The sequence below is a fragment of the Danio aesculapii genome, chromosome 12 (assembly GCF_903798145.1).
Source record: "Danio aesculapii chromosome 12, fDanAes4.1, whole genome shotgun sequence".
Classification (NCBI taxonomy): Eukaryota; Metazoa; Chordata; class Actinopteri; order Cypriniformes; family Danionidae; genus Danio; species Danio aesculapii.
The window spans coordinates 41,350,616-41,422,704 of record NC_079446.1 but is presented as its reverse complement, the minus strand read 5'-3'; the positions used below and the strand labels follow the sequence as shown (position 1 = coordinate 41,422,704).

Below are 72,089 nucleotides of genomic sequence, written 5' to 3'. Positions count from 1 at the left end.
AAGTGGCAAAAATCACTTTGTTAAAGTGAAAATTGAAGAGTTTTAACACCAAGAGGGCCTATAATGCAGTTAAAACAATGAAAAATCTGAAACAAATCAAATGATACCTGTAATATGTATGCATCCCCAGTATCTGTTCACATATTCAGTCACAGAGCTTACTAACTTAATAAAAAAAAAAAAATTACATCACATTATATATAATCAACTTTCCCTTCGGTTTAGTCTCTTTATTCACCAGGGGTCGCCCCAATGGACTCAACCGCCAACTTATCCAGTTTTATGCAGCGGATGCTATTCCAGCTGCAACCCAGTACTAGGAAACACCTATACACACTATATGTCTACACATATATACTACGGCCAAGTTAGTTTGTTCAGTAAAATACAGCGCATGTGTTGGGACTGTGGGGGAAACTGGATCACCCGGAGGAAACCCACACCAACACAGGGAGAACATGCAAACTCCACACAGAAATGCCAACTGACCCAGCGAGGATTTGAACTATTGACCTTCTTGCCGTGAGGCGACAGTGATAACCACTGAGCCACCATGTCGCTCTGACATGAAAGTTTAAATGAAACCAAATATGACATAAAAACCAAAATTCTAAATATTAATACAAATAATAATAATATCTCTTAACTTAAATAATACTTATACTTATATATATATATATATATATATATATATATATATATATATATATATATATATTACAGTGTATATGTCTAGTATTTTTTATGCTTCCTGCACATGAGCAATGTTTGAACTTATTTGGTTTCCCAAAGATTCTAAATTAACAATTTTGGCTTTTTTGTAATATTATCAAACATTAAACTTCCACTATTTGTAATATAACATGAATGTATTGTAACATTGAATTAGCTCATCTGTTTACATGAAAAGCACAATGAAGATAAGGAATATGCTACCTTAAAAACCAGACTACAGCCACACGCACACACACACACACACAGAGAGAGAGAGAGAGAGAGACACAGAGAGAGGGAGTTCTGATTCCTGTTAGACTGACAGTTGCTCTCCCATTTTGACACACTCTGGTATACAAGGGGGAAAATCCACACTTCCTCTTTTTGCTCTCAAGAGAGAGCGAGGGAGAAATCTGAGTAGTATATGACATTTTACGAATCCCAAACTACATTTTTGCATTTTCTGAGAAAAATAAAAATAAAAAAAAGATATGAGTGGAGCAAATCCAGTATGATGCTGTGGAGAGTGCATTGCTGAATTGTTGCTAGAGGGTTTGTTTACACGACAGCAATGTACTAAAAATAAAATATTTTTCCTTTGTGTTGTTGTTTTTAAGTAATTTGTTTATTTCTATGTAAAAATTGTTTGGATTAGGTAATTGTAAAATAACTGTACGTAATAACTACAAATAATTTACAATAAAATAATTGTTAATAATTGTAATGAACTTAATGTTATAACATGTTATTGTGTGTGTGTATATATATATATATATAAATATATCCCCATTTTCTGTTTAACGGAGAGAAGATTTTTTTCAACACATAATAGTTTTAATAACTCATTTCTAATAACTGATTTATTTTATCTTTGCCATGATCAAAGTACATAATATTTGACTAGATATTTTTCAAGACACTTCTATACAGCTTAAAGTGACAATAAAAGGCTTAACTAGGTTAATTAGGTTAACTAGGCAGGTTAGGGTAATTAAGCAAGTTATTGTATAATGATGGTTTGTTCTGTAGACTATCGAAAAAAATAGCTTAAAGAGGCTAATAATTTTTTACCTTAAAATGGATTTAAAAAAATTTAGAACTGATTTTATTCTAGCTGAAATAAAACAAATAAGACTTTCTCCAGAAGAAAAAATATTATAGGAAATACTGTGAAAATGTCCTTGCTCTGTTAAACATCATTTGTGAAATATTTAAAAAAGGAAAAAAAGTCAAAGGGGGCTAAAAATTCTCACTTCAACTATATAAATTTGAATTTGGCTTATGCCATTTTCTACAAGAATCGTTAATATAACAAGCTAGTTTAATAAGCAAGTTTACTACGTCTCTGTTCAATACAGTCAAAAACTGAAGGGCATTTAACAAGTAAATACAGTAGTAGACTTGCTTACAGGATATGCTCACAGGATAGAAGAAACGGTGGAAATAAGAAATTGATTGGACTGCTTTAAAAAAAAATATTGTAAATGAACCCTAAATGTAACTTTTCTGATGTGGTCAATTTGGTGATGAGCTTACTTTGTATGGTGTTGTACTTTTGATGCAGAGCACTCAGGTTTCAGTATGGTGAAGTAAGGTTCCACAAAGGAGGTAAAAACAATGCAAAATCAAGGTAAAAATATATAATTGCACTTTTCTTTATGTTAACTAATCAAAACACTTAGGGAAGTAGTTGGTACAGTGATCTGCCTTCTCGTGGACATGTAGAAGAAGAATGTGTATTTGAAACGTCCCACAAAACACACCCTAAGTAACGTATTTCAGATTCCCAAAAATGTGAACAGATTTCTCTAGTGGATTTGTCATCTCATATTTAGGAGCTTGTACAGCAGTTGTTTTTGAATGATCTGTAGATAGTGATTAAGAATTGTATTGGTCTGTTGAAATTCTTGATTCTGATTGGCTCGAGACTGTGCGTTAAATTTGTTGAAATGCACAGGTCAAGTCAGTTTTGATCACAGTTAGAAATAATTGGCTGTAAGGTGGGAATTTAATCTGATTAAGGAACTCTAACAAGATACACAGTTTGAGTTGTCACTATCTGTATCAAAAAGTTTCATAATACACTTTAATATGTAGGTGGCGCAGTGGGTAGTGCTGTCGCCTCACAGCAAGAAGGTTGCTGGTTCGAGCCCTGGGTGGGTTAGTTAGCATTTCTATGTGGAGTTTGCACGTTGTCCCTGTGTTGGTGTGGGTTTCCTCCAGGTGCTCTGGTTTCCCCCACAGTCCAAAGACATTCACTATAGTTGAATTGGGTAAGCTAAATTGACTGTTGTGTATGTGTGTGAATGAGAGAGAATGGATGTTTCCTAGTGCTGGGTTGCAGCTGGAAGGGCATCTGCTGAGTAAAACATATGCTGGATAAGTTGGCAGTTAATTCCGCTGTGGCGACCCCTGATTAATAAAGGGATTTAGCCGAAAAGAAAATGAATGAATGAATGAATGAATAAACTTTAAAACTTAGGATCTTGTTCTTGTTGACACACTCTAGTAAACACGATAAAACAAGATCCACTGAATGCAAGCAGAACCAGATCTACATCTGCAAAATGAAAATAGAAGAAAAACAGATGAAGACTGAAGCAGAAAACAGCGCGCCCTCACACACACATCAGCCATTGACTGTAATCATCTTCACAGACAAACTGAATTGCACTGCTAATCAGACCTGAATGAACCCTAATTCTAAACTAATGCGAGGCAGAATTGGCTTATTTAGACACGATTCTTATGAGCAATCAGGGGAGCTTCAGTTTCTAAATAACACAACCACATATGTGTAATGACTGCTCAAACAAGAAGATGTCCATTGTAAGTATTTTCAAACCTAGCGAGGGATTTACACTGCAGTGTTGGAAAGAAAATGGCCTCGGGGACACAGATGTTGGTTTTGTGTGCGAGCAGAAGATAGAGCCGAGCCACAATGCGGTGAGAGTCGGGACTGTGGGCCAAATCCTGCCCACCAAGTGTTTATCCTTGGACCACCATCACAATCCAGACTCTTTTATTTTTAATATAACAACTAACATGTAGCTATTTCTTTTTATTATGTACAGTATTTCCCTGCTGAATAACCTGCCATATGCTGGTATATTTTGGTGCTGGTATGCTGGTCAGTGCTGGGGTGAAGTTTTCAGTGCTGGTCTCGAGAAAGTCAGGACAAAACCAGCAAGACCAGCATTAAATCCAGCATTGAGACCAGCATACCAGCATCAAAACATACAATGTGTCTGTGACATTTCCAAAAAAACTGGAAAGCAGGTTGGGACAAATCCGAATTGCTGACATCAAAATTGCTGATCTAGACAGTCTTTCAGAGGTGAAACTGTAGGTTTATCTCTTAAATGCACATTTTGAAGCACATTCATCTTACAGATAATCACAGCTATCTTAACTATTCATTTCATGGGGACTTTTTGCAGTGAGCTAGCCTAAGCAAATTCTGTTTGCTTTATTCATTAACAAAAATTTGACTTGATATACTTGAATTGGGATTTATTGGCTTATTTATTAGTGGTTATTTAAACAAACTGATGATTTAAAATTTCCTAAACGCAAGAAAAATTCATAAGGATAATTCCTGACAATACAGGCCCAAAGCCAGGGGGCGTTCAGGTGGTTTGAAAGACCCACCCCTCACTGACAAAGCCCCAGAACTTTCTCCATACATGAGCTCATTTGTCCTATTTTGACTGTGATGCCATCATAAAGTGTGGAAATAACCAACACAATCATCTAAAAAGGATTTAAGACCAAGTGGAATCCTCTGTTGGCTGCTGCTTCGTTGTGACTTCAGCTAATCAGTTTTGGCCAGTGCACACAGTTATTTTTCATGAGTTCAACATCCAGCTGTGCAAGAAAATGCAATCTGATGTAAATGAAGTCATCTTTCGCTACTGTATTGTTTTTAAATAGAGAAAATATTTTGCAAGTAACTTTTATTCTAAATCTTGTACCTAATTCCTAAAGCAAACAAACAAAAAAAGGCCAATAAAAAGGTATGAAGCACCAAAAGCGATCATTTAGCTATTCTTGTTATCAATTAATTTTTCAATTGTACTTTTGTTTGGTTAGGATGACCATCCAACAATCTATTTCAGCTAAATCAGCTAAAAAAGGACACTAAAATGCAATATTTAAATCTAATAATTAATCAGTAGCATAATAGAGGCTTATAACTGCAAACATGTCCACTTTTTGATAAAAAAGAACCACTTCTTTTAGCGGCATGGCTACCAGCCTGCAATATATTATCATAATTGACTTCAGATGTAGCGAGTCACTGAACTGTTCAAACACTCACGCACTGAATCATTTCTATCTCGACTTTTTAAATTAGCGTGAGCACAATTCTTATGAAAAGTATGGAGCTTCAGTTTCTAAAATATTCTAAACTATTTTCATTAAGCGTTTATTTCTTGTTATGTCATCAGTCGGGATAGTAAACCATGCAAATCGGTTCGCGATTCAGTTCAATCACTCCTGCGCTGCTGAGTCGTTTGATTTGAAGCGGTTTAGCGTTATTCCAGAGCAGGAAAATATCTGAACGTGGATATTTTTTCACAAGTCCATGGAAACAAACTCAAAAATGCATCCAGTGATTTCCTTGTTACGGAAGAGATCTCTACGGAAGAGAAGTTGCCGAAGAAAACTCGACGCACGAGGAGCTTGAGAAACTTCAGGTAGGCCAAACAAGTTTTTCGACTGAGTATGAAAAAAAGCAAACACTACACAAAAAGACATTGTTGCCATATGTTTACTATCTATCTATCTATCTATCTATCTATCTATCTATCTATCTATCTATCTATCTATCTATCTATCTATCTATCTATCTATCTATCTATCTATCTATCTATCTATCTATCTATCTATCTATCTATCTATCTATCTATCTTAATTCACAGATATTTTGGTAATACCTTTTTATGTGGGGCTGTATTCTATCTATCTGTTTGTCTGTCCGTCCGTCCGTCCGCCCGCCCGTGCTATTAAACGGACTGTCTGGTATATTACAGTATGTTGGTCTGCATGCGAATGTTCAGATCAGTATTCTGACATTTTGTCTGTGTGTTGAGAAGGATGCTGAAGGTAGAGAAAGAGAGAAAATAGCAGGTGTGTTGGTTGTGTTGAGTGACAGTAGGCTACACACCAAAGCTGATGGCTGAGAGAACACACAGATTACCTTAGTCTAATTTCACCACCATAACCAAACCTGTCCTTTACTTCACCAGAGCATTAGTGCATGGCTTACGTTATGTTATGGTGGTGACTGTGTGTGTGTAACCGTCATGGTCAATGTTCCCTTTTAGCTAATGTTGCTCCAGCACAGACAGAAACACAGTGAGCACAGAAGGCAGACTCAAATGTGTGGAAAAAGCTTGCGAATTATTGAGTCAGAGCTAAATGAATGGGCATGGTTTCAACTGGAGGCTATCCATGTGTCCATTGATTTTCAGTATGGAACAGAAACTGTGGGAAATCTTGTGCGTGGAAATATGCAGAGATGATTCACGAAATAAGTACTGCCTCCTAATATAGGTTTATAGATTTTAGGTTCATACCAGTGCCATATTGCAAGAACCAAACACGCATTAATCACATATATAGGAGCATTTTACATGCATACATACATATGTGCAATTATTATGATATTTTGAGTAATTTTGGGGGGAATTTTCTGTTGCTAGTACATCTATAGGCAGTGTTTCCTCTAGGATTTTTTTAGAGTCAGCTGTGGCGGCAGACACAGATATTTTTTTACACTGATCTACCAACTACGTGTGCCGTTATTTCATTGATAAATGTCGTGAGCGCAGTATTAAGTCAAGATTGCATTCATGTAATAGCCTACGAGCATGTCAATCTCTGTGCTCGAGCGCCGATTTCCTCTGCTCGTGCACAAAACTTCTTGCGCGCCCTCAAATATTCACTGCTCAAGTGCAGATTTTCTTGTGCGCTCTCAAATAAACGCTGCTGAAGTGAGATTTAGCATGTTTATGTAACAAATATGTCTCCAAATTTTATTAGATTTGTTAGGAATATTTGTGAATGTCTCCAATAGACCTACAGAGCGGTATTAATGCATCCTGAAGTAAATTAAAACGGCTATAAACTCCAGCAAGATAAAATCATTGTGTGCAGAACCACAGACCATTATCTATAAATAAAATATAATTATGGAAACTGTGTTCGTCATAACAGAAAGCTATGCCGTGTTTGCTGGCCTCATGCATCACGCACCTGTCAGTCAGTCACGCACATCACCTTAAAGGGTTAAACAAAAATCGCACAGCACTACTACAATTACAGAAAAGTTTGTGCGGTTATAATTCACTTACCTTTTAATACGTTTTTGGTGTGACTATAACTTGCTATTGAAAAAAACTACCAAATATTTTGAATGAAAGCTGTAATGTAGCCGTGGCGGGACGAATTTTGGTGTGGCGCCCTGCTACGGACGAATGAATGTAGCGGAAACAATGATAGGTGATCATTACTAGGTGATATTCTTTCTTAATTTAATATTTTGTTGCTTCATCCAGCCAAATGCAAAAATATGGTAGATTCTGTTAGGTGCACACGATTTGGAAAAAACATCTAATTGCGATTTATCTGATAAAAATTGTGATTTCGCCATTGTTTTTTTAAACATTTTTAAAAATACTTCCCATAGTCTTTGTAATGGACAACTAGTTAAAAAAAGAGTTAGATTGGTAAAAATCTGTAATGTTCTCAAACATTATCCATGTGTCCATTGATTTTCAGTATGGAACAGAAACTGGGAAATCTTGTGCGTGGAAAAATGCAGAGATGATTCACAAAATAAAGACTGCCTTCTAATATATAGGTTCAAACTAGCACCATATTGCAAGAACCAAACACATTAATCACATGTATAGTAGCATTTTACATGCATACATACATATGTTCTGTTATTATGATGTTCAGAGTCATTTTGGGGGAATTTTCAGTAGCTAGTACATTTATAGGTGGTCATTACTAGGTGATATTTGTTCTTAATTTTGTGTTTTGTTCCTTCATCCAGACAATTGTAAACGTACAATAGATTCTATATTGAAAAATATCTGGTCAGGCTGGAAAATGACCAGCTAAATCCAGCTAAAACCAGCTTGACCAGCCTTACTAGGCTGGTCAAGCTGGTTTTAGGTGGTCATCACCCAGCCTGACCAGCTAAGACCAGGCTGGAAATGGCCAAAACCCCTCTAAAACCAGGCTGGTCGACCAGCTAAAACAAGCCAACCAGCCTAGGCTGGTTTAAGCTGTTTTTTTCAGTAGGGTAACCATTGTTTTTTTATTTGAAATGCTTTCCATAGTCCTTGCAATGGTCAACTAGTCCAAAAAAGAACTAGACTGGTAAAAAACTGTAATGTTCTCAATCTACTAACAATCTAAAAAGCTTTTCCCCTTTTTTCTCTGTCTCTCCACCTACTGGATCCCACAGATGTAACGCATTGTCGTATTGCCATGTGTTGATTGATGTCTGAGTAATGTTTGTGTTTATTTTTAAAAATAGAAACACTGTCATGTTGTCTCTCTCTGCCTGTACTCGGAGCTGTTTCTTGCCGGTTAAGCTCCACTGTGCAGGGAAAAAAATCTGATTATCATTGCTGTAGATGTTTATTATTCTTCAGTTATGAAAATAATCGATTTGACTAATATTTAATGATTCTGGCTGTTTGATTGGTTACGATGCATTTAATGATTCACATGCCGCTGGAGAGATTCACAGAGCTGTTTTATTGATGCTGTGATGCTTGGTGTGAAACATGTTGAGGTTTTCTGCAAGTTAATATGATGCAATTATAAAACACTGATTCAGTTATTATTGATTATCCATTATAATAAGGTGTGTGTGTGGTGTTAGAAAAGTACTTTTGCATTTGCCATGGAGCATCAAATAGAAGTTATAATCATCATTCCTTGCCTATCATTATGTATACAGTATCTAAGAGAAATGGTTTCTCGAACAAGGAGAAAAAAAAGCATAACTTGGTTGTATTGTAGGGTTCTGACAAAAATAAGACTATCTCAGCTTTCTTTGGATTTTTTTGGATAATGATCAGTTATATTTTGCTGAGTGTGTTTTTGTGCTGTTACCTGGTTTGGGTCTGTAGTAAAAAAAAAAACAAAATCAAAAAAAATATGTGGCAAGAACCATCCATTCAAACAATTTGTTCAAAATATCTGATTCATTTAAAATGAAACATGAGACTCATAAATTGACTCAAATGTTTTTTAAAAAATAAAGAAAAAAATTATAATTCGGGTATTAAATGAAAAGTTCATCCTAAAATTAAAATTACCCCATAATTTCCTCACTCTCGAGCCATCCTCAGTGTATATGACAGTATTACACAGTATTACAGTCAGTATTACACACCAAATTTATTGACAGGAACATTAACATGTCTCCATAGTAACGCGTATAAACATGTCCGCAAAAAAAATATTTATATATTTGTGAAGATACTGGGATTAAAGGATCTGTTTGTGATCAGCTGCACCTCAATAATGAGTTTTACAAGTTTAAAGCATTATTAAAACAGTGCATGTTTGTAATAAAGAAAAAAACAATAAAATCGAATGTTATTTACCACCACAGCCGTGTCAGTACAAATATATACGATGATGCTTCAAACACACCGAGTTTGTGGATGTTAAATCAGGTTTATTTAGTACAGTAGTGTTTTCACCAGTGTATATTAACTTGTACTGTCTAATTTGCTAAAAGTAGATGTGCTAAACAATGCAAAGGTAAACGTGTGTGAACTGCGAACTTTGTAATGGCATTCGTGTGGGACTCATCATCATTTCAGAAAGGCTTGAATAAACTCCACCACAAATAAAGCAAATACTCTTACTTGTTACTGTATTTTGTGGTTTGAAATCTCTGTTTCCTCTGTGTTTGTTCAAAGACTACAAAAGGACCTCTGGGGTTCATAACACAATTGAATCTCAGCAAATACTTACTTTAGACACATGAGAATTATATCAACATAATTCAATTGAAATCAATTGATCTTCAATTCTACTTCTCTATTAGGGCTGTGCAATCGAAAATCCGATTTCGATTTTGGCTTATAACGATTATGATAAGGCATTACTCGAGATAAACGATATCACTGCACTTGACTGAAGGACTTCTATAGCTGAAGTTTTTTTTCCTTACAGTGAAGATGCTTAAAGCACAGTTTGTTTCATATTTTTATTCTATTGTATTTATTTCCCTGTCCTTATTTACAGGAAGGAAATTAACTGTGCATATACATGTATACAGTTAAAGTCAGAATTATTAGCTCTCTTGATTTATTAGTGACCCCCCCCCCCCAATTTCTGTTTAATGGAAACATTTATTTTCAACCCATTTTTAAACATAACAAATTTAATAAACTCATTTCTAATAACTGATTTCTTTTATCTTTGCTATGATGTAAAGTACATTATGTACTAGTATTCAGCTAAAAGTGACATTCAAAGGCTTAATTAGGGTAATTAGGCAAGTCATTGTATAACCGTTTCTTCTGCAGACAATAAAAAAAAATATATTGCTTAAAGGGGCTAATAATATTGACCGTAAAATAGGTGTCAAAGTATTAAAAACTGCTTTTATTCTATCCGAAATAAAACAAATAAGCCTTTCTCCAGAAGAAAAAATATTATAGGAAATACTGTAAAAAAAAACCTCTGTTAAACATAATTTGGGATATATATATATATATATATATATATATATATATATATATATATATATATATATATATATATATATATATATATATATATATATATATATATAAATAAATAAATAAATAAATAAATAAATAAATAAATAAATAAATAAATAAATTCACAGGAGGGTGAATAATTTTGACTTCAACTGATAATCGTTTTGGATAATTGTGATTACAATTATGACTAAATAATTGTGATTATGATTTTTCGTGCAATCGAGCAGCCCTATGCGCTATTAAAATGCAGATTGTGTCAGCAGCTTAATGCAGTTGTAGTAAATTGAAACTGTGTCAGTAGAGTTTTCAGAGTTGAAGTTCAGTTTAGTTCAGATCAGTGTAGTTTAATTTTCACTGATGAAAGTCCAAACACTGAAGAGCAAATCCATCAATGCGCAGCTCTACAAGTCCCAACCAAGCAAGCCAGTGGTGACAGTGGCGAGGAACAAACCTTTACCAATTGACAAAAGTGAAGGATAAAAACCTTGAGAGAAAGCAGGCTCAATGGGCCCAGGCATCATTTCTCTTCTGGCCAAAATAAAGCTCGAACTCTTTTCTTTTAAACAAACCAACTACACTTGAAAACAAACGTTCTATGGTTTTGTAATTTCTGAAATGAATACGAGTTACAGTGCGTACCGTCAAATACATATCACGTGACGGCAACTACACGAATGCCCACGGATTTGTGAACAAAGAGGTTGCTGTTGTTTTGTGAAGAGATTTTCAATCTAGACCAAGTTGGGAATTACTTTAGAAGATCAGTGTGATCGGATGAGGCATTATTCAGAGGACGATGTGTATAACAAGTAAACATAAAGGAGGTTGGTGTCGTGATCTTGTTGCCTTTGAGTTAGCATGCACATTAGATTGGGCTATCTAATAACATTTTGATTTTGTGTGATTCAAATGTTTAGAAACTAAAGTTAAGAGACAGTTGATGTTTATCTTAAATTTCATTAAATTTCATTCAAACAGAATGCCCGGGTACACCAAAGACTTCTCTTATATCTTGTAAAAGAGGTAAAATAGGAGCCCTTTTCACAATTTTGATGGCATATGAATCTTCAAATAAATCATTTACTTCCATATTTTATTGAAAAAATAGTCAATTTTGATTTCGTGGTGAATTTAAAAATCAATTTTAAATGGGATTTGCAACTTTATTTAAATCTATAATCTGACATCTTTCGAATGAAAATGGATGAGGCTTGATTTTATCCTTGGGGATTGAGACTGGACGGTAAACAAAATGGGTTTTATGTTAAAGAAACAGATTTGAAGAAAGAGAAAGTTCACTTCTTGTGTTGTCGTAAATAGGAATGTGCACAAAAAGAGAGGTTACATAAGATTGTACAAGTACATCGACATCAGTTTGTGCATTGTGTTGCTGTGTCTTGATTTTTCAGATGTCAGAGCAGCAGGTTTGTGCATAGAAAGGCTGATCGTACAGCACAGCTCAGTGTCAAACATCTGTCTTTCTCATTGCGTCCTGAGCTTTCATTCACAGGCTGGACACTTGTGGGATGTTATCACGTGGTGAGCTCAACAGACAACTCTCTATCCTCTCTCTCTCCCTCTCTTCTCACTCGTGGTATTCATACAGAGGTCACATTGATCCATACTGTCTGGATACTGTAATCCTGTTTTATATGCTCTGGGAAAGCCGGCCAGGGAACTGTCCTTGCAGAGACATTTGTCATCCTGAACTGTCAATGTTAATACATTTACTTATGAGCTTCATTGATGTTTAATGGTGTTACGTCTTTTTATGCAGTTCAGCGGGTGATTTGTTTTATAAATCTAATATGGATTGGATGTACAGTCACTTGCATTATTTTGGGGGTATATAACAATTTGTTAATGTAGATATAATATATATAATCAAATGGGTAAATGATTAGACGGATGAATACATTTTTTTTAATCATATAAGTTAATGACGTAATCTCATCTTTCATGGACTGAATCTTTTGGCTCGGGCATGAGCGATCCTTCTCGGTCAGTTATTTTTGACCTAATGAATCGCATGACTTATGACTGGACTTTTTAATCTCTCCAGAGCATGAGGTAGCTTATTTTGAATGGTTATGATCCCGAAAGTCATTTAAGCAACAGAATAAGCGGATTTCGGCCTTCGTGTCCTCTGAAAATTGGGTCAGTAAATTGATGTGGCCTTTGCCAAGCTATTCATTTTTTATAGTAGTTCGCTGTCAATACAGCTAGAAGCATCATCATGTCAGAGCGCAGATGAATGCTTGTTTTGGCAGATGTGCCAAGAATGAATATTAATGATTAATGTGGGCCAAGCATGCATTTAGACGAAAAGTAAACTTTTCGAGTTTCTTATGATTGTGAAACACATGGTTCCTGACACAGATTTGTTTTGGTCTTGCTTATTAGTGCAGTGATTTTCTGCATTTGTTATTGCAAAGACAATTCAGCTAGACATTTTTATTTTAAAGAAATTTGTTTAAGGGATAAAAACACTACATGCAAGAATGTGGCAGTCATAATAATACGGGCTCTTTGATTTTCATTTAAAGGGATAGTTCAGATAAATATTAAAATATGGTTTTTATTTACTCACCCTCAAATGGTTTCAAATGAGTGTTTTTATTCTGCTGAACACAAAAGGAGGCTTTTTGAAGAAAGCTGAAAGCCTGTAATTGTTGAATTCCATAGTTGGAAAAACTTATTACGGAAGTCAGTTTATGGGGTGTTTACACAAGACGTGGCATGCACGAATAAATCACAAAATAACATTTTATTTGTTGTTGTTTATTAAAGGGATAGTTCACCCAAAACTGAAAATTATTTACCTGTTACAAAGCTATTTGACTTTCTTTTTTCTGTGGAACACAAAAGAATATGGTTTGAAGAAAGTTCGATTCTTGTTAGAGTGCGTTCACATCAGACGCGGATGAAGTGTCAAGCAAATGCACCATTCGTGCATTCGTTTGCAGTTGCGTCATTGGTGGCGCAGCATTAACGTGAATAGCGCTGCTCGATGTCTATTCATGTCTTTGCTTGATGATTTATCCACATGTAATGTTAACGCGCTTCAAACCTACTATCCCTTTGATAGACAACAACAACAAATAAAATGTTATTTTGTGTTTTTTGTTTAAATGGTGACATTAATTTAACTTTTTTAACTTCATTTTATTTACTGCATTTTATGAAGTGTCAAGCAAAGACATGACTAGACATCTTTCAGCGCAATTTGTGCAAATGAAGCGGCGCAAATTCAACGTTTTGTGCATTCGACGTGCTTGACATGCAAATCATTCGAGTGGAAAAATCTGAACTTTAGCGGACATTGGCACTGTTTTAACCAACCAGGAGCTTGAATTGACAGTTGAACATTTTTGAGTTTGCTTGCTTCATCAAATTTACTTCATTCGCACATCAAATTCACTTCACAATAGGTTCACATCATGGACAGGGCTATTGTTTGCCTGGTGACTCTTCTTCAATTCTATTTTTGTACCACTACCCCTTCCCCCTTCCCCTTGGCCCTTGAAACAGAGTGTGAAGGGGAAAGGCTTCAAAATTTACCACTAAAAAATGGGACAGCACTACAACACCTGCACACATCATTATATGTCATCACGATCACTTGCGTCATATAAGATCAGACAATCGCGACTACTGTAGTTATTCCAGTTGTGTTACTTTTTGGTATTTATTTACAGGAAATCACTGAAGGCATATATTATGTTATCATAATGATATAATGTGACAATAAGATCGTAACTGTACTGTGTATTTACACCATAGACATATTCATCTATGTAAACACACCAAAAACAACATTAAACATTCTAGCAGACACTGCAAAAAGCTCATGCCCAGCCACTAGACTTTTCTGACCGAGTATTCAAGTGTCAGAATGTTGTGGGACTGCCATACAGGAGTTATTATTTTGGGTTATAGATAGCAAAATTGAGCTGTTTTTATTTTAGTTTTTTTTTTTTTTCAAAAAGCATGACAGTAAAACACGAATGCAGTTATGATTGCATTAAAACATATTTCTGTTTACTGTAAAAATTCATAATAATACTAAAAAATACTAACTTGTGGATCTCCTTACTTCCGGGTGCAGCTATGCTGCCGTTGTGGCTGGTGTATTCTGGGAAATTTTCTTACCCCCTAGTTTTGAGTTTGGTCTTAAAAAAATCTCTGTTTGAAGGGGTATCTAGACCTTCCCCTTAGCCCTACACCTTTAAGCTAAAGAGAATTGGGACACCCCTACCCCTTCACATGAACTTGTAAGGGCTAAGGGGTAGAATTGGGATTGGGCCTAACTGTTCTTTAAGTGCTTTAGGAAGGCTAAAAACAGTGCAGATTTGTTTGGCGCTGTGTTCATATACTCCTCCAGAAACTGTACCTGGATGATGGAGGCTTTCAACGGTACTTCCTGTGTCAGCAGGAGGATTTCCCTTCGGGACACCAACAACAAGGGCTACGTCATGATTATGGCCATACTAGAGCAAGCTGGATGTGGCACGAATGTGCACTAAAGTTTATCATTTTCCAACTCGAGCAAATGGCGTGTTAAGTGCTACAAATGCACTATTCGTGCATTCGTTTGCAGTTGCGTCATTGGTGGCGCAGCATTAACGTGAATAGCGCTGCTCGATGTCTGTTCATGTCTTTGCTTGATGATTTATCCACATGTAATGTTAACGCACTTCAAACCTACTATCCCTTTAATAGACAACAACAACAAATAAAATGTTATTTTGTGTTTTTTGTTTAAATGGTGACATTAATTTAACTTTTCAAATATATTCCAAAAACATTACAGAAAACAAATTCTGCTCTTTATTTTATTTACTGCATTTTATATGCTATTTACTCGCGAAATTTGATTATGTTCTAAACGTCTGAGACAACGTTGGTGAAATTAAACTCCAAGTCTCCAAGCAACTTCAGAGCAATTACACGTTCCTTTGAGGTCAAGAGAATGGCTTCAAACGTGTTTCAAGAAATTACATTTTATCTTTTTTTAATTACCCAGTATCCTCCTATAGCATTTCCAAATCTGAGCAGCCTGGCTTGTATTTATACAGCCTGACATCTAGCCGATGCCAAATCGCAAGTCAATGGTGGATCAAAGCTGCAGCCGCCTTGTTTATACGGAGAGAGTGGCGTCTTGGTGTGTTTCTCTCTGCCTAATGTTGTTATAATTGTTATAGCAATGATAAGTCGCTGTGACACTGGAGGAGAGCAACGCTTTAGCACAGAACACAAAGCTGGATTATCTCCAAATATATGCAGAGTTCACAGACACATCCACCAGGATATTTTCCATTAGTTTTGTTTTGTTCTATTTTTTTTTCATACACTTTGAACACCAAGGGAAATCAAACCCACAGATTTATGGTTTCGGGTACGTTTATTTATGTGTGTGCGTGTGTATGTGTGGGTGTTGAAACCTCTGAGGGATGACTGTTCATACAAATACTCATTGCTCCAGAAGCACAGGACTGCTGTCATTATCAGCTTTTGATGAGACAGCCACCCTCTCTGGGAATGAAAGCAAAACATCTAAAGTGTTTTCTATATGGTTTGTGTGAGGGGAAAGATGTGTGCCTCGTGTAACATACAAAAGGAGTGTTTCTTTATTATGTGGTCTTGTGTCAAATGGATTTGAATGAATCATGTTGCTCAAAAAAGAGAGCATGTCATTATTTACCTCAGGAATCTATTCAAGAATGTGTTCTTAAAGGGATAGTTCACCCAATGAAATAAAAATTCTGTAATTACTCAAAATTATGTGTTTTCTAACCTACTTGTTTCAAATCTTTGAGTTTTTTTTCTTTTTTGTTAAACACAAAAGTAGATATTTAGTCGGCGCCATTAGCCTAGTGGTTAGTGGGTCGACATATAGCACCCAGGTGCTCGCGGCGACCCGAGTTTGATTCCCGGCTCGAGGTCCTTTGGCCATCCTTCGCCTCTCTCTGCTCCCCATACTTTCCTGTCTGTTAATCTTCACTGTCCTGTCTATAAAGGTGAAAACCCCTAAAAAATAATTATATATAAAAAAAAAAAGTAGATATTTAGAAAAATCTTGAAAACCTGTAAACCTTGACTTCCATAGTATTTGTTTTTTCTTACTATGGATGTCAATGTTTACAAGTTTTCAACTTTCTTCAAAATCTCTCCTCTTTGTGTTCAGCATAAGAAAATCATAAATAAACAAAAATCAGTCCAAGGCACTCAAAAAATGTGGAAAAAGTATTAAAATATTATTTTTTTAAAATATTTTTTTCACATTTTCGAGTGCCTTTGACTGATTTTTGCTTTTTATTCTGTATTTAAGCTACCCCTGAGCACTTTTTGTTTGATTTTTAGAAAATCATAAATGTTTCATTTTTGGGTGAACAAGCCTCATTCTGCTTGTCACTGTTTGTACAAGTCATTATCTATACACAATATGAATACCCAATTAAAAAAACAAACTATAAAATACTATTACTTAATGCTTAACGAAATCACATGCAAATGCAAATGTCCAACGCAAGCTGTAAATTCAAAGCGGGCTGCGTTCCAGACAGTTTAGCTCGATGACGTATAATGTCTTCGATATCACCTGTAGTCCCATTTAGCAACTTGATGTCAGCCGTCTTTTTAAAGAAGTGTAAAAAACCAATAATGGAATGCAACTGATGTGTTTTATGCCATAGAATACAACGTGAAAGTACCTTAATTTTTAATTTTAATAATTTATCATAAAAAAATTTATTTGAGAAAATGTAGCACAAAATATCTTTAAAGTCTAGTTTATTCAAAAAATATTACAAAACCGAATTCCGGACTATCCATTTTATTTACTGAATTTTAACAACTATTTACTCGCAAAATTAGATTGTTCAAAACTTCAGAGACAAAGAATTTGAAGTGCAACTTTAGAGCAATTACACATTTCTCTGAGGTCAAGAGAATGGCTTCAAATGTGTTTCAAGAAATTACATTTTATCCTTTTTATTACCCAGTATCCTCCCATAGCATTTCCAAATCTGAGCAGCCTGGCTTGTATTTATACAGCCTGACATCTAGCCGATGCCAAATCGCAAGTCAATGGTGGATCAAAGCTGCAGCCGCCTTGTTTATACGGAGAGAATGGCAAACCAAGAATAGAATGTAACTGATGTGTTTTATATCGTAGAATAAAACGTGAAAGGATCTTGAGTTTGTGGTAGCCGCAAACCTTATTTAAACGATTTTAAATTTTTTCAATTTATTTATTTATTTTTTTAAAATCAAAATCCCATTTTAAAAAACCACGAGGCAACCAGGACTGCTAAAATGCTCATTCGCTTTCCTGTTTTTGCATTCAAATTGACGTCATAGTTCCTCCACTCTATAGGAAGTCATTGTCCGTGGTGACTAGTAACAACATTTTTCGAACTGTCTTCTCCGTTTTTAAAGTTCCAACAGGTTTTGAAGAAGTGAAGATTTAGTAAATGAAAGATTTATTGCTTTTATGTGAAAATATCCATTTATAAACACTGCTCAGTGGATTAATCAACTTTCTCAAATCTAGTTCTTACAACCTCCCTTCTATGCATATTTAGTAAGTCTCTTTTACCACTTGAGAGGAGTGTTTCTTTATAATATGGTCTTGTATTAAAAGATGTGTTATAACTCTTACCTATACAGATTTAGATGAATCATGTACCTCAACAACTCTGTCTTCATGTATGTCAATAATGCAATCTATTCAAGAATGTATTATCCCTTTCTGTTCTGTATGTTTACAGTGTCCTTCCAAAAAAGCGATGTCTTTATGTATATTAAAGGTTCAATGGGGTGTATTTGTGTATTAACTTCAATGTGGACTTATACCTTTATCACAAAGTTCTTGAAATTCCACCAATTTGAACGGTAATGAGCAGGGTTGTGCGATTAATCGAAATCAAATCGTAGTCACAATTAAAAACATTGCGATTAGTTAATCGCAAGAGGCTGCTATAATGTGTGTGTGTGTGTGTGTATGTGTGTATATATATATATATATATATGTATATGTGTGTGTATATGTGATTTATGTATATATGTAAACAAGAATAACGAATAACATCTGAGTTGAAGTGCTTCAAAACCAGTTCACTATGCTTCAGAAAATTAAACCTGCTAACCTTTTTGCGATAACGTTGTTAAGCATCGCAGACATGGTATCAGTTGTCCTGAACTATGTCACATTACACGAGAAGAAACACACAAGTGAGCACACTTTCTTTCTGCCCAATCAGAATTGCTCAACTGAGCTACGGCCACAATAAAAAAGAAAACAAACAGGAAAGCGCTAACAAGTGGGATGGTGGTGTTTGCTGCTTCAGAAGCATTAATGGATGAATTAGTATCAAAGAAAAACAGTGTTTGTAATAAGGGAATATTTTGGTTTCAAAGTCACAGACACCGATCAAAAACAGGTATATTTTAAGAGCTGTCGCAGAATTGTTGGCACGGCTTACAGATTATTGAGCTAAAGCTTGAATTGAATTAAAATTAGCTTGAAGTTTGAATTTTCCCATAAATCAAATCGCAGTATCTCAAAAAAAATGCTATTAGATATTTTCCCCAAATTGCACAGCCCTAGTAGTGAGAAGAGGCAAACAAAAGTGTTAATTTTATACCTGATTTTGAGTCAGATTTTCACAGAAGCCAGCTTATTTTAGTGCCAAAGAATGTCAAAGAATCACCAAGTTATGTTTACCAGAGGCTTTAATTTATCTCATGAATTGGAAAGCCCAATTATAAAACCCACATGAAAATCTCGAGGGAACTGGCAGCACATTAGTCTTTTGGGTTTTGATGTCAGTGCTGTGGCACTATAATAACAGAATGTTCATATTTTTTTGGTGAACCACACTTCAAACTAAAATTGTATTCTTAATAAATTAGGCCCGCTCTTTGATAAATCAAAACAACATTAACATAATAAAATTATGCAGTTTAAATTAAGAATTTTTTTTTTTAAGTTCAATCTAAAAGTTTGGTAAACTAGAGTAAATTGGTGAGAGTGTGGGCAGACACAACATTAAGATGTTTCCTGTGGCGTGACACTTTTCAGTGTGGGAGAGATGGAGGACGGTAGAGTAATTCACCTGCTCCGGGGGGTTCTCTCAGAGGGAAAGACCTGCGCTTTCTCAGCAGGTGTGCTTTAACACCGCTGCTCCTTTTAGATGAGGTCTTGATGATGTATTCCTTAGTCTTATTTAGGTGGATTGAGGGGTTGATAAATAATCTGAGGTCTTTTGAAACCTTAAAGGAGTACGTGTAAGCTGCTGTAAGGCTGAAAAATACCCATATTATGCTTTCTTCTATTATGCTTTTCACCTAGCGTGTAATGTAGATGTTCGTGGATGTAAAGAGTCTACGGAGTTTCAGAGATCAAAGTGCACATTAAATGGGGGACTTTTGAATCTCTTAAAAGTAAGTTCCTAAAACGAGTCATTAGTAAGCTAGTCTTTCTTTCTGCAGAAACCGACATATGGTTTTTAAGAAATCTGCATAATGCTAGCTTTTGGTCTTCACTGGCTGTGGAAGAAAAATGTCTAATTTGACCTTCAAACACTGTGGGTTTAATTGAAACCTCATTTTGTGTTGAGTCAACATGATGAAATTAAGTTAACTTATTGTTTTTTAGAAATTTATGCACTGTAAAATATCTGTTAATCAGCAGTTTCCGTATTTTGTGAATTACAAGTTTTTTCCAATTGTTTACGGTTGTGAATTGCATTATGGGAGATTGATCGCTGCTCTGTCGACTTTTGATGTTAAAAATTCAGCTCTGCAGTTTAACAAAGTGACTTTTTATTGACATTTTAATAGTTTGAAATCATATAATGTATAAGAAATAATATATAGAGAAATAAATGTGTAAAATAACAGAAAATGTACTGGAAGTTTATAACAAGTTTTTTTGTAGTGTAATATACAACACCAACCCAGACATTATATCACTTTAAACTATTGAAAATGTTCATAAAAGTCACCTTTTCAAGCTTTTGAAGGTTAAAAGTAGTTTGAAGAAATGTCATGGTCTTATAATGCAATTCAAAAGGGTAATTAAATGCGGGGAATTAAAAATAAAATAAAAACCTGAATCACAAAATATAGAATTTATTTTGTTAATTTATGGATATTCTTTGTATTTATTGAACATAAAACAATTAAGTTGTCCCCCCAATAAACAAAGGAATTGTGTTGTTTCAGATCAATTTAAATAAGTATTTTGAACAAACTGCAAATGAAATTCTTTGAATGTGGAAGAATTTGTCAACAGTCTAAAACAGTGGTCCCCAACCGTTTAATCACCGCAGACTGGTCAACGCTTGACATATGTACTTTTTTTTTTTTTTTTCTCAGAGGATGACAAGCTGACAAAACATTGCTGTCACTCTAATATAGTTTTTATTTATGGAGAAAATTACAAAGCACTGCAGTGAGCAGTCTACGAAATCATACATGCTGAAGCTGATCGGTCAGTATTTGTCATGTGACTCATGATGGGTGTGTCTAGAAGTTGTGAGCACGTCACACACCTCCATTGGAAATAACAAACTTGTGTGAACTCTAGAAAAGATGTGATATGTGAAAGGCCCCTAAAAGGTCATTTGTGATCTCCTGTAGTTGATCTTCTCGCACAAACATGGTGGATTCAACTGATTTGTTGACAAATGCGTCACAGATCTATTTCTTGGCAGTTCGCGGGTCCTTCACTGGGCCTTTTCCGCTTAGCAAAGAACATTTCTAAAGACGTTTGTTTCTTACTCATTTTGCTAGCTTGTGGGTTAAATTTTGGCAAAAGATCATTCAGACTCAGATAATAATAAAAACGGAAATAATTAATTAATGATTTCTCGTGCAGCCCGATACCAATTGATCCACAGAGCGATACCAGTCTGCAACCCGGTGGTTGAAGACCACTGGTCTAGAAGATATAATTTTAGGAGCTACGAAAGCAAATTGGCTTCGCATGCACTTCCAAGTGCTGTAGTCCAAATGCATGTATATTAATGGGTGCTTGATTTCCATCACATTTTGTAAGTGAAAGACCAATCATAGACTTGGCTGTCTGACCAATCACAGCAGAGTAGGTTAACAAAAAAGTGGGATTTAGAACAGATTGCTCCTTTAACCAATACCTACAGATAAATTAGTAAATATTTGATGTAGCATCTCAATTGTGAGTTATTTGATAAGTCACAATTATTTGACTTTTTTTGTATCACAAACTATATTTAACAGAGCAAGGAATTTTTCACAGTATTTTCTTTTTTTTCTGGAGAAAGTCTTGTTTATTTCAGCTATAAAAAAAGCAGTTTTTATATAAAAAACCACACTTTAAGGTCAACATTAATAAGTAATATTTTTTTCGATTGTCAGATCAAACCATCATTATACATTGACTTGCCTAATTACCATAACTTGCCTAGTTAACTTAATTAACCTAGTTATCTTTTAAATGTCACTTCAAGCTGAATACTAGTGTCTCGAAAAATATCCTGTCAAATATTAGGTAATGTCATCATGGCAAAATAATAAATAAATAAAATAAATCAGTTAAAACATTTACGTTTAGAAATGTGTTGAAAGAATCTTCTCTCCGTTAAACAGAAATTGGGGAATATATACAGGGGGGCTAATAATTCAGGAGCCTAATAATTTAGGACTTCAACTGTATAATATGAGAAAATAAAGTGTTGTTTGACCCTCTCTTGTATGAGAACTCCAAATCCAAATCATAATTACAAATGCCAGCACAATCTGCTTTTAAATAATTAATATTTTCAGGAAAAGACAATCTGCAGAGCTTAAAATTAATACTCAAACTAATACAAGTGAAAACAATGCATACTGTTCTGAAAAACTGAAATGAACTGTGACGGGTCAGTGGATCAATAAAGAAGACATGTAGGGGTAATAAAAAGAGATAGAAGTGTTTATTTATCTCGATTTGTCTTTCTGTGCATTTAGCCTTTCGGGCCTCTGTGGTTCACAGGAAGAGCAGGAACTATGGCATTCTGGAAGATTTTTTTTTCCTGCATGAGTGCCTCTGTTGAGACTATCAGATGGGGTACTTTTCTATTTTTCATTCACTTGTATTTGCTTTCCATCATTGAACACCAAAGCAGTACAAAAGACCCGAGACTCTTCAAAAACTTATGATGCGTGTCTCAAAACCCTTTTGTGATGTAAAAAGCAATTATTTCCCTTAGTGTTATTAGAATGCCAAATCAAGTGAAAGATCCAATCAGTTATTTTAGAACCAATTACTTTTTCTTTTTTTTTGCCATTCAAACGGAGGTTAAAATAAGGATGTGATTAATAACAACTGCTAAATCTCTTTATTGTTGGGATACATTCACACACACAAAAATATTTTTACATTTGATTATTCAGTTTATGTACTTGAATACTGTTAGACTCTCCGGAAAACCATAAAGCACTGTTTATTTCACTTTTCTCTTTGCTCTGTTGTATTTATGCTTGTTTTTAGTGTGATTTATGCAAACACACATGGAAAAAGACTTCATACCAATCTATCTAAATAACTTAAATAATTCATATCGCAATATCCATCGGAGCAAAACAAAACTCAGATTTTTCCACTATCATGCAGCCCTACTTTATATGCATTCTAGTTTGCACTTGTCACTGGCTGTAGTGTCCTAGTCTAGACTCTAGAGGGCACATTGTTCAATGCTGTTTTAGTTAACAACTTCAGTCCCCACAATTCTTTGCTGCTGTGATTTTTCTATATCATGTTCAGGTGTTTGTCATTTGTGTTCTTGTATAAGCATGTTGTGTTTGGTTGTTCATCATGTCTGGATTGTCCACTGTGAGTACTGGTTATTTCTCTTGTTCCTAGTCTGTTCAGAGTATTTTTCTAGTTTTGTTTTTCTGTTGTTTGCTAATCATTTTGGCCTTCTGGAGTTTTTTTGTCTGGTATCACTTGGACTGTGCTATAGAATAAAGCAGTGATTAGCCTTATATAGTGTAGTACCATTGTAGTCCAAATTTCTATACAAGTAAAACTGAGCTGCTTTTTGTTCTGTATTTTGTGAAATGAGATGAGCCTTTTCATGAGATGTGCCATTGAAAGTGTATTAAGTAGCCTAAGATAATAACAAATCACAACACATTTTTTCTGTTATGTTATTCCAGATTTAAATGAAGCAAATGCTTGAAAATAAATATTAAGTAATCATATTGTTTGAGGTCTATTTGAACACTTAGTGTGAGTAGGCTTGTGCCGGTATTCGGTAATGCGATAAATCACGGTAATGAATATGCACGATATTGTTATCGCGGGCACTTCAAAATACCGTGAAAAATAATAGATCCGAATTTATATTCTTAGAACGCGCCTTAGCTTATTTTCCATCAACCGCTTGAAGAAACACTGCGTATATGCTGCGCAGAACTGATGCGCACTCTGATGTAAACAATCCCCACATGTAGAAGCACTGTGCGCGCGCCGCCGCTGCCACCGCACTATAATTCTCACATGAAAAAGAAGCATGGCGGAAGGAGGAACGCTGCCGACAATTTATCCCCCTTCAGCTTATTTTCCATCAACCGCTTGAAGAAACACTGCGTATATGCTGCGCAGAACTGATGCGCACTCTGATGTAAACAATCCCCACATGTAGAAGCACTATGTGCACACAGCGCGCGCCGCCGCTGCCACCGCACTATAATCCTCACCATAGACTGTAAAATATAGATCCTCACACGAAGAAGCAGCATGGCGGAAGAAGGAACGCTGCCGACAATTTATCCCCCTTCAAAAAAAAAGTCACAGGTTTGGAAATATTTTGGGTTCCAAAAAAATGCACAGGGATTGCTGATCGAAGACGGTTTCCCTTTGCACATTCACATTGATATAATTGCTCAAGTTTACTTTTATATTGTGTATTGTTTTATTTATATTTATTTGTATTTAAATGTTTAAAGTACTTTTAGTTAATTAAAAAGTTATTAAAGTTACTAAGTTGATGAAACTGAAGTTTTTTGTGTTTTTTTACCTGTTTCTCTAGTAAAATTACAATATCGTGATAATACCGTATACCGTGATAAAAGCTCAATCAATTAATCGCAGCATGAAAATGTGATATCGGCACATGCCTAAGTGTGAGTTTGTGTGAGAAACGCTTATGATGATAGATCATGTGCACATAGCCTAGTTCATACATAAGGTCACAGGTGCAGACCACACACATATTTTTTTTAATAAAAGAGCAAAATTATAGACCTGATAAGTAGGAAAAGAAGCTTAAATGACTCTTGTTATGATCTTGCGCTATATATCAAAAAATGTGTGTATCTATAGTAAATGGACCCTTTCACGTTTTCGGGTTTCTCATCAGTGGAAGTCTTCATAGTTGGGTAAACTTAGAGCGCAGTGAATGGGAGAATAGAATATATAATAATTTGCATTACTATTTGCTTAATAAAAGTAAAACTCAATGATAATGTTATCACAAAAAACAAACTCCATTTATGAGCCTTATTTCACTATTTCTGCTTCTGTTTTGGTGTGGATGCAAGCATGATTTTGGTGTTCAAGCAGACTGTACAACTTTATTACTGTTATTGTAATTTGATGCAAAGATGATGTAATGCAAAGTATAGCTTTATAAATGTATGTACGTTTTGTAAAAAACACTGTCAAGGTTTTAAGAAGCTGATAATATGTCATTTCAGTCTTGTGAAAAGGGTCTTAACTTTCAAGGGGGGGGGGGTATATTGGTTTACTTTGCATTCACATATTCATTTATAAAATAAAAGATAAATTGCGTTTTATTTCATATTTTGTAATTGTACTTTCTGTGTGATCCATTGAGTACGTTTACATGGACACCAATAATCTGATTTTATTACGATTAAGACAATACTCAGATTAAGAGTCTACCATTTAGGCTAAACAGTGATTTATTTTTATTTTTTGTATATATTTAATTTTATTAATTTAATCCGACTAAAGTCATAATTGAACTAAACAGAGTTCGAATTAAGACATGTAAAGTATGCTGATTTCAGTCCTATTATTGAAGTGCAGTACAGACATGTAAACACCGCAGTCAAACTATTATCATTATGTATGATTTTCGCCACATTTTGCGACAGGATATTCCATACGCTCACGGCTGTTTAACAATATTCTCTGCACCGACCTAGTCCGTGTAAGACCACAGACACCTGCATCATGAAATGCTGAGGTTTTTTGCTATCAAATTACATTAAAAGTACACTCTTCCAGGAGTTCATACTCGCATCCAATATCTCGTTTGTCACGGGGGGCATGCATGAAATGTTCCTGATTTGAAAGTGAAAAACTGCAGTTAAAGTCGACAAATTAAAAATGAAACACCCGAACGCACATGAAAGGAAACGTGGATAGCACAGTGACAATTTGATGTTAATCGATTTATGTGCTACAACATGTAAAACTGGATTATAAAAAGGAACATTCAAAAAGCAACTCGTGTAAACATCTAATCATATTATTGTCTTACTTCAGATTAAGGCAAATAATTTGATAACTGATGTCCATGTAAACGTAGTCAATGTAGTGTCGTAAATAAGGTTTACCCTCTACTCCTACCAAAATAATTGGGGTGGTATATTGGATGTATTTTCTTGTATTACTTCTATAGAAATATAGCATTCCAGTTGCTGATCTTAATAAGAAATGAATTCACTTCAAACATGCCATGGCAGATTTTTCCATTCTTTACTTTCTCTAGCGCTGTGAAGTCCTATTACTTGTCATCATTTCTTCTACCTTTTATATTGTGGAAACAGGAGAGCCGAGTCACTTTCAACGTCAAGAAGAGCAACAAGGCAGAAATGAGGAGAAGGGAAACAGTTGCAAATTATTCTTTGCTTTTGGAGTGGCAGCTCCTATTGAGAGGAAGCTATGTGAAGGAAAACCGATCCTTTTACCCAGGAAATGATGATTAAATAATGGACAGCCATATCCTTGGCGGATTCACGAGCTGTCAGCACTTTTCCCTCTGTTGGTACCGGATTTTGTGATCAATAACTGGCCCGCAGCCAAGCCACCTAACAGCGGCAAACTTCACTATTTACACCATTCCTGACAAACTACTAGAGTATTTGAATTACTTGGTGTGATTGGGGGAAAAGTTACGATTGTGTTTATTTGAAATATAGAGTTAGCGAATGGCTGCTTTCCCCTGCCCTCAAACACTTGCGACCAGGGGTGGATCTAGGGAGGGGCATCGGCCCCCGTTTAAATCAGTTTGGCCCCTGTTGTGCCGCTCTAAGTGGTTGCTGATTTATATCAAATCTCGAACATAAAGAAGCGATTTCAATCAGGCCGATGATACCGATTACGTTAGCTCTTTTTCTTGTATGACAAGTGCTTTCATCCCTGTAGATTGACTGGCTCGTTCTGAAACGGGGATTAAAACTGTTACATTGTTGCTTGCTGTGGTTCGCTTTTATTTTCTGCGAATTTTTTCACTCGTATACATACATTATTTTAAATTACCATTTTGAGCTGTTATGTCAATGGTAAAGGTGTGCTTCATGGCAAAATCGATAGTGAAAGTACTTTTATCACTATGCGACGATTACAAAACAATTGCGTGGCAAAATCTGTAAAAATGACTGACATCATTTACCGAAAATCTTTGGTTAACGTGATCTGAAATCTATGACAAACATCCCATCTAAACTCTGCCCCTCTGTAAACTGTGACCCCACCTTGGCCCCTACCTTTAAAAAAATTCATAGATCCGCCATTGCTTGTGACACTTTTGAGACATTCATTAATTTTCCGTCGGCTTAGTCCCTGATTATCCAACACAATCTCATGGCAATTCGTAACTTTTTGACTTAGTGGCTAATTCGTACGAATTCGTACGATCTAATTCGTACAATTTAGTACGATTTGCTCATCCGCCAATGACGGTTGGGTTTAGGGGTGGGGTTAGGTGCCACGCCTCCTTTTTAAAATCATACAATTTTGTACGACTGAACTCGTACGAATTAGTACGAATTAGCCACTAAACTGACAAAACGTAAAATACTTACGTTTTCTCGTGAGATCAGGCTGGATTATCAGGGGTCGCCACAGCAGAATGAAACCGCTAACTATTCCAGCATATGTTTTATTCCAGCAGATGCTCTTCTAGCCGCAACCCAGTATTAGGGAACACCCAAATTCTCATTCACACACATACACTACGGCCAATTTAGTTCATCCAATTCACCTATACCTTGTCTTTTGGACTGTGCTGGGAAACTGAAGCACCTGGAGGGAACCCACATGAACATGCAAACTCCACAGAGAAATGCCAACTGGCCCAGCAGGGACTCGAATCAGCAACCTTCTTGCTGTTAGGCGACAATGCTAACCACTAAACCACCATGCTGCCCACTTGCGACACATTTGAGACATTTTTTTTTTTTATTCTAGCATGACCAACACTCCCGTTATGCGCATCATTTCACTATTTCTGCATCTGCTTTTGACTACAGTACTAATTCTTGTGCTCAGCTACTGTATATAATAAGATGCTGCTGCTTTTATGTAACACATTTCCTGTTCTGAATTATGATAGCGTTTGGTTTTTTTTATTTTTTATTTTTTTGGGCGGACAGCTTTATCACCTCAGTTGAACAATTCCAGAGTTTATTTTCAGTTCGGCCAAAACCTCCATTTTCAAGTAATCCTAGAAGGATTGTTTTGGTGTGGATCACAGCGTGATCGCTGTGTTCACCAATATATCAAAGCAGAACGTACAAGTTTATTACTCTAGTAATAAAAAAGAAAAGATGTTTATGTAGGTTATAACTTATGGCGAGAGATTCAAGAGCTATGTGAAAGTTTGTGTGTTTGTATGTGTACAAGTAAAATTGAATATACATTTGCTGCAAAACACAAACAAGAAAACAACAACAAAAAAACATCTGAATGTACTTAGGCTTTTAGATTGGATTAGAAATCATTACAAAGAGCTGTCTATTAAGATGTTGCATTAAACATGAAATTGTGAAGTAAAAACTACAGTAATGGTTATTTACAACACTACAATGTATCACACAGTAAGTACCGTCACAATATATGAAATAAAACACAATTTATTGTCTTTTGTTTAATAAATGAAATTGTGAATGCAAAGTTATCCTCTTTTTATCATTTATCAAAAACAGAAACGTTAATAAAACCGTTTTGAATAAGAACACAAAGTATATCAAATTATCCCTAAAATAATGTTTGTATGTGTAATTCTGGACATTTATATTCATATTAACTTAGACTTGCACTAATACATATTTGGACTGTCTCTGCCTTCAGTTATCATTAAATAATTAAGTATAACTTTCCAATTTTTGTGTTTCACTCTATTAAGTTAAATACACATTTTCACCTGTTCACTATATTATCTGTAACTCCAGTAATTTAAACAAAGAACATTTTGTGTATGTACCTACCACACAATATTAACAATATTATTTTAAAGAAAAAAATAGCCATTGTGTTTTCCTAAAATGCCCTGACAACATGGTAACACTTTATTTTAAGTAACAATTTATACCATTCACTACTGGCTTATAACCTGCCTATTAAGATTTTAACTGTTTATTGGCACCTATAAAATATGATCTTATTTTACATTCCTAATCCTACCCACTACCTTAACCCAACTACTATGCTAACTATTAACACCATATATATATATATATATATATATATATATATATATATATATATATATATATATATATATATATATATATATATATATATATATATATATATATATATATATATATATATCTGTGATTTAATAACCCTGACTTTTCCTAAATATGAGTATATTACTTTATAACGTTGTTATTTTATTAAAAATACAACATGGCTATGAGTATTGGAACTACCATATTGGTCAAAATTACTACGTGTGTTTCAGTGTCTGCTACTTATCACCGTGACTTTGAACATGCATGCCTCTGTTGCCTAGCAACTTCCTGCCGACATAAACTTTCTAATAGGAAAAAACTTAACTTTTAGTTCAGACATGTCTTTCTAATTGGCATATTCGCTACTGCAAAAAGCCTTCTTCCCTGCTTGTGAAAGTGAGGCGTGGACATTTGCAGGGCATTTGAAGGCAGTATTAACAATTTTTAAGGTGATATCTTAATAAAATATGACCACAAGCATCCAAACCTTAATTTTAATATCTCAGTAGAAGATTTGAATGGAAATATGACGTCTTACTGTATATGAGAATGGTCAGAATGACTGCTTTGGTCATTTTAGTAACTATAGAATTATTAAGCAGCTAATTAGTACTTTGAGCTAAAAGTCTTGGTATATAGTTTTTAAATAGTTTATTAATTAAATTGTGCATTAAAATAGTACTTGAGATTTTATTTTATTTTATTTTTGGTCAGTCCTAAAATAAACCTATAGATCCAAACTAAAACGTGAACACACCCTCAAAGCAGCTTCAGGTTCAGCACTTTATGATGCATTGTGACATTCCCCAAATGCGGCAAATTACATTTCTGCTGTTCATCTTTGCTATCAGTCAGTCAATCTGAACTTTCTGCCTGTACAGAGAGCAGTAAGAGCAGGTCTAAATGACTCCGTGTGGAACTGCCATCCGAGTCTCATCTTTACCTGTAAAAATAGAGTCCCTGTGCAATGATTGTTGCTCTGTTATGTTTCTTTTCAGCTGAAAGCTTGCTGATGGATCCTTTAGAGTCTAGGTTCGCTCCTCTCTTTCCCTCAGGAAGACTTAGAAAGCTTCGTCTCAGGAAAGTGATGGATCTTTCAGGCTGAACTGTGGCGTCGTTATATGCTTTAAAGAAGGTGCTCTGACTAATCCTTACATTGGGATTTTTTCGTCAATGATTTCTTATGCTAAATTGCATCGCCAAAACAGCGGAAGCACCTTTTTCCATTTAAGGAGTTATTGTGTTTTAATGGCTCTGGGTTTGAAGCGTTTAAAGCTTGGGATTGTGCTGAGTCGGGCAGAGCTGAGGGGAGGCAGCAAGCCATTGAGATCAATGGGGTTTGAATCAGGAAATGGGGTTTAACCTTTGAGGCTTCAGCAAAACAGCATCTCTAGACGCTGAGGAAAATAATGACTGCAAGGAAAAAAAATAGCTGTGTCCCACTAGCTGACTATAAACAACTTCATTGTGTTTGGTGTGTCTCACCTACTGACTGTGTTTGTTGAAATCTTGCCCTTTCCTGTCAGAGGTCTGTTAGTCACACGCAGAAAGAGAGAGGGGTCACTTTAAAGCTTTCAATAACTGTCTTCTGACATTTTTGAACGATTCACTGTCACCGGATTTGGTTCTCAAGGCCCTCAGAAAACTTCCAAGAGGCTCATACAGTAGGATAAACTACAATTATATACAGTTACAGTTAGAATTATTAACCCTCCTGAATTATTAGCCACCCTACATATTTCTCCACAATTTCTGTTTAACAGAAAGATAAATATTATTAAAAGTTATAAAAACAGCTTTTTTTTTACAGCCAAAATGAAACAAATAAGACTCTCCACAAGAAAAAAATATTATAGAAAATACAGTGAAAAATTCCTCGCTTTCTTACATAATTTGGGAAATATCTTCTGTATTTTCAACTGGACATATTGCATTTAAAATTCATCATTAAAATTATTATTCATATTGATACTTTTAAATGATCTCACTAAAGTGCAATGAAAAAAAAAAAAAATAAACAAATTAATTAATAAAAAAAAAAAAAAAAATATATATATATATATATATATATATATATATATATATATATATATATATATATATATATATATATATATATATATATAAAGTTTTGCACAGTTTATTTATTTTTTTTAAAAGAGCATATACTTACAAATGTGTAACAAAATAACATTTTCAGCCAATTAAGAGTAAAAAAAACCATGAACCATTTTAATGTCAAAATTATTGGCCCTTTTTAAGCATTTTTTTTTTCAGATTGTTTACAGAACAAACCATCGGTATACAATAACTTGCCTAATTATCCTAACCTGCCTAGTTAATCTTATTAACCTTAAGCTTTTAAATATCACTTTAAGCTGTATAGAACAATGTCTAACAAAATATTATTTACTGTCATCATAAAAATGATAAAATAAATCAGTTATTATAAATGAGTAATTAACTATTATGTTTAGAAATATGTTGAAAACTTATTTATTTATTTAGTTTTATTCCAAAGATTTACAGTAACATTAGTTAAATTTAAATAGTAATAATTTTGGTTACACTTGTCCGTTCTCCCTCCCCCAAAATGATAAAATAATAAAAGAAAAAAAAGAAAAGAATAGCACATACAAATTGGTTTATTAACTTCATTTTCTTTAGTCAAAAAGAAAAGATGATAGTAACTATTTAAAGTTATGGGAAGGAAAAGTTTTCTGGGTTTCTTGGGTCAAAGTATCTGAAAGGTTATGGTTTTACCTAATCGGAGAAGCTAAAAATACCTTCCAGTTTTCTTTGAACTCTGTTAAAAAAAGAAGGTGAATCAGAGAAAGAAGCGCCTGAAGATCACAAAGGAACAGCCGATGTGAGACCGTGTATCATCATCAAAGACAATAACTTTGAAGCCAGCTTTCACTGGGTAATAATTAGACTCAGTTGAGCATAACATTTTTCAAAAAGCTCGCTAATGACTTTATGTACAGCAAATTTAATTAAATGCCTAACCATTCACATCAGTTGGGAAAGGAATATGGAAAGTGCTCTCTCTACTCTAATGACTTGAAATTTTGAAGCCAAAGTAAAAGTGTGGCCTTTCCCCTGCAGAGAATGACTTCCATAATAGCAACATTTAAAGAACGGAGATCATAATTGATGAATAATTCCAAGGCCCTTGGTGTACATATTAAGGGATTATATTTATGCATGCTAATGGGGGGATTAAAGACTATAGATGATGGGGATGGTCTCTTCTCAAACTGGACATCAAAGTCTGATTCGGACTGAATGTTAACTTGCAATTTGCATGCTAGAACGAGCTGTAGTTGGGCCGACTGAAACGTTTTTCAAGTCGGTTGCATCAGCCAATACAAATATGCAACGCTCAAGTGATGTTCAATTGAGGTTCAGTGTCTGGCATTTGGCATTTGAAAAGAGCCAAGAGAAATCTGTTAGCATCCCATTGACTTCAGTGGCAGTTGCTCAGCTGATGTGTTTAGCCATCTTTGCCACACAGTTAAATTTTTTTTTCGTAAAGGTCATGTGACTGACTGCAGTAGGTGACAGCAGGTAAACAATAACCTGTCTGGCTGAATTTAATATAGAAAAGTGTACAGTTCTGAGTCCTTGACTAGCATATAGGAACTCCATGCTGTAGGCTAGCTCATGTGCTGTGAAGTTAACATTAGTAGATAAGGAAAACAGTTATGCTGAAAAGCCTGATATTGGGGAAGTAACAGATTATTCTTTATGTGCTACTATATCAGGCCGGCCTGTTGAAAGTGGTGGTTATTCTTTCTTAAAATATGCACCTTTTTTATTACCGAGTTATTAGCCTCATTATCTTATTATGAGGATATTATATTTTAAACTTCAGTTGATGTATAATGTAGCTGTGTGAACATAAACAACAGAGTATTTGCACTAAAAGCCTACAGCGAATGAAGTTCGGGGACTACAAAAAATATGTCAGAGCGAATCAGAGCACATTATATTAGCTGACCAATCAGAGCCTCTTGAGGGCGGGCTTTTCAGAGGAACTAGGAAATATGACAGTCGTTTTCATGTTAGCTGAGTAGCTGTATATAATTAAATTAAGGTATATGAAAAAATAACGTGATTTTTGTGAAGCATGAGCACACATTGATTTGCATCTTATAAACACAACCAAGTCTTAAAAATACAATGTGGACCACCCCTTTAAATACTTTTTAAGCACTATTTTTTTACTGGATAAGCTTGTCGGATGGTCATCAACCACACTTTTTGATGTACTGAAAATATTTCCTAAAGATTTAGAAGAAAATAGTATGAGAATAATATTTATTTTTCAAACACAAATTTATCACATAATATATCATAAAAAAAAAAAAAAAGATTTAAAGGACACCTTTAATGAAGCTGTTTGGACAGAACTGTGTGTATGTATAGTGTCCACTGTCATACTGGGGTGATATTCAAACAATAAGTCTCTTTTTTAATTTTTTTAATTTTCTGACATTAAAATACGATCCAAATCCCTCCCATTTTAAGGCCCACTGCAACGTGACAAAGGAGTGCGGTTTCCCCACCCACCAAATTGAATGACAGCTAGGGTTGGGCCGATGGCCGATAGACATCACAATTTTGAGCCGGCATCACGAACCTCCACTCTGGCGTTTCATCTAGCATTTCTGAACAGCTCTCCGTCCACACTACTGCTGAAAACGCACATCACATGATCACATACACAGACACACGCGCTCGAGACAGCGGGTCCAGGAAGTCAGCAGGTCAGTACACAGATTCAATCTATCGCTTTCACGCTTGTACTCAGTAATTTTAGTGAAAACCTCAGATACTGTTGGTTGGTTCGGTTGTGCACCTTTTTTATCAACCACGTCTGTGGACGCCATTATAACGACACAGATCACTCTGCATATTCATGCCAGATTTCTGTGGGAAAAGTGATTGACGGGAGGTAATTTGTGTGAAACTTATCTTTATTTATTTATGATTTGGTTATGGGTAAAACAAAAACCATGCGGGTCAGGTAGTTGAAACGGTAGGCTACAAATAATTAATTTGTTATTAATTAATTAATTATTTATTCATAAATAATTAATTCACCGTTGCCTACGCCGACGATGCTATCGTTCATTGCGACGTTTTATATTAGACATCGTATGATGCCAAATTGGTCGACATCACCCATATACCTTAAACAACATCTCTCCGTAGTAACGAGTATCATATCAACAAGACAGGACGTGCTCAAAGCAACCGGGAATAAAAGATTTGTTCAGCTCTGTGGTCATCAATCATCATCAAATGTGATCAAGAATGAGTTTTACAAGTTTAACATGTTAAAAACAGTGCATTTTTGTAATGAATTACAGCAATTTTACCGTCTTTACCTTATCACCACAGCCGCATGTCAGTACAATTATAAAAGACGACACTTCAGTCCCGCTTTGTGGATGAAATCAGTTTTATTTTGTACATTAACATAACGATATTCATACAACAGTGGATATTAAAGTGTATCCTGTCATAATTGCGATGCCAAAACAGTGCAAAGTTAAATGCGTGTGTCCACTTTGTAACAACATTGTGTATAAAACATCACTGCAGAAAGGTTTGAATTAACTCCAAAACAATTACATCAAATAATCATTGGGAAAGCTCTTCCTGTAGTTTTTCTCACAAACTTTACATAAGATCTGCTTCCTTCATGTCTGTCACTGTGCTGTTTATCTGACGCAGCTGAGGCGAAGACTTACGCACACTCTGACAGGCACGTGGAAACAGTGGGTGGGGTGAACTAGCATGAAAGGTACAGACAACAAAAAGCTACATAGTGTTCAGAGCTACATAGTGTTCAGAGAGTCCAATTTTCAAAAAGATATAATAATCTGATGAGTGTTTTGAGCTGAAACTTAAGACACACTCTGGAGACACAAAAGAATTATCTTAAATCTTGAAAAGGGGTAAAATAGTTGCCCTTTAAATTAAAAACTAGCCTATTGTCATTTATTAGACAAAGACAAACTGGCCAGCACATTCAACTTTCCTCAGTCACGCTGAAGCAACAGCCAAAAGCGGATTCTGATTTGTCTTAAAGCCTCCTTCGATGGTTATTTTCACAATTTATAATGGCATAGCAGTCAAAATAGGACAAATGAGCTTTATGTATGGGACAAATTCTGGACCTTTGTCAGTGAGGGGTGGGTCTTTTGAACTACCTGAATTCCACACTTGCTTCAGGCCTGTATATGTTTGATGATATATGCACTACTGTAAATCAATAGAAATAAGTCTACTCTGTAAAACAATATCTATAAATGAACAGTTTTCATGTTTGGTTTTTCATTAGTGTATGCTTGACTTGCAAATGTAAAGAGTTATCAGTATTGCCTATATTTCCATGTAGATGCATCTAGAGCTGCACAATTAATAAAAAAATAAATAAAAATTGTGTTTTCGACCCCCCCCCCCCCCCCCACCCTCACACGATCTTAATCCACCATTTCTACGATTCAGCCACTTATATTTTCAAGGTCAGGAGGGAAGCATAAAGGTGCTTGCACATGTCTTCACATTGTTATATTTACATTTCTCAGCAATGTGGACACCTTCCTATGGTGTTGAAAGAGTCACACACTGTATTTATATCATCACATTTTACGTTACTGTGACTGTTGGGGGTAAACGTTAATAAAATACAATTAATTGGAAATTTAATAATGAATATAAATCATTTGCGTTAACGTCGGCCGCAGCCATATCTGAGCAACAACCCTGTCATTTTACACTGCCGCCTCATGCCTCATTAACAGTAGTAGCGAGTATTCACTTTGTAGTAGCCTGTCGCTCTGGGTGGCGACTTGTTGCAAACTCAAGTCTGTGTAGGTCAACAGCACGAAGAATACAACCGACCTCTGAACAAGCTGAGAGAGGATCACGTGAGCTCTTCTGGTGCTCCTATTGGCTGTCGCTCAAGAAAGTTGTGCTTCATTTGCATAAAGTTGTAGGATTCTCAACCTGGTCATATCGCTCGACACGTCCACCTGGTCGCCAACGGTCGCTGTCGCTTGTGTAGACAGAGGTCGCTGGAAGTCACTGACCCTCCATTGAAATGAACGGTTGCTTTGCCGCTGCGAGTCACTTGTATTGTGAATGAGGCTTCACCTCTTGCTCACTGCTGATGCGCAGGTAAAGAGAGTTTGTGCCTGTTAACACAGCGCCCCCTCTGTTAAAAAAAAAAGTATCGCGTTTGAATCATCACATTTGAATCAATTTTCAACCGGCTCACGGTGAATAGTTACATCCATATGTTTGAGTTATTACAATAATAATACCGTACTTTTTAACCTTCATTTTACAGCTACAGAATGGAGAGAAAATCGTGATCTTTTTTTTTTTAAGCAAAAAATAAATAAAAAAACTGTGATTCTCATTTTAGCCAGAATCGTAAAGCCCCAGAAAATAAAATGTTAACCTCCTCTCACTTGCACTGCCTTGCTACTGCTTTAAGTGTATGTCATGTTGATGTTCATCTCTCTCTAATCCTCTCAGTCTGCTTCCACATGCACACTCTGTCCTCACAGAAATATGCTAATATTAAGCCGAACAGGTGTAAGGGAGAAAGGGCAGCCTGTTTAGAGGCTTTTACCAAGAAAAACAGACTCTTTCACACTGCTCAAGGTTATACAGATGGATGACACTACCAGTGATGGGGAGATGCAGTGTGACACGGCCGTTATCTGTAATCATAGTGGACCAGAGTCTGCACCTTGTAATGAGGAAAGTCTATTAACAGTCTGTTATGCGCTTTTGAGGGGCAAATTTGCTAATCAGTTGCACCATTTTTATGCAACATATTCCATCAGGTTAGTTTTATTAACACCTGAGAGGGCGTTTTGAAATCTGTGCGATCATTTATAGTGCTAATCTCGTGTTATCAGAAAAGATCAAGGAAATATTTATTATTAAACCTTTTGATATCTGTCTTACAAACCAGTGTTGAATTAATAATTTAATAAGGTTTGGAATCACATTTATGCATTTGGCAAAAGCTTTTATCCATGTTTCAAATTCAATTCACCTTTATTTGTGTAGCGCTTTTACAATGTGGATTGTGTCAAAGCAGCTTCACATAAAAGATCAACATGAATTGAAACCGTATAGTTCATTTTCCATGTTTCATATCCATGTTCTTTTTGACGTTTGATGAGTTGATAGATGCTTTACTGTTTGCATATAGCACGGTGGCTCCTCAGTTCACGATCATCGTCAACCCCCTTCAATAATCCTTGCAGGGGACCCTCACATTTTGCGCTACGCCATTGATATAGTATATAACATTTGAATACATACGTTATTAATGATTGAAATATATAGATTGTGGTAACTGTAACACATTATGATACATCATCAGATCCTTTAGTAAGAGTATAGTATAGTAAGAGATGTTTTCCTATAGTGGGATTTAAAATGTATATTTTTTTTCTTTATATATATTTTTTAACAGCAATTATTACTACTAATAATAATGGAGGGCTGTCAGTCCATTAAAAAAATTGACAATTATGTTTTGATTGAAAATCTGAGTTTTTCCATGAAATATTGATTTCTTAAGTCTTCCAAAGTTAACACATTGATATTGTTAATTATAAAAGGGCACCTTATACCTTTCAGTATATTAGAATTTTCTGCTCTAAACACAGTGAAGCTGTTTTGTGGCCTGTGCCTTCAATGCTAGTTTTCCCCGCCCACCATTCCCACGTGCCTGTCAGAGTGTGCCTCAATCTCTGTGTCAGATAAACAACACAGTGACAGACATGAAGAAAGCAGATCTCATGTAACGTTTGTGAGAAATACTACAGTAAGAACTTTACCAATGATTATTTGATGTTTTTGTTGTGGAATTAATTCACACCTTTCTGTAACGATGAGTCACACACAATGTAGTTACAAAGTTCATGTACACACACACAAAAAGCACGCACGTTTAACTTTGCACTGTTTTTGCATGGCAAATGTGACAGAATACATGTTAATATCCACTGCTGTATGGATATCCGTTATGGTAATATACAAAATAAACCTGATTTAACATCCAGAAACTGGGAGTGTCTTCTTTTATTATTGTACTGACATGCGGCTGTGGTGATGAAGACGATAACATTCATTACAAACATACACTGTTTTAAAAACGTTTTAAACTTGTAAAACTCATTTTTGATCAAATTTGATGGTGAATGATAATCACAGAGTTCTGAACAGATCTTTTAATGATGAATTTAAAATAGGAGGGATTTGGATTCTATTTTAACATCAGGAAATAAAAATAGAGACTTATTGTCTTTACCTCACTATGACTCTGGACACACTATACCTACACACAGTTCTGTCCAAACAGCTTCCAGAAGAGGATTTTCATTATAGGTACCCTTTAATATAAATATTTGTGTAAGTATGCCATCTTGTTATGTTATGCCAAAAGTGCTTTACATTTAACTAAACAATTTTATTAAAATCGTTATATCCAATAAAAATAAGAGTTTGCTCATCTAACATCTTTTAGAATAGAAAGATGATACATTTAAATTTTTAAATGCATTTAAACCCTACAGCCCACTGCACCACCGTGCTGCTCATTTATTATTATTATTATTATTATTATATATTTTTTAGGGGTTTTCACCTTTAATGACAGGACAGTGGAGATTAACAGACAAGAAAGCTTGGGAAGCAGAGAGAGGGGAAGGATCGGCAAAGGACCTCAAGCCGGGAATCGAACTCGGGTTGCCACGAGCACCTGGGTGCTATATATCGACGCACTAACCACTAGGCTATTGGCGCCAACTCATTTATTATTTTTTTAAAAGCCAATTAATTAATTAAACTAAAAACTAACTTGCGTTACTTTTTAAAAAAAGTAACTCAAATATTATTACTTAATTTTTTAAAAGTAATGCGTTACTTTACTCGTTACTTAGAAAAGTAATATTAGTATGCAACTCAAACCCAAACACTGTATGTATGTATGCATGCATGCATGTATGGTATGTATGTATGTATTGATGGATATGTAGATAAGGCATTAACAAAGCCCTTTATGCTAACAAACTTGTTCAAATAAGAATTAAAACAAAAAACAAAGCCCCAGTTTTTGCTGCTGCAAGTATTTCCTGTTAAGCTGGCATCACATATGCTGCAGTTGAAAAGTTATTCATATAGCCATATAAGCGTGAAAAAAAATATTATACTCTTAGCTAATATCTTGCAGTGTCATAAGAAATATCAGCTGGTGGCGGTCTGCTAAACTGCCTTTGGCAAGTCTTATTTGAAAATCCAATATTCCTGAGGAACACTTGTTTCGCATCATTAGCAGTTGGATTAAGAATTCCCTTTGTGCCTTTTGCCGCATTTCCATGTGAAGTATCATCTTTGAAAACATTTTCCCTCTTTGGCTCCTTTTCTTCTTTTTAAAAATAATATTTTAAAAGTGGAGGTGTCTAATCTGTGAGGCATTTTGATATGAGGCGATGCAGCAAACCAGAAGCGACAAAGATTTGAACTACAAAAGCAAATCCCTGCTGAGCCTTCATGCAAAGCCAAACCTGATGTGGAGAAGATGAGGATAAATGTCTTTAGTGAGGCAGATCGGACAGTTAAAGGGAGTGATCATCAGGTGTTTTTACAGCCAGAACATGAAAGCAGGGGTGATATTATAAGTCTGGCTAGCAGTCTTGTGGCTCACATAGATTATTTATTGTGATACATTCACATGGATGTGTAAACAAATTAGCAGAGCGACCGCAGCGAGGCTCTGCTTTCATAGAGGAGATGTAGCGAGCAGGTATTTATCACCCCTTTAATGCGATTTCAGGAAGGCGCTGCTTGATTAAATAAAAAGCTACATTTTACAAGATTCAGAATTTGACTTATTGTAGTGATTTTGCCAAATTTTCAACCACCCGTGCACTTTTGCAATTATACTAGTAATGTAAATGACCAACAGTTAGGAGACGATGGTCATTATGATTGTTTTTTGCCAAGCAAATGATTTAATGAGTAAATCCTAGGTTATTTCATTTTATGTATCATATGACCCCAAATCGGAAAAAGTTGGGACAATATGAAAAACGCAAATAAAAAAGAAAGATGCGATTTTCTAAATTTACCTTGATTTGTATTTCATTGCACCACAGTACACGTTTCCACTGTGTGATGGTCCATCTCAGATGCCTCCGAGCCCAAAGTAGTCGACGACGCTTCTAGATACTGTTACCATTGGGCTTCTTTTTAGCACAGCACAATTTTAACTGGCATTTGTTTATGTATCTGTGTATTGTGGTACTTGACAATGGTTTGCCGGAGTAGTCCTGAGCCCATGTAGCGAGCAGGTGTTTATCTCCCCTTTAATGTGATTTCAGGAAGGTGGTGCTTGATTAAATAAAAAGCAACATTTACAGGATTCAGAATTTCACTTATTATAGTAAGTTTACCAATTCTCAACCTGCCTTGCACTTTTGCAATGTCACTAGTAATGTTAAATGACCAACAGTTAGGAGACGTTGGTCATTATGACAGTTTTTTTTTTTTTTTGCACATCAACTAGTGTAATTAAGTAAACCCTAGGTTATTTCACTTCATGTATCGTATAACCCCGAATCATAAAAAGTTGAGACAGTGTGGAAAATGCAAATAAAAAAAGTGATTTTCTAAATTTACTTTGACTTGTATTTCATTGTGCCAAAGTATACGCTTTCACTGTGTGTTAATCCATCCCAGATGCCTTCGAGCCGAAAGTTGTTGACTTCGCTTCAGGACACTGTTAACATAGGGCTTCTTTTTGCCACAGTACAGTTTTAACTGGCATTTGTGGATGTAACTATTTGTTGTGGTACTTTACAATGGCTTGCCAGAGAAGTCCTGAGCCCATGTGGTGATATTGCTTCTGGATAAATGACGATTCTTGAAGCAGTGCCGCCTGAGGGATCCGAGATCACAGTTGTTCAGCTTAGGCATGCACCCTTGTCCTTTATGCAATGAAATTCTTCCAGATTCCTTGAAACATTTAATTCTGTTTTGCACTGTTAAAGGTGAAATATCCAAATGTCTTCCTATCTTTCTTTGAGAAACATTGTTTTTAAACATATCAATCATTTTCTCATGTATTTATTGACTAATTTACTGGCGATTTTATTAGCCTATCTGAACTATTAGACCCCTGTATATTTCCTCTGCCCATCTTTGTTTGAGTTAGTTGTATAACGTTTCCTGCCTGAATTAAAAATATATACATCTTCTACATATACTACCTGACAACAGTTGTCATCGATTCCAATTGTAAGAGCAACAATTAATAACTTGACTTCTAGTTGATAATTTAGAAAAATGGCAGAAGGTAGATTTTTCCCATGAATCATCTGTTGAACTGCATCCCAATCATCACAAATACTGCAGAAGACCTATTGGAACCCCCATGGACCCAAGATTCTTACAGAAATTGTTCAAGTTTGGTGATGGAAAAATCATGGTTTGGAGTCACATTTGGTATGGGGCGTGCGAGAAATCTGCACAGTGCATGGCAACATCAATAGCCTAAGAACAAATTCTTCAGCAGGGTAGCGCTCCTTCTCATACTTCAGCCTCCACATCAAAGTTCCTGAAAGCAAAGAAGGTCAAGTCCAAGAAAGAAGGTCACCAGACATGAACATTGAGCATGTCTGGGATAAGATGGAGGAGGCATTGAAGATGAAGTCAAAGAATCTTTATGAACTCTGGGAGTCCTGCAAGAACGCTTTCTTTGCCATTCCAGATGACTTTATTAATGAGTTATTTGAGTCATTGCAGAGATGTATGGATGCAGTCCTCCAAACTCATGGGAGTCATACACAACATTAATTGTTTTTCCACTGCACCATGACTTTATATTCTATACTGTACATTATTTGAGTGACAAGACCTTTGTCTAAGCAAAGTCAAACCTTACTGTCCTAATTAAATAATTAAAAATCAAGGCATGATCATGTTTTATTTTGGTAAAATAAGTGTAATCTAGAGGCCTTTTGCCTTTCATATAAGCCACTTCTGATACCAAATGATCAACTAGAAGTCATGTTGTTATTTGTTGTTGCTAAAACTTGAATAAACTTTGGTCAAGTAACGTATAGGATACACAGTTGAAGTCAGAATTATTAGCCTATCTGAACTTTTAGCTCCCTGTATATTTTTCCCCCAATTTCTGTTTAACAGAAAGAAGATTCTAAACACAATTTTATTTACTTTTTTCTAATAACTGATTTCTTTTATCTTCGTCATGATGACAGTACAAAATTTTTACTAAGTATTTTTCAAGATACTAGTATTCAGATACTAGTACATTTAAAGTCTTAACTAGGTTAATTAGGTAAGTTAAGGTAATTAGGCAAATCATTGTATAACTGCTTTGTTCTGCAGATAATCGCAAAAAGGGAGAGGAAAATGCAAGTCACTAAGTCAGACATGTAAATCATTTTAAATTGACTGGTTTTCAGGACTGAACAAAAAGGTAGCCATGAAAGTACATCAAAGTCCACTTTAAAGCAGGTTTGTGAAATTAAAAGGACTCTACAGTGTCTCTTCTTTGTGTTCTCTAACCTAACTAGGCAGTATAAAATGAATTTTTCAAAGATAATCTCTTGAAAGTTCCCTTTGCGCACAGAAGCGATAATGAATCAGAGATTTTCACCTGCAGAAACAACTTACAGTTTGCACCCATTCTTGGTATCAGAGACTCATTATTTTCTTGAAAACTCTCCTGGGTCATTGTTATCGCACAGCAAGACGCAAAAATGAAATTCATCTGGCTGCAGCATTTCAGTATGAAAATAGCACTAATGTGTGATCTGTTGATATTACTAAAGTTTGGAATCCCCAAACTTGGGTGGTAAAATTAATTATACCTATTCATCTTAACTTCTTTAAACTTATTTGTTTACAACTGCGGTGTCCATATAATTGTCTAATGCACACAGTTATTGGCCTTTTGACATCACTCAAGCCAGATTCATTCTATAAAAATGCTGCATATTCAACCCATGGCTATAACTCATTAAAGAAACACGCGCATAACCGGAGGCCATCACCAAATTTGAAAAGAATTAAATGACTTCAAATGCATTGAAATCTTCATTAGGATAATGCACTTGGGTATAGAGATGACTGCGGTTTTCTTTCTCCCCCTGGAAAGATGCGTCTGATATATGCAAATGCATGCATCTGCCTTCAGGTGGCTCTAAAATTAAAATGGCCCTAAACAAGTGCATCTTATTCTCATCCTATCTAACTATTCAGAGGTCACAAGTTTATAACATCATGCTATCATTATCAGACAAGTCAAGCGGGAAGAGTTTCAAGGGTACAGCTTTTAGTTGAAGGGAATCCTCGCGTTCGGCCAGATATTCTGACTAACGAGATCTTTTGGGTGCCTCGTGGCAAGGTCTGCCATTTAGTGTCAGCGAAGGGTTCAAGGAGAGTCGTTCTTGCTGATTTATAAAAGAGGAAAGAAGGATGTACTGCAGGTGAAATAAGTATTGAACACATCACCATTTTTCTCAGAAAAATATATTTCTGAAGGAGATGTTGACTTAAAATATTCACCAGATGTCAGTGACAACCAAAGTAATCCATACATATAAAGAAAACACAATTAAGTAGTTCAGAAATTGTGTAATAACATGGAACGAGTCATGGGGAAATGTATTGAATACATGAAAAAGGGAGGTGTTAAAAAGACATGGAAAGCCCAGACAGCAGATGAAATATCTTCGTTTTAGAAAGCAATTACCAGATGATCAAATGAAACCAGGGTAGACATACAAGCACAACAATTATCCCACACACATCCAAAAAAATGTCTTGAATGGTTTCAGAAAAGAAAATAAAGCTGCTACAATGGCCCACACAATCACCAGACCTGAATCAATAAGAAATTGAGCAGTAAGGATCAGAAATGATAGACCAAACCAACAGAACCATCAGAATGTTTAGACTCTGGTGAAGTCTGAGAAAAAAAATTCACACCTGAGCAATGCTTGTGGCTCCAATCTCTATACAAGTGGTGTCTTAAAGCTGTCATTACTAAATAAATAAATAAATAAATAAATAAATAAATAAATAAATAAATAAATAAATAAATAATGTTAATACAAAGTATTAAATGCTTATTAGTACACTGAATAAAACTAGTAGACAGGAAAAGTCTTTCATTCAAAGTACATTTTTATATTGGTTTGTGGGAAAAAAAAATGGTTTCTGATTGTATCCTGTTTATTTAACTTGCCTTTACCCAAAAAAATAAAGATCCCTCTAGGAAAAAACGTAAAGCATTAGTTTTCCTCAAAGTAGTACATCTACATTAAACCAGCAGTTTCAAAGCCATGTCAACATGAAAAAAGATGCTGCTTATGTGTTTTTCAGTTTTATGTATATGCAAAATGTGAGCAGATAGCAGCAGATAGTCTACATCAGGTCTTGAAAATAAAATAACTAAATAGCAATAGCCTAATTTTACATGTATCTTTTATAGTTTATCATAGTTTACTGTACTGTACTATGATTTTATAGTAAAACTTTTTTTTTTCCCTACATAAGTTGAATCAACGTAATCAACTCATAGCCTATATAAACAACATTTAAGCTTTGCTTTTTTTTTTCTTTTTTCTTGAGCACAATAAATATTTAAATTTAATATGAAGTTACATTTTTGTTTCGACCAAGTCATAACTATAATATAAGAAAAAAATTAATATATATTAATTTTTAGTTTTGTTCAAATCAAAATAATATTATGTAAGGATTAAAAATATAGTTTTTCCATTACAAAAAAAGAAGAAAATCTGTGTTGTACCGAAGTAAAAACAAACAAACAAACAAATAATTATTAGAAAAGTAATGTTCATTTCCAACTTGAAGTCAATTTAAAAGTCGTTTTAATAACTTAACTCAATGATCTGGACTGCAAAACTTTGTGAGATTATTTTTGAATGTTTTTTTCTGTGTAACTAGCTAAAAAAAAAATCATTGCTTTTTTCACATTATCGGACTGTATCTTAAAATAGAATGGTGCGACTTCTTCCAACAGAAGATCAGATCAGGACACATATTTATATTAAGTATACATTGAGTTTGAACATTTTTTTAATATTATATTTTAGAATATTATAAAACATTATTTGGAGCAGAGGTGACCAAAGTACAGCCTGCGGGCCAAAGTTGGCCCATGGTAACCTTTTGGTTTGGCCCACTATCCTAACTGAAAAGAGAGAGTGAATGATAGGAAGTTGATTGTGGCGAATGCCTTTGACAGAGATCGTCATTTTCAATTAAACCTAACTTTTTTGTTTCTATGTTTAATTGAGGAGCTACAAAAAAGCCAACTAAAATTGAATGTTGTAAGTGAATAAGACTTTAAAATGTGAATACTGTCACTTGACAGATAGAGGACAATGCACAAGACACTGGCGAGCAAAGACAGGAGCAGCTCGACTAGTGTATTCAGCATTGATCTCCGTTGTGTTTATAAATGGGATTGTTTATGTTTTTACTATAATAAGTTCATTAGAAAATGTTAAAAATTATACTGCATCGTTAATTAATATGTTTTAAATCAAAGTTTTCTAGTTATTTTTAAATATTAGCAAATAAATTAGGATATTACCAATGGCAAATCTAATGTAATATGGTTTGGTATACTCAACTTGTACCCTTAATCAAGTCTGGTTTTTGGCCCTTTTTTCCTGAATATTTATTTATATATTTATTTATTTATTTTTTAATCAAAATATGGGTCTGGGTCCAAAATCTTATTTTTAATTTTATTTAAATAATTTAATTACCAGAAAAAAAATGATGTTTTTTAATACTTATTTTTCCTGCTGTGCCTGTATCCTCCACTCCTTGCTATATTCTCACCTTGTTTTTTTCCACCTAGGGAGAGTGCATTATGTGTAAAGATTGGCGTCCACGGCGGGATGAGGCCTTTCGGGTCAACAGAGGTGATTTTGAACACAAAAGCTCTTCGGGCTGTCTGGAGGAAGTCATGCGGTAAGTCCTGCATCCACTGTGAATCACAAATGCCCTCCGTTCCAGCCAAATCGTCACCCTCACTGGCTGATTTGTCAAACAGAAGGCTTTCTTTCACCTCCTCTCTCACTGTCACCGGAGTCTCCAAGCTGCCTATTTGACAGTATTGATCTGTTTTTTTCGCCTCAGGACTGTCTACACGCTTGTAGCTTGATAGACTAGGCTGTGGGTTCGTTTTTAGTTAGAGAGTGTGGGGAGATAAGCCTTTAAGACAGCATTGGAATAATCAAACTCTTATGTCAGACGGAGTGAAACAAGCAACCCATGCAGATGTAGAGCATCCTGAACATGGATTTCCAGCAGTGCTTCTGTCAGGGTTTGGGGAAAGACAGGTTTTTGAGTGCTGGGAAATAATATTAGGATTTGTAACGGACTTTACTATATGCATAGGGACTTTTAATTTTGAATAAGCCAGCTCAGGCGCTTCTGGCGAAATATCATGCTGTTATAAACTCCCCAGATTTAGAGATGGTTTGTTTCAAGAAGTCAATGGTCTTAACTGCCTGATTGATATAAAGATATAAAGTGGATACTGTAGCACTGCATTCAATTCCGTTGTTTCTCTTCATGTCTTTAAAATATGGACATTCATTTTACCACAGTATTTTCAGTGGAGTTTCTGCACTGACAGAGCTGCATTTAACTGGCTTTTCATTTTGTTTTGCACTTGAATGCTTACAGTAAGTCTATTTAACAGACAACATTTTAATTAAATTAAATTATCGATGCTGCAAAGGGAACTTAATGAAATTGAACATAGTCACATCAACTTTTCATCATGTTTATTGGTGGCTGAAAAACACTTGTTGTCAATGTAGCCCATCAAATAATCAAGATGATTTGCAGTTCAGTTTAGAATTCAGTCAACCTATACATGCAAACATAATGCATAAATCGATAAAATAAAATGGCAAAAAAGCCCCAGTGGCTATATTTATTTTGTAATTTGCATGTAATTTGCATTCAATTCAACGCAAGCTACTTTGTTAAATACCCTTGAATCTGCAAATGTAATTTACACACAATATGTATTCTGTCATCTTTTATTTATGTTGAGTACATCCCTTACATATCTCTCTTTTAAATGTATACTTTCTGTAGGATCTTATACAATATTTGTGTATATACTGTACACTAGATTAGTCAGTCCCTATTTAACAATACAACTTAAGGTCACACTGCAAAAATTAGCACACCAATAGAGACTGCATACAAAAAAAAGTCCTTAGGGGTGAAAAACTCAGCGTTAATGTCAAACTACAGCTGATCAAAACAGGTAAGTGGCATTTTAAGTCAATCTCTCTCTTTTGTATTTTGTAGTGCTGTATTTATACCATAGTAATCTGGTAGTGTTTGCTTTGCACTGGCTTTTTCAGGGTTAAATATTGTGATATCCCGATTGTAACAGAGAAATACTGGGAAATCTCTGTAGACTGATGGCATTTCATGTCGTTCAGCCTTATAATCTCAAAATGTGAGCAAAAACACCTGTTTTGTCATTACTTTAGAAATTATTGAGAATCATTCAAATACTAGCTCTAAAGTCAGCCTGTGACCTCGAGCCAAACCATGCCTCCCACCAGTGCCAATATACAGCCATATTGCACTGCTACTCGTGTGATATTGTGCACATATATATATATATATATATATATATATATATATATATATATATATATATATATATATATATATATATATATATATATATATATATATATATATATATATATATATATATATATATATATATAACAGTGTTTTAATGTAACAGTGGTTTGATTTTATATGACAAAATTATGTCACAGTTTGGTTCATTTTCGATGCAGCATTTTTAAAATTAAAACTAAGATCCTAAAGCTTGATCTTTTCTTTACTTTGAACAGTGATGGTGCTAAACTTGATCCATCTTCTGCGTTGTCTTCTTATCAGCCTTTAAAACAAAAGCCGCTTCTATATATATATATATATATGTATATAAGTATATATAAGTATATAGTAAGTATAAAGTATACATAGACAATGATAAGACATTTGTTATTGATGTTGGTCAAAGTAATTTGGTCATCTACATTTTCCAGAGCTGTATATATTTATAGAGTTGAAGACAGAATTATTAGACCTCCAAGAAATCTTTCACAATATTTCCTGTAATATTTTTCTTCTGGAGAAAGTTTTATTTGTTTTATTTTGGCTAGAATAAAATAAGTTTTACATTTAAAAAAAACTATTTAGGGTCAATATTATTTGCCCTTTTAAGCAATATTTTTTGTTTGATTGTCTACAGAACAAATCATCATTATACATTGACTTGCCTAATTATCCTAACTTGCCTAATTAACCTAGTTAATCCTTAAAATGTCATTTTCAGCTGAATACACTAGTATCTTGAAAAATATCTTGTCAAATATGATTTAGTGTCATCATGGCGAATTAAAAGAAATCAGTTATTAGAGATGATTAAAACTATTATGTTTAGAAATGTTGAAACAAATCTCATTAAAGAGAGATTGGAAAAAAAGGTACAGCGGGGCTAATAATTCAAGAGGGCTGATAATTCTGACTTCAAATGTACATATTTTTCCCCAAAACATAATATTCTTTCTCTCAAACCTGTTTTGATTCTTGTAACAGCAGCTCTGTTACGTATTAAAAAAAAGGAAAATCTCATCTACCACATCTTAACTGCTTCTTCACGGCACATTGTGCGAAAACGTGAATAATTACCTGAATAAATAATATCCTGCAAATTAGCTCAACGAAGTGACTCACTGAAATGAGTCACAAGAGTGTTGAAATGTCTGTAGAGTTGCGTAAGAGTGACCTGTAATCATCATCTTTCCCCTTCTCTTTACCTCTTTCCTACTTTTATGTCGTGAGTCTCTTTTCCTGTACAGTAATAAGCAGTGATTTAGTGAGTTGGACGCATGTTGGGCTTGTTGATTTCCTGTTATCTGCATGCCAGAAACTCTCTGATTACCGAGACACCCAGCGAGACGGAGGAAATCAAGCTAGAAAAAGTTTGTAATTGTGCTTCCTGTCCTGATGAATTATACATTTGCCTCTTTTACACCTTTCCTTTTTTATTTATTGAAAGTCGGTCATAGCTGCATTGTGGCACTTGTTGCAGAAATAGAAGAAAAAATACATTTGTTAAGCACATGTTTATAGTCAAGATCTCCTGGTGTTTTAGAGAACACTCTAACCAAAGTGTTTGGCTTGTATTTGACTTTAATATTGCTTTTAATATGTGTGGTTTTATGTTTTAAATAGACGTTGATAGAGAGAATTGGAGAAATAGAAGGATTGGAAATATTTTGTAAAGACAACACTGTATCTCCTAAGTACAGTATAAGCATTTCTCACTTAAGGGAACATAGAGATCAAATCTGACAACAATTAAATGCAAAACTAGTTTTCTTTAAATAGAAAATTCATATTGGATGAAATCTGGACTTTACTAGAACAATGTTAAACTTGACTATGTTAATCTGGACTTTATTAGAACTATGTTAAAATAGGCTATGTTAATCTGGATTTTACAAGAACTATGTTAATCTGGACTTTACTAGAACTATGTTAAACTGGACTATGTTAATGTTGACTTTACAAGAACTATGTTTATCTGGATTTTACTAGAACTATGTTAAGATGGACTATGCCAATCTGGACTTTACAAGAACTATGTTAATCTGGACTATGTTAATCTGGACTTTACTAGAACTATGTTGAACTGGACTATGTTAATCTGGACTTTATTAGAACTATGTTAAGATGGACTACACTGTAAAAAATCTTATGTGCTATTTACAAAAAAAAATTGTGGTAACACTATTGCACGTATTATTTTTAAGTAAATTTCAAGACTTGATTTTTTTTGCAAAAACCCCTTGAATGAATCATGTGAAAATTACTAAATGTTTTGAGTGATAAATGAAGATTTTAATATTATTAGCGGAATGTGCTTTTATAATTTAAGCTAATCCACCACCATTTACTCATATTCATTTTTTTTAACAAAAACCACTTGAAAGAATCATGTGAAAATTACTAGTTTTTTTAAGTGATAGATGATGATTTTAATATTATTAGTGGAATGTGCTTTTATAATATATGCAAATAAATCATTATTTACTCAAATTTATTACTGAAAATTACTCATTCATAAAATGTAAAATATTGAATGTATAATGAAATACATACACAATACATTTAGGACAAATATCATTTTATTACATGTTACACTGATAACAAAATGGTACAATATGTTAAACAAATCTATATAAAATTTACAGCAATGTTAATCTCTGATAAAAATTCCTTTATCCATGTCATGGAAAAAACTGACCTGTCAACATTCCTTTGTAGAAATAGTCACATTTTAGACAATAGTTGACAGAATTTGTGTATTGCAAACTTAATATTCATTTCTTTGTAAGTGATTTTAATTTGTGGAATATTTGTATAAATCCAGTTCAGCGATTCTAGATTTTCCAGGCTAGCCATGACTCACTTATCCTCCAAGACAATGCAGAAGTCCTCATGGTTGGTCATCCCTCTGACAGACAGCAATTCTCTGTGCATTCCCACACTGTAAAATAAACATTTACGTTTATTATATTGAAATTATGCAGTTGTACATTTCAAATGTTTAAGGTTTACTAAAACACATTAAGGAAATATATTAATGAAATAAACCATTTCTTTTTATATCTGTGAACAGTAATTCTTCATAATGTTTGAGTAGATGTTACTGACTGACACAAATACACAAGTATTTTGACTTATAATGGACAGGGTGTTTAAATGTATACTAGTGTACAGACATTTAAAAAAAACATACCATGTTTATACAAGGAATAGTGCATTCAACAGTGTAATGCTTGAGCTATACATTTTTTTGAAAGCATGCAAAAATATAAAATGCAGTTTTCGGAAGACCATAAATATCTGAAACGGTTTGAGACACTTACATTGCACTCCTGGATGAGCTCTTCCTCTTATTCATACAGATAGACCAGCAACAGAGGACGACATCTCTCGTTTCATCCCTGATTTAATGTGAGGTCTGGTGCAAAAAAGTGTAGAAATTAGTAATAATAATAATAATAATAATAATAATAATAATAATAATACACAAATAACATTATTAAAAATACCTGATGTATGGCACCCATTCTCTTTATCAAAATCTGCCTCAATAAACTGCTCCTCTTTAGTGGGAAAACTCTGCAAAAGTTTTCTTCATTAAACTGAAAAATGAAGCAAACAAATATTAGTATTTATGTACAGTATTATATATAAACAGTTCATTACATTACATCATCAATGCTGTAAAAGGAACCTTATGAAATGGAAAAGCACTAGCTGTACATAAACCTCATTGAATAGCTAGCTAACTTAGCTTAGCTTAGATTTACCACTTAACAAGCTCACTGTTGTTCGTCTGCTTAACTGTTGCCTGATCATTGCTGTTAAATATTACGATGCAAATAATTTGTTCAACTTCATTATATAATTCAGAATGAACATTGAAGCAAATCAATTTCAAATAGGAATGGGTGGTTAAAAATACCTGTGTATCCCTATATACATCATATGGCAAAAACTAAGCTCCTGAACAAGTTTGAACAGCATGTGTCTTTCCTGAAAGAAATTAGGCTACTTAAGACAATAAAATGATAAACTGTAAATGATAAAATGCTTACCTCTTAACATGCTCGCTGTTGATCTGCTCCTTCAAAATGTCGTCTGATCACTGCCGTTGTTGAGATTCAAATGCAAACATCTCAATCAAATCCACATAATTGAGTGAATTTTCTTAAAATAAACGTGAAGCCATCTTTCCTCAATTTTATTAGCTTAACTGGTTTCTCAAATTAAGCTTAATAATTGCACTAGTTTGCTTAAAAAAATAAGTGAAATTAAAATCTTAGTTATATTAGCGAAATCTTCTTAATATTTTATAATAAATCCAGAATATCAATTTTTTTAAGAAAATATGCTCATTATTTTTAATGACCACATTAATTTTTTTAATGAAAATTACAAGCCTCAAGATTCATTTTTTACAGTGTATGTTAATCTGGACTTTACAAGAACTATGTTAAACTGCACTATGTTAATCTGGATTTTATTAGAACTATGTTAAACTGCACTATGTTAATCTGGACTTTATTAGAACTATGTTAAGATGGACTATGTTAATCTGGACTTTACAAGAACTATGTTAAACTGCACTATGTTAATCTGGACTTTATTAAAACTATGTTAAGATGGACTATGTTAATCTGGATTTTACAAGAACTATGTTAATCTGGATTTTACTAGAACTATGTTAAGATGGACTGTTAATCTGTATTTTACTAGAACTATGTTAAGCTACTTTGACACAATCTACGTTGTAAAAAGCTTTAGATAAATAAAAAAACACGAATTGAATATTCAGTATAAAATGTTTTATACTTTTGCAGGTGTTCTTGGAGAAATCTCTATATTTAAAAATATATCTATCCATCTGTCCATATACATCCGTCCATCCATATCATCCATCCTTATCCATCCATAGCCATTCCTATCCATAGCCATCGATCCATATCCATCTATATCAATCTATAACCATCTATATCATCCATAGCCTATCATATTCATCTATTCATAGCCATCCATATCCATCCATATACATCCATCCATAGCCATCCATATCCATCCATCCATAGCCATCCATTTCCATCCATCCATAGCCACCCATAGTCATCCTTATCCATCCATCTATCCCCATCCATATCCATCCATCCAGAAATTTTCATTATCTTTGCCCAAAAGACAAGTAAAGAAAAAAAAATCTTACATTTATATCAGCGTTCCGTAAATACAGGATAAACAAAAGATTTGACAAAAGTTCCTAAATTATTTATTCATTATTTTTGCAGCAAGTCAAATTACCGAAACATTTCTTAATTAAATTATCCATAACTTTAAAATCAATCCATTACATAGTTATATCCAAAACTTTTAATTTAACTAGTGTACAGTGCTACTGTGCAAGAAATGTGTGACTAAACTTTAAATGATGTTTGCAATACTCTGTAATGGTCAGGCTATTACTTTTTTTTATAATTCACCCGGAATACAATAAATCCTGATTAGTTTGTTCTATATGGCTGGAGGTTTTGTAACACAAGCTATTGATTCAACCTTTCGCCTCTTCGTCTGCCTCTGGCCATTTGAAAAGTGAGTGTGTGTCTGTGTGTGTGTGTGTGTGTATCTTCACTTTCCCTCTCTCCACTTACAGGCTGGAAATGTATTACTGCAAACCGGTGCAAGATATCCAGCATCCATAATTGAGGAGCATTTGATAAATCGCTGGTATTTTCCATTTGCCAGCTGTGTATGGTAAAGACTGTTTTGCTGGAAGGAAACTCACCCTGCTCTAAAAAAAACATTTTCAACCTGATCGTTTAGCATGCTAAACATGTAGGGCAAAATGTGACTTATTTATTTCTCGTCTGAGCTCAGCGTGTGAAGATAGACGTTTTCCAACTTCTGCCGAAATGTATATGGTCTATATGTTAATATAAACTCTGCCTGAGATGCTCGTTTCTATTCATAAACTCTGAGGGTGAAAGTGGAAAGGGATTTTCTGCATTCGATGACTTGTCTGCAGTATTATTTTAACATTATGAAGGGCTTTAAGTATGGAATTGTTCTGCACTCGTAGGTATTAAAATAAAATATTATTGTGATCCAAGTGGATTAAGTGGGGCTCCCGAAGTAGGTTATTCCTATTGGCTCTGACTTTAGAAGCAAAGTATTGACCTGAAATGCAGTTTTGTACGATGAATTTGCGAAATGTTCTGCTAAAGTTGTTTAGCCCAGTTCTGTCACTGTAAGTTCCTGTCTCTGTAAAACCTGCAGTCGTGTAACTTTGATCATTTTACATGTCAATCAAATACTTCTCTGCACTGCCTCATGTATATTTCTAAAAGTGAATGGAGACTAAATGCACTAAAATTACTCTTTTTATAGATACATATATTTTCACTGTAATTCCTTTTATTTTTATGAGCATTTTCATTATTAGGCAGCATTAATCGGTATTATTTACTGGTCTGCCTTCCTATTTGCCATTGCATGCTTAATATCTGATATATTTTATACTTAACCTGACCTAATATTGACTATATATTGCTACTACTATATATATAATTAGTATACTAATACATTCTATACTATATATTGTTACTGTACTGTATATTGTTGCTCTGTAAGCTCTAGCCACTGTTTTGCAGTTCATTTTATGTAGATTTGTGCATGTTTTATGACAAAAATTTATTGATTTGTGACAAGAGAAGGTAGCAAAAGAAAAAATCAATAATATGTCAGTTGTGGCATTTGTTACGGAAATGAATAAGCACTATTAGAATCACTTAAACTTCAGTTTTTATGTAAATTATTCATTCATTTATTAATTTTCCTTCAGCTTAGTCACTTTATTCATCAGGGGTCACCACAGCGAAATGAACCACGAAATGTTCCAGCATATGTTTTACACAGCGGATGCCCATCCAGCTGCAACTCAGTACTCGGAAACATCCAAACACCCATTCACTACGGACAGTTTAGTTTATCCAATTCACTTATATCGCAGGTGTTTGGACTGTGGGGGAAACCGGAGCACCTGGGGAAAACCCATGCCAACACATGCAAACTCCACACAGAAATGCCAACTGACCCAGTCTGGCCTCGAACCAGCGAAGCGACAGTGCTAACCTCTGCACCACCGTGTCACCACCGTAAAATATCCAAAGAAAATATATTTTCTTTGATTTATTTATTTATTTTTAAACGTTAAGAATTTAATTGACATTTACTATGAAAGATAGGTAAACAAGTGTCCTTTAGGAATTACCAACTGGTCATGAAGATTACCTAGCCTAGTGGCCATCATTGGTATAGCAGCTTACAAAAATGTGTGTTTTTTAAGTGTGTGTGTATGTGTGTGTGTCAAATTTGGAACAGTACTTACTTGGCCCACATGCTTTAATTTTATATACTTTTTAGGGTCATCCAGTTTTTAATTTATATTATTTGTGATAAAATAATACATTTTTATTACAATAAATGTCAACCGCTGTGACTTTTTTTTTTTTTTGTTTTGTTTTTTAATTATTCGAAACTGCAGACATCTGTTCAAGAATTATCAAAGCCTGTACCTTAAAACAAGACCAGAATGAGGATTATGTTCAAAAGCAAACCAACACATCAATGCAAATATTTGTTTAGGCACTATATTTATACATGTAACACTTTTGCACAAATTCAAATAGAAAACTGAACGAGATATTACAGATAACGATCATATTTTTTATTTAAACAAATTACAGATTTACAGAAATTAGGTATTTAGAATACTTTAGATGTTATATGAATCATAGTATTAAGGGATAGTATTAGTATTTATTTTTTATAGTAAATATAACAATTCTCATATACATAGTAGTTTTGTTATATTTTAGTATTCTTTGTTACAATTTACATAAGGACATATATAAATTCTGAATAAACCATTTATTCAAATTTATATTTAATTTAGACTGGGATTTTTTTTTAAAATTCGTATACATTTATATTTGTATATTTATGTTTGGTCATTTTTGATAAGCATTAATTATTAAGGGCACAGCAAATCTCACATTTGTGTCAGCTTAAATTTTAAATAAAGTATATTAAACTTCAAATAAAGTAGTGCTGGGGTATTTACACTTGTATAATACTGTGTGTAGATTGATATGTACGTGTAATAACCTTTATTCCTCAAATACTATGTTATGTGACATGGACACATTCTTGGCAGGTTTGACACTGGAATAAGTAAAAAAAAAAAAAAAAGCCTGACTAGTTGTCATCTGTCATCCTTTACATTATACAACCCGAGTCAGGCTGAGAGAACATGATGTTCCCTGTTCAGATTTGTAACTCTACAACTAGATTTGAAACAGTTTTTTTCTTCTTCAAGAGACGTCACATCATATTTATCTTTATAGAGCTCCAGAAATCATCAGTGCACGACTGAAGTTTTATAATCTGTCTGAAGCTAACTGGACTTCACTCTTCAGCATGAAATAAAGTGTTCACTTGTTATGATTTAAGGCGAAACACTGCTGGCAAAAACAGTTTTTTATGGACCTGTCAGTTTTGAGATTTTGAGCTTTTTGGCTTTATTTTTTTACTCTAATGTAAAGAAAACACACTCTTAAAGCAATATATACAGTTTTTACAATACATACAGCACTGTAAAACCTAACAGTCAAAATCACTAAATAAAATAAGTTAGTTTAACTTATAATTTTTTAAAAACGTTACTTTGACTCAGTGAAAAAGAGTTATCGTAACTCTTGAACGGATTATATTAAGCAGAACTCAAAAAGAATGCGCTATGAATGAATTAATTATATTTTTTGTGTTAACACTAAAACTAGAAACAATACCAAACCATTCAAGTAGCTATATAGTTATATGGACTTAATTTGTTGAACTTATACCAATTTTGTAACTGAACTTAAAATGTTTACGTTACTAATACTCTAAAACAGGGGTCTTGAACTCAAATTGGTGGGGGGCATATCAGTAACTGACAATTCATAGGGGGGCCGTTTTAACATTCTAGCATGCACACGAAAAAAGTGGAAACCTGGTGTAATTGATGCACTCTGACATTCTTTCCCAGAGTATCAAAGCTCCTTTTTGTTTCTTGTTGTATATATTGAAGGTGTTGTTTAAATTATGAAAATACTACAATTTAATAATAGGCATAATAATAATAATTATGTCCCAATCAATTGTTGCTTAACCAAAAGTTTAACAGATAGCGTAAGACAGCAGAAAGTAGCTTGGGTAACTTTAGTGACTTTACTGGCAATTGCTCTTCTCAATATCATAAATATTTGTAAAACAACAATAAAGAGGGAAAAAGTATGTACATATTCACATTTACTTTAAGATTCAATTTAGCCAGCAGTAAAATTTTGACTAATGCACATTTTTATACAATTCTTATATTGCATATTAGGAAAATCTATTGAAAGAGACCATTTGAGTCGAATATTAGTACAATGATGATATTTACATCACCAGCATAACGTGTAAGCCATGAAGAGGTGTTTGTACACCAAAATACAGGTGATTATAAAACTGATTATAATCAAATGACCCCCGAATATTTACAAAAATAGAGCTTTAGTAAAAATAGAGCAATTAGGGACACATATTTCAACATTTAAATCAGCCCCAAACCATTTGAGGAGCTATATACTGTAGTTGTTTGGACTTAATTTGTTGAAGTTATAGCGATTTTGATAACTGAACTTAAAATATTTCAGTTACTAATACTCTAAAAGTTTGAAAACACAAATGATCAACACAAATAATATATGTGAATATGACACTATATATAGTCATAGTCATATAGTTTTCAGTACTCAAACCATAATGTCTCAACTTAAATGGTTTGCCTCAATCCGTTTTCTTTTGAGTTTGAGTTAACTGTACTTATCAGGTTTTAGTGTGTAATCATAATAAAAAACAACACTTCAAATCACCTTTTCAAACAACACATATCTAAACCTTGTCAAAAAATTTGTATTTTAGCTTTTCTAGTACAGTGGCTTAGTGGTTAGCACTATTGCCTCACATCAAGAAGGTCACTGGTTCGAGTCCCGGCTGAGCCAGTTGGCTTTTCTATGTGGAGTTTGCAAGTTTTCCCTGTGTTCGTGTGGGTTTCCTACGAATGCACCAGTTTCCCCACAGTCCAAAGACATGCGCTATAGTGAATTTCATAAAATGCTCTTTTGACATTAATCTGTTAATTCAAGTGAAATAAAATGTCCACTGACTTCATCCAAAGTTTAGACTTTTTCTAGAAATTGTGATTTTAGGGCATTCTTAATGAAATAGTCGCTCGTTTGCAAATTTGAACACATGCACACTACAAACACACACATGCACATACTCACTTACGCAGTCTCTTTGGGGACTTCACATAGATGTAATTATTATTCTGTACAAACTTTATATTCTATATTGTATATTTCACAGTTTTAAAAACATGAATAGTACATTTTTAAGAACTAATTACTTTGTTTTGTATGGTTATGGTACACAGTATTCAGTTTTCAGCTTAAATGTAATTTGGCAAATTGTTGTCTTTGTTCTGTAGCTAATTGGAAATAAAAATGAGCATAAAGTGGGCTAACAATATTATTACTGTAAAATAAATACATAATATATATATATATATATATATATATATATATATATATATATATATATATATATATATATATATATATATATATATATATATATATATATATATATATATATATATACACTTTTTTATCCTTATTATTATTATTATTATTAGTTTATTGATTTTTATTTTTATGTTTTTAATAAAATACTTTAAAAATGTTTTTGCTTCCTTGAATATCACGTTGGAAATATTTGAAAAAAAAACATTTTGCAGGAGGGCTAATACTTCTACATTTCATTTGTTTGCATTTCTAAACCAATAAATAAGATGATAACTACTAGTTTGTTTGTTTATTTATTTATTTATTTATTTATTTATTTATTTATTTATTTATTTATTTATTTATTTATTTATTTATTTATTTATAAAGCAAATTCCCCAGCAGTGTCTTGCCCTTACATATTTATAAGATGCATAACCCCTTATATTTTATAACAAGTGACCACTTTATTCCATTGTCTATTAAGGGCATAAAAGTTGAACCCCTGTGCTCTGTCTTGTCATAATAAGGCTGAGGAGCATTTATAATTATATGGAGGGCTCCTCCCAAGGACACGCTCACTGTGTTTTTATCTCGCACTTTCATTCTCTCCTCCTCTTCCTGGCATGATCGTTTATTAGAAGAGTGCTCTCGCTTGATTAAAAAATGATTTAGTTGAACATCTCGATTCCAGAGACACTTTGACTGCTTTATTTATTTAGTTTTATGCTTTTATGGCTTCCCTGCAAGAGCTATTACAGGTGGAACATGCGGTAGTCTTTTTTAAAGAGACAGCTCAACCTAAGGGTTCAGGCTTTTTTGTCCTGAATCAAACTATGAATTAATGATGACTTCAGATGACATGAAATAAGGTTGGATAATGGGCCTTTCCTGTCCTTTATTAAAGCTTGAAAACTTTAAGTCCTCGTTTATTATAATTGCATGCATGAAAATGAATCTGTAAACCACAAAAGAGGAAGAAAAAAAATACAAATAAAATCAATAGGGGTTACAAATTCAAGTCACAATACATTTGAAGCACATTTTCACACATACAATGACATAATCAGTCTGTTTTTGCCAATACTTGTACACTTTTTTTTAAAATCAAGTCTTAGGTTAAACGTCAGTCTCTCCATACAGTGTACTTCCTTTATTGTAATTCCTATTGAGCCCTTGTTGGAGGATCAACCTGAAACCATTTTCCAGTTATAGCTTTTCTGCTACTTACCAAAAGTATTTGAGTTTTTTGTCAATAGTTGGAACAATTTTCCCAAGGCATAATGTCATAAACAAGTAGTCCAATTCTTCTCCAGTTGTCGTTATTATTTCAGTTGCTATTTCATACCAGTGGGGTTGTGTTTTGGTTAGCCATTGAGGTTCCACATTGTCTCCAGCAAGAGCCCAAACCTTCAATACATGTACGCAGTGCAGACAGTTTAGGAGTTATGAGGGACCTCATCGGATTTTTTTCATCTAAACTGTCTTCAAGCTTTCAAGTTTGTGACACACATACTGTGGAAGTCAGAATGATGAGCCCCCTGAATTATTAATAATACATTTCTAATAACTGATTTATTTTATCTTTGCCATGATAACAGTACATAATATTTGACTAGATATTTTTCAAGACACTTCTATACAGCTTAAAGTGACATTTAAAGGTTAATTAGGTTTACTAGGTAGGTTAGGGTAATTAGGCAAGTTATTGTATAGAGATGGTTTGTTCTGTAGACTATCGAAAAAAATTGCTTCAAGGGGCTAATAATTTTGACTTTTAATGTAATTTGATGAATTAATCTTACTGTTTTGTGTGCATTCATATAATTTAGAGACCGGTTTGTTTGTTTTCTTCTTTTATGAACCGCAACTTATCCAGCAAATATTTTGCACAGCGGATGCTCTTCCATTTGCAACCCTTCACTTGGAAACATCCATACACACTCTTTCACACACATACGCCACGGACAATTTTAGCGTACCCAATTTACCTATACCACGTCTTAGGACTTGTGGAGGAAACCCACACAAACACGGGGGAGAACATGCAAACTCCACACAGAAATGCCAACTCGGGACTCGAACCAGCGACCTTCTTGCTGTGAGGCGATCGTGCTACCCACTGCTCCACCATGACGTATTATTATTATTATTATTATTATTATTATTATTATTATTATTATTATTATTATTATTATATTATTATTATTAATATTTTAATAATTTATTTAGAGAACCACATTTTTATGATCGTAAAATGTTAGTAAAAGTTTAGTATTAAATTTGTTTTGTTTCAAAGGCAAATCCTTAAATTTTTATCAGCAGAGATAAAATTCAAAAAAATTATTATGATATAAATATATTGTAGAATGGGATTAAAAATATACAAAATTTACTCTTTACAATAAAATAAAACTATTCAATAAATAAATAAATATATTGAATATTTAAAAACATTTTGCGTGTGTTGTCTGTTTTTCTATTTTTTGATTTCTTAGCATAACTTGGATGTAGAATAAGAGGTCTATGCAAATCATAATAGTAAAAATTTTAAGATTGAATATAATACAGTAATATACTACATTATTCAGTTTAGTTATATAGTTATTATTACAGTATACCTGTACAGTATACTTGTACAGTATAGCTGTAAATTAGAAATCAAGTTTGGAAACAATATTGTGATTTAGTAAAAGATAATCAGATAGATAGATAGATAGATAGATAGATAGATAGATAGATAGATAGATAGATAGATAGAGGGACGGACAGACAATTTGAGGAATGATAAATGTATAATGTGAGCATCCACAGCTGTATCCCTTCTAGACTTTACCATATATATATATAGACAGATTGATTGATTGATTTATTAATTGATTGATTGACTGACTGACTGAACCATTTCTGAAAGGCTTTATAGATAAACTGTTATGGCCCTTCATTGGTTTCAGACATCAGTCAACAGCCCTCAGCACTGTTAGAGCCTCCATCACTCAGCGCTTATTGTGAGTTAACAGATGCTGGCCCATGAAAGAGACCACAAGCATGCACTCAATAGGATATTACCTGAGCTGAAAGAGATTGAAGTCTGCTAGAAGACATTAACTTAAACTGTCAGACCTCAGACTGATCAATACACCGAACACATCAACACACCATGCACACACAACTTCATAAAAAACACTTTGGTGCAATTTTAACCTAATCAGTTACAATCAATTATTTTTACAATGAAAAAAATATAGGTCATTGTGCTGAATTGCAAATCACTCTGAGCCGTTTTCTGGGAGAATTCATTCATTCATAGTCCCTTTATTCATCAGGGGTCACCACATGTTTTACAAATCGGAGGCTCTCCCAGCTGCAACTCAGTACTGGAAAACATCCATGCACACTCATTCATACACATACACTACGGCCAATTTAGTTTATTTAATTCACCTATAGCGCATCCGCTGCGTAAAACGTGCTGGATAAGTTGGCGGTTCATTCCACTGTGGTGACCCCAGACTAATAAAGGGACTAAGTCCAATAAAAAATTAATGAATGAATTCACCTATAGCGCAAGTCTTTGCGTTGGGACTGACACAGGAACCTTCTTGCTGTGAGATGACCGTGCTAACCACTAAATCTCTGTGTCGCCCTTCTGTGATAATGATAGTGATTTGGGGTTTCCTATTTATAGATACGTGCCAATAGTCAGTAATAATATATGCAGAGATAATGACCATGCATGATATTGTTATTTTAGCCACAAAAATTCACAGATATTATGAATAATTGTATTCGTATGAACTATGAGTGCATTTTAAGAGTGATTTGTTTGTGTATTTGTAATTGTAATATGAACGGGATGCTGACAACAGGGGTGCGGATCCATACGCAGGTTTATTAAGAATAGTCAGGCAAGTAATTGTCAACACAGGGGTAAATTGATGTATACAGGCAATCCAGAGTCATGGTCAGTAAACAGGCAGATGGTCAAAAGGCAGGCAGCAGAACAACGTAAATAAACAAACAAAAGAGGTTAGGGTCAAAACACGACAAAGCAAGACAAAAGAAAATGCATCGTAATGTTCACAATTCAGTTCAACAAGAACCAGCAATGATGCGTATGTGTGTGCTGTTTAAATAGTCCTGTTCATGAGCAGCTCCCAGACCTGAGTGTGTGTAATCTACTGAATAAGGAACAGGTGTGTGTGAGTGTTGCATGACTGGAACTTGTAGTTCTTTAGTTGGAAGATTTGTAGTTCTCCACTGATCTGCATGGGCTAGATCAGTATTTCCCAACCCTGTTCCTAAAGGCACACCAACAGTACACATTTTCAATCTCTCCCTAATCAAACACACCTGAATCAACTCAGTAGAACATTAGAAGAGACTCCAAAACCTGATGTTAACGGGGCAGGTAAGGGAGACATCCAAAATATGTACTGCTTGTGTGCCTCCAGGAACAGGGTTGGGAAACACTGGGCTAGATCACTGGTGATTAAGACAGTAGTGCTTGTGTTTGTAGCACCAAATGCAATATTTAATTTAACTTCATAAATTCGTTGACATTTTGAAACAAATATACTTGATTTTATTTATAATTGCTAGAAAATGTCAAAGAAACAATCGCCAAAATTAAAATCTACATTTAAACAGTGTCTTATATTGGGAAAAGTGTGTGATAATATGGTAAGCAAAACACCACATGTAATATTTAATTTAAGTTTTGATATGTACTGTAGTTAATTAATGGGGAAAATGCATTTATATATATATATATATATATATATATATATATATATATATATATATATATATATTTATCAGTTTAATTTAGTTTATGTCATTGCTACAGTATGTTTCCATCCACCTATTTATATGCACAATTTGGATATTTAGTTAAAATAGCGGTTAATGGAAACGCCAAAAGTGCATCAATTTTGAAAATGCACAAAAAACATGCGCATAACTGAGTAGGATAAACTTTTTATTCGATAAGAAAAGATGCGGATAAACTGCGATGGAAACACTTTTACTGAACAAATTCCAGTATGCGCATTTTATAAAGACATGTGAATTTGTTATAAGAGGTCATGTGATGATACGAATGTGTACGAATGGACAAACCAGCAGGATGAGCACATTGTAAAACGTCTCAAAGGTTGTTTTGGTCATTCTAAAACACCTTCACCCTTTTAGTATTCACTGCGTGCCTTCTGGGGCATTTATTAAATGAAGAAAAGATTTACGTAGCTTCTCCTACTGCAGCAAATGACGTTTTTACTCTTGATATTTGGTGCTAATTAATCAGGAAGTGACTATTTTTTTCTTTTTGTGATTTAATCCAGTTTTGCGCATAAAGTTAATTCGCATTTTTGGATGGAAACATAGCGTAATTTTTGAAATATTGTTTGAGAGAACCTTGATTGGATTTATTGATTAAATGTATTGATTGACTAATTATTCTAGTGCCTAGTTCATACACTATATCCAATACATAATACTAGAGAAATCTTTGAACACATTAATGGAAGTGTCCTTTTAACTAGTTCTGTACTATACAGTAACATGTATTTAAATAAATATTGATATCAGTATTTTTTTACTCCTAGATTTCAGTATCAACATGGGTCCCATCTAAAACCATAGCGTTCAGGGTTGTACTATTTATTTATTTAATCGATTTTTTTTTTGTTCTTGCATCTCATGCTATAGTATGTTGCTTTTTATCTTCAACAAGATCAATACATGTGCTGCTATGAAACATGTGTTGACATAATATTCATATTTGTAATGTATGCGTGTTACTCACAATTCAACATTGTGATTGTCAAGGTCATAAAGCTATTGAGAATAGTCTAAAACTTGAACATTCTATACACCAAAGTTGGAAATTTCATCACTGTTTCCCACCGGTATACTGAAAGACATTTCAAGGGTATGACTGAATGTCAGAGAAAAGCTTTTCCAAGCTACAACAGCAACAAATATCAGAGAACTGGCCATGAACCTGCTTCAAAGACAATCCCTCAAAGAGATGTTGTGTTTGACAACACCATGTCTGCTGTTTCAAATCTCTCTTTCTGATTGACAGTGTCATCGCTTTGAAACGCCAGCAAGGCATAACTGGAACATGTCAGCTCTCCCAGAATATGTACAAAATTATTAGCCTTCCTGTGAATTTTTATTAATTTTTTTTATTTCCCAAATGATGTTTGACAGGACAATGAATTTTTCACAGTATTTCCTATAATATTTTTTCTTCTGGAGAACATCTTGTTTGTTTTATATTGGCTAGAATAAATAGCAGTTTTAAATTTTTTTTAATAAGGTCAATATTATTAGCCCCCTTAAGCAATATATATTTTAATTGTACTGTTATACAATGATTTTCCTAATTAACCCTAACTTGCCCAATTAACCTAATAAATTTACCAGTAAAGTTGTTCTGGAAATCAGCTCAGGCATTTAAATGGTTACTGTAGTTCACCACAAATGAAATATTTTGTCATAATTTATCCTTTATTTGAGGTATAAGAATGTATTTTGCAGAAAGCTGGAAGCCTGCAACCATTGACTTCTATTGTATTTATAATGTAATTTATAATTAATTAATAAATATAGCCAAACGCATATCGCGCTATTCGTGCAAAAATAGATGCATGAACATTGAGTTTACTAGCTTCATTAGCAATAGACAGCTTCATAGCTTCATAGAGCAATAGACGCGAATACGCATCACGCATCAGCATCATTGCTAAATGACTAACATGGATTTTATTGAGAGAATAGCTGTGTTTATGTGCTTTAGCAAGTCTGATAAACAGTGTTGATTCATTTGGAGCCATGTCTGAGTCCACTAGATTCATTCAGATGTGCACCCAGCCCTGTGAGTTCATCAACTCCTCCAGAAACTGTACCTGGATGATGGAAGCTTTTAGCGGTACTTCAAACTGAGCCGAGCCCAGTTTAATTATTGTCCAGTGTCGGCAAAAGGAACTTCCCCTGGGACACCAACATCAGGCGCTATGTCATAATCATGCCCCTACAAGAGCAAGCTCCTGATTGGTTAACGTGGTGTGAATGTCTGCAAAGTTCAGATTTTCCAACACGAGCGATTGCGCTGCTTCATTTGTGCGGTTCGCGTCATTCATGCCACCTCATTCACGCATATCACGTTGCAGCATGTCTATTTGCGTGTTCGTATTGACTTAACCTGTAAATCACTCGTGCTTGATGCTTCATCTGCGTCTGGTGTTTCATCTTTACATTACTATCAAGTTAAGTGGCGCTGAAATTTTAGAGAAATACTGTTGGATAGCAGGTTCACCTTCAACAGTGTTTCTGAATTGACCCATTGCTTGGCACTCCCATTGGACGCCGATTCAAACAACAAAAGCTCTCTGTTATCTGTTTATTTATTTAAATAACCCAATCCCTGTTGTAAAGACATATAATTCCTCCCGATCGAAACAGTGCATTGTTTTGATGTACCGAGCACCTCGCTTCACTTTGAAAGTGTGGAATAGGTCATAATCATTAAGAACAGGTTGACCAAAGCCTATTGATCCAAGACACCTCTTCAAAGTAATCCATCCATTCTGAATCCATTAGAAAACCCAAGATTCGTCAGAAGAAAACGTCTCCATAGGAAGGACTTGGCGCTGTATAGGGAAGGGGCTCTGGGAAAATGATGTTTGATTAAAAGCATATACAGTTGAAGTCAGAATTATTAGCCCTTCTGAATTATTAACCCTCCCTATATATTTCCCCCTAATTTCTTTTTAAATTAACACATTTCTAAATATAATAGTTTTAATAACTGATTTATGTTATATTTGCCATGATAAATATCCATCCCACAGATAAATATCCATCCCACCCATTTGTCACAGGTGCAGATTCACGGACGCATCACTGTATTTTGTACGATTCCTTAGGTTATCTTTATATCAAAGCAGGAAATTACATTTGTACTCAATTACTTTAAAGGACTTCTTAGGTAAACTAACATCCTATATTTCTAATTTGCTAACATTTCACATAAAATACCAACACACTAGATTTGGTTCCTGTATTTGGTTAACAGTGCCAAGGGTATTGGCAAAACTTGACAAATGTGCTTTTTCCTTTTTATGTTTTTAGGGCCTGGAACGATCTGCAAAATTGGCTTAATCTGGACACATTTCCGACTCTTGAGTACTTTTAAACATTTTCTGTTTAACATCTTAAAGGATCCCTGTAATAGTTTTTGTATGACCTGATCTTTTTTTATGAATGGTGACTTTGTAATTTTGTGGTATTGTTTTCTGTAATGTTTTTGTGAAACTCTGTGCTGCCGTCTTGACCAGTTCTCACTGGAAGAAGAGGTAGTACTGTCTCACTGACTACATTTGCATGGACGCCAGTAATCAAATAATTTGATCACTTAATTACTTGATTACTTAATCGGAGTAAGACAATAATATAATTAAGGTGTTTACATGAGTAGCTTTTTGAATGTTCCTTTCGTGATCCCGTTTTACATGCTATAGCACATAATTCGATTACCGTCATTGCGTAACCACGCTATTCTCGTTTCCTCCGGAGTTTCATGTAATTTCAGGTGTTTCGTTTTTAATTTGTTGACTTTAACTGCAGTTTGGCATTTCATTGTTTGCCCCCGTGACAAAGGAGATATTGGATGCAACGATGAACTGTTGGAAGAGTGTACTTTTGATGAAATTTGATACAGCGCGCTGAATAGGAGAAAAAGAAATCGGAGAAAGTGATCTTCACTGACTGGGTAGGTGCAAAGAAACATGCCAAACTGCCGTGTGTGTGTGTGAACTATTCTGTCGCAAAATGCAGCAAAAAGTCCTACATAATGGTAATAGTTTGATTAAGGTGTTTACATGTCTGTACTGCACTTCAATAATGTGACTAAAATAATGCGGCACACTCCACATGTCTTAATTCGATTTCTCTTTAGTTCAATTATGATGTTAATCAGGGTAAATCGATCAAAAATCACTTTTTACATGATAGAATCTTAATCAGAGTATTGTCTTAATCGTATTAAAATCGGATTATTGGTGTCCATGTAAACATACTCAATGTGATCTCCTGGCTAAATGAAGGAAATAAATAAACATAATAATAATACATAAAAGGGCGAGTTGGGGTAATTAGGGAAGTCATTGTATAACAGTGGTTTGTTCTGTAGACAAAAGGGAAAAAAATATTGGGGGCTAATAATATTGAACTTAAAATGTTTATTTTTTATTTTATTATTTTTATTTTTATTATTAAAAACTGCTTTTATTCTTGCCAAAATATAACAAGAAAAATATTATCGGAAATACTGTGAAAATTTCCTTACTCTGTTAAACATCATTTGGGAAATAAATAAATACTGTATGTATATATATATATATATATATATATATATATATATATATATATATATATATATATATATATATATATATATATATATATATGTATATGTATATATATATATATATATGTATATGTATATATATATGTATATGTATATATATATGTATATGTATATATATATGTATATGTGTGTATATATATATATATATATATGTATATATATATATATATATGTATATATATATATATATATATATATATATATATATGTATATATATATATATATGTATATATATATATATATATATATATGTATATATATATATATATATATATATATATATATATATATATATATATATATATATATATATATATATATATATATATATATATATATATATATTACAGGAGGGCTAATAAATCTGTGTATAAAACTGTATATCGACAATACAAACCAAACTATTCCAGACTTCAACTACAGTGTAACAATCAATGTAGACTTTGTTTGTGGGAAACCACTAAAGACAATATGCGTACAATATGCTTATATTATGTAAATTTGTCATTATACTGGCATTTGTTGTGATAAACACAGTTTTTTGCATTTTGCACATGTATATGTAAGCTCTTAAGTGAAGTTTTGCACTTAACATATAATATAACATTAACATTGTTAAACATATTATTCTTTCTAATTAAATCGTATTGTGTGCTCTCGTCTTTATATTTGTTGGGGATTCCAAAGGACTCTTGTTCAAATCAAGTCCTAAAATCATGCACTCTTGATATTTCCCACAATCCCCTCAACAAAAGCTTTAATTGGAAATGTCTGTTGAATGAACAATATCAGCTAATTTCATGATGGCAGTCTACCCGTCCTCGAGCCCTTATCTCTCTTTTACAGCCACTCATCCACCTCTTTTCATCAGCTGGAAAAGGCGAGATTTGTTTTTCTGTTGATTTATTTGTTTCATTTAGCTTATGAACTGTTGCATTATGTACCCCTGCTCAGATCCAAAAATTCAGCACTGGGAAAAGATCCCGGGTTCTGGGAAGGCATTTGTGTTGATTCTTTAACTTCAGCATGTCATTATGCACAGTCTGTTTTAATTAAAATACCAGCATTTTGGGAATAAACAAGTAAACAGCGATGCAACTAACTCAACTTTATTGTCATGACCTGAACATTAACATGACAGTAGTTCAGTTTTGCCAAAAAACAAACAAGACAAAAAAAAAAAAAAAACTACAGTCTGCCTTACTTTTTTCAGCATATTGTCAAATTACTTTTTAAATTTGATTGATTGATTTATTGATTTATTTATTTTACATATTTACGTGCAACTTTAAGCTTTTTTTTACGTAGATATGGTGGTTAATTTACCAAAAAATATTTATCAATCATGATAATTCATATATAAATAGTTATCCCTGTAATTTCACATCTTGTTTCTGCAGGCACTGTTTTTCCACAGTTATAGAATTAAGCATTATACATGTTTACACTAACATACACTCCTCGGCCACTTTATTAGGTACACCTGTCCAACTGCTTGTTAATGCAAATTTTTAATCAGCCAATCACATTACAGCAACTCATGGAGACATGGTCAAGACAGTGAAAGAAAGGTGATTTAAGTGACTTTGAATGTGACATGGTTGTTAATGCCAGACGGGCTGGTCTGACTGTTTCAGAAACTGCTGATCTACTGGGATTTTCACGCACAAGCATCTGTAGAGTTTACAGAGAATGGTCAGAAAAAGAGAAAATATCCAGTGAGCGGCAGTTCTGTGGGCGCAAATGCCTTGTTGATGCTAGAGGTCAGAGGAGAATGGTTCCAGCTGATAGAAAAGCAACAGTAACTCAAATAACCACTCATTACAACTCAGGTATGCAGAAGAGCATCTCGGAATGCACAACAAGTCCAACCTTGAGGTGGATGGGCTATAGCAGTGGTTCCCAACAGGGGGGTTGCGCCCCACAAGGGGGCCTCAGCAAGGTTTGATGGGGGGTCGCGTCATATATAAAAAAATTCTTAGCAGTGGGCAATTAGAATGGTCATGTTGCGTTCATTTTATCCCCTCAGTGGTCCTCAACCACCGGTCTGTGGATCAATTGGTACCAAGCTGCACAAGAAATCATTAATTATTTCCTTTTTATTTATTATATTTTCTACTTCCGTTAGTTGTTTATTAATAAAAAATAATTAATTGCTTATATTAGCATGTTTAAAAAATATTCATAAAATGTTATTCTTATGTGTTCTATTTTTATTAGTCATTTTAGCAAAGATTTTTTGTTTTTGATTGTGTACAGTACATCCAAGTTTTCTTTTTCATGATTTATAGTGGTATTATTTGCTCACTAGTGTATTTTTTTTAATTTTTACTTTGTACTGTAAATTTGTTTCGACTAGTACATTGTCTTCTTGACAGTACTTCTTGCTGCTACAGTACTTACATGCTGCTTATAACTGTGAATGAGTTGCTTTTGCCTAGTTTTTTAGAAAGCTTCCCTTTGACCTGTTATACAGATGCTGGTCAAATAATTAGAATATCTTCAAAAAGTTGTAATTCAGTCCATCTCCCCCACATTTTTGAATGGGTTTTGTTTCGCAATTCTCTCCAGGGTGCAGCTATCCCTATTGCTTGTAAAAAAAAATTTCTACTGCATCTTTCCCTTTGCCTCTATTAATGTGCTTGGACACAGTGCTCTGTAAGCAGCCAGCCTCTTTGCAATGACCTTTTGTGTCTTGCCCTCCTTGTGCAAGGTGTCAGTGGTTGTCTTTTGGACCGTCAAACCAGCTGTCCTCTTTGTGCTGATAGTGTAACCTACTAGATTGAGGCTGCGTCCGAAACCGCCAACTACTCAGTAGGTACAGCATTTGAGTTTAAACGTACTACTCGGCCGTTAGAAATGTACGTTCTATACAGTATGAATGTGAAAAGTATGAATGGAGTTCAGACGTGCTACATCCGCCATTTTGTCATGGTCATGTGACCCATGTGCATCAGTTGAGTCGCTTCGCTCCCATTCAAGAATTCGCTCGCTGGGCATCATGGAATAGAGCAGCATGTATGGGATGCGTACTTCAGAATCCCGCCGGAAGTAGTAAGTCATCCGGGTACTTCTTGCATACTGATTTTCGAATTCTATGAATTCGGACATACTACTCGGCTCGCATACTGATTTTAGCGTACTGTATAGTATTGAAGTATGCAGTTTCGGATGCAGCCTGAGAGACCATTTAAAGGCCTTTTCAGGTATTTTGATCTAATTAGCTGATTAGTGTGTGGCACCAGGTGTCTTCAACAGTTTCTGAGATACTGAATTTGGGGTTTTCATTAGTTGTCTTCAAAATCATTAAATCTAAAGGAAATAAACACTTGAAATAAATCAATCTGAGTGGAATGTATACATTATGCAAATTTGACTTCTTGAGTGGAATTAGTGAAATAAACTTTTTGAAGATATTCTAATTATATGACCAGCACCATCAGGTCTTGAATACATGAGTTCATACCTGACAAAAGTATTGTCGTCAATTCCAGTTGTAAAAGCAACAAATAATAACTTGACTTCTAGTTGATCATTAGGAAAAGTGGCAGAAGGTCGATTTTTCTGATGAATCATCTGTTGAACTGCATCCTAATCATCACAAATACTGCAGAAGACCTATTGGAACCCACATGGACCCAATATTCTCACAGAAATAAGTCAAGTTTGGTGAAGGAAAAATCATGGTTTGGGGTTACATTCAGTTTGGGGGCATGCAAGAGATCTGCAGAGTGGATGGCAACATCAACACCCTGACGTATCAAGACATTTGTGCTGCCCATTACATCAAAAACCACAGGTGAGGGCAAATTCTTCAGCAGGATAGCGCTCCTCATACTTCAGCCTCCGAATTAAAGTTCCTGAAAGCAAAGAAGGTCAAGATGCTCCAGGATTGACCATCTTCTGGGGTAAGATAAAGGAGGAGGCATTGAAGATGAATCCAAAGAATCAGGGAGTCATGCAAGAACACTTTCTTAATTCTATAATTAAATAATTAAAAATCAAGGCATGATCATATT

General features: G+C 34.3%; 1 long non-coding RNA gene across 1 annotated transcript; it reads right to left on the bottom strand.

Annotated features, from left to right (window-relative positions):
• Positions 1-50,745: 50,745 nt before the first annotated feature.
• LOC130238974 (uncharacterized) lies at positions 50,746-52,304 on the bottom strand. The gene is made up of 4 exons (XR_008838662.1): positions 52,049-52,304; positions 51,500-51,592; positions 51,314-51,408; positions 50,746-50,931 (listed from the first exon to the last, which is right to left on the bottom strand). It is a non-coding gene; the product is annotated as an uncharacterized LOC130238974 (long non-coding RNA).
• Between the last annotated feature and the right edge of the window lie 19,785 nt (positions 52,305-72,089).